This window comes from Humulus lupulus, chromosome 7, assembly GCF_963169125.1.
Source record: "Humulus lupulus chromosome 7, drHumLupu1.1, whole genome shotgun sequence".
Classification (NCBI taxonomy): Eukaryota; Viridiplantae; Streptophyta; class Magnoliopsida; order Rosales; family Cannabaceae; genus Humulus; species Humulus lupulus.
The window spans coordinates 152,126,177-152,194,411 of NC_084799.1; the positions used below are offsets into that span (position 1 = coordinate 152,126,177).

Here is a 68,235-nt window from a genome sequence, read left to right on the forward strand (position 1 = left end):
GCGAGTCCCAAAAACTCATAAACCAGCCATGCATTTTATGAGCTAACCTCCCTGAAACTCACCAATTTCAAGCCTTAATCCTAGAATTCAGCCTAGGATTCATATTCCAACAAGAGAGCTGATACAAGCATCCAAAATCTCGACAAAAGCCTCAGCACAACCTAAGCTCAACACTTAAATTCAACCAAACTTGAACCTAGGCCATCATACCAAAAATTACAGCAAAATACTTAAAAAATTCAATACAGAATTCTTACTTCTGTGATAGTTTCATACTAAGAAAATTCCCAAACACCTCAAGGCTCCAACCTTCAATTTATTAGTCTAAAATCCTGAAAAATTCTTCAAGCCTCCAAGCACCAAAAGAGGGAGAAAGCACCGAGAGACAGAGAGAGAGTAAGTGCTGAGATTTTCTATTTTCTTCTAAGTGACTCTAGAGTCTCAGCTGCCTAAGTCGAAGTTTATCCCTTTGCCAAAAAGTCCAAAATCCCCTAAAGACTATCTTAAATCGTCTAGTGTCACAAAGGGCAATCCCGTCAATTGCCACATCTCGCTAAATCTCCAGTGTTCCTATAAATCCCCATTTGATCCCTGACATGTCAAAATAATTGCTAAATTACTACCCGCTACTCGGTAAATCCCGAACACCAACAATGTTCCCAAAATACCCCTAGGCTCCTCCCGAGCCAGGTATTCGACCCCGTTGTGACTATTTAGCTAATCCACTCCCTAGGACCGTCTCGGTTAGCACATCCCAAATATTGCCACACCCTCGTGGTACAAATCACAATGCACACATATATCACAATTATGCCATCAACGAGCTAAAATTACAAATATGCCCCTAATAACCAAATGGGGCCCACATGCATATTTAATTCACCTAAACATGCATTTATAATCGTATAATAATTAAATTCACATATTAGCATAATAAAATCAATTATTGCCCCAGCACGCTAATCAATGCCTTAAACCTTTTTAGCCAAATAAGGACGCTACAGCCGAGATCGGCAAAGGCCGGGATCGCCCAAGACCGGGAACGTCAAAAAACATGCTGAATGCAGCCCGCCATGGCATGGCCATCTAGGGTGTCGTACTCACCCGTTCGGTGAAGATCGTGAACAAAGTATAAAATCATATTTATCTCCTTTCAAGCACTCCACTTTAAATCTCAAGAACTTGAAAATTGCTTGTTGTCCCACCCACTTCCAATTGCTTGTTTTATGAATATCTTTGCAGCAACCTAAGCATTTAGAGCAACCCATTCAGATTCAACCAAATGAACCAATTAATTTTGTTTTTTTTCTTTAAGAAACCAAATTTCAATGGTTGGTGGGTGGCAAGATTTTATTGCAATTTAGGGTCGCAGAATTTAACTTAGTTGATTAAAATAAGATTTATAAATGAATAAGTTTAGAACTTACCTGAAAGTTGCAGAGATTTGAGTGGCTGCGTTCGATTTTGAAGTTGAAACTCAATAGGATTTCAACCTAATTGCATATTTTTCTAATATTAGAATGGTTAGCTCCTCAAAATATTTGCAGAAGTTGATTCGCTTTTGATATTTGATTTGAGATTTTGTTGGTCTTTCAAATTTTCAATGTGAACTTGGTTGATATGGTGATTTGAATTTGACAAGAGGAGTATTATGGTTGCTTTTCGAAGGTTTACAGCTCCGACAATGGCTATCACCGGAGCTAGTGGAGAAGATGCATGAGGTGGAGATCATATAGATGCGAGATATGGACCCCGAATATTTGGACTTTAGTAAACTGTATATTTGAAATAAAACATTAAAGTTATATATTAATGAATTAAAAATTTAGTTACCGTATTTTTGCAAAGTAAGTTATCTATTACCGTATTTACAAAAATAAAACCCTTTAAAATAGTGCTCCATCATCATTTGTAATGTTTGAGTGCATATTTTTTGTGTACATATCATTACTCTAATATTAAATCAAAGTTTTCACAATTTCATTAATGGGCATTACTCGAGATGGTTTTGGTAAACACACTCTTTGGAACTTAGGCTTTCCTCGATTCAAGATTAGATCATCCAGTGAACAATGCCAAACTACAACATTGACAAAGTTGGGTGAAACAGCACTTGAGACTTGGGACTTGAAGGGGGGTAAAAGTAGCCCAAACATCTTTGACGTTTAGTCAAGCTTGACTCAGGTCAAGCACTTGTTTTGCTCTGTTTTAGGTTGAGTTAGGAAGAATATACTTTTCGACAAAAACTTTTTGTAGCACATAGCGCAGATCTAGTTTAAAACAATTGTATCTTATGTGTATTGCTTTCTTCTTCGCTTGTCGTTGCCCCGGCTATTACAAGAAATATGTTCCAGGCTCTCTTTTGGAGTTGTAATCTATGGTCTTTTTCATTATCAAATGCTAATATAGAATTTTTCTTTGGAATATATTGATATACATAATTATTGACGTAATTGGACCCACGATAAGGCCACTTTTCTAACATTTCATCCATGTACTATCACAAATTATCTTGGAAAGAAACTAAACAAATAATATGGGTGCGAATGAAATTAAGATGAAATGTTCAAAGGAGCACATGGAACATGATGTAGCCATAAGCTCAAAATCTACTTGCCTCCTTTCACTTGTTCCTTTATTTTATTTTTCACCATTAGAGTATAAATTAATTAATCCAGTGGTTCCTATCTATTCCAACACAATTGCAAATTAGCATAAAGAAGAAAGTAAAATCAACTAATACCAGACGGTCCATATTTAAAAGTCGACCTTTGCCTAGTATAGTAGGAAAAAAAGAGGCTCAAACTAGTACGAGAAATAATGATACATGCATGTGTTTTTGCTAATCTGTCAATCTTACATGCACACATCTGAATGAAAAAGTGAGCGTTATTCTTCCAATGAGCAATCACATATTGGTGTAAACAACAGCGAGGCCAATGCACCAGCCAGGCCATGTTGAGTGTTTTCAACACAGCCTTAAGAATTTGACGAACAAATGCAGCCAAAATTTCACAATGCATGTCTGAAAGTAATATATCTCAGCAACAAGAGAAAAATATAAGCAACATAAATGGCTATGAAATTAAGCAAACGCCAATAAAAACAGCAGATCACATGGAAGCAAATGATCACCCTGGTTCAACATCTGTATACTTGAGATGTGATATTGAAGTAGAAACCAGAAATTTTTTTACCAGAACATTTGATATAATTTTAGTACACCAAAATGAAAGGAAAGAGAAGAGCTTAATAGGACTTCCCGCAGTGTATTAAGCTCCCAGCACCCAAAAAGAGACCAAAAATAGCTGCACTACCAAGTGTCGTTTGTCCAATATACCTAATCTTCAGTAATCCCGGAACCTGTATTCCTTAACATATATATGAATGAGAAAAAAGCATTCCTTTTTAGGCAAAAATAAATAAATGAAACCACAGATACATAACATTGATAGCTATAGTAAAGAGACTGTCATATTCACAAATATTTAAAACCAAAACAGTAAACCAATTACTACACAATATCACAAGTAACATAAATGCTGAAGAAAAAAGAAGACGAAGATAACAAAGCCCCAAGTTATCGCTGACTGCTCCATAAGAGCATCTTTTCACATTTTAATTAGAAGTTCTATCTGAAAATTTCAGTTTATTCTTTCACCTTAACCCCAAACCAAAAGGTTCATTCTTCAAATAATGACTCACTTTCGCTTAAATGGGATGTCGAACTGGTCAAAAAATAATCAGCGCTCTATAAGAGGCCACTACTTAGTTTTCCAAGAAACTCCATGGCCCTTTCTCAAGTATTGATAACCAAAAGAATAAAAAACGGAACTAAAACTATTAGGAATATACACAATGAAAGAGATCCAATAGGGCATGCTACTAGTCCAAAGTCATCTTCCTTTTCTATATTTCTACACAAGAAACAAAGCCAAAGCAAAACCACAAATTGTATGGGGCTTACATCACAAGGGATCACAACCAATTGTATCTTGTTAACTCTATAAAATAGAGTTTGTTGACTCGTTTTTTCGTCAAACAACCAAATAATAATTATGTAGGAATTTGTGAGAGTGGACTCAAGTATTTTATGTGTGATTAACAAATAATAATTGCTGAAAAGAATAAATAAATGGAGAGAGGAGTCATTGTTATTAATGTATAAGCTTGGAAGCTTTTATTACATTTACATTTTAGAGCTCTCAAGAGTGGAGCTTCAAGGTGTTTGGTACTAAGGGGCGCCTCTGTACATTTTGTTCTTAGTATGAACAGTGTCCCCCTTCTATGGTTTACATTTCAGTATTTATAGTGGAGATGAGCGGAATAAATGAATTATACAATGTGTTTCCCAATCTGGCTAAGATCTCAAAAGATATGGGAATGTTGCAGGCTTTGTACCCACCAAATTGAGTCATGAAGTTTGTCTGCATCCTTTGCTTGTGAGTTAGATGTATCGGGCGAGGGTTCACCGTGAAAGTGGCGACCGTGATAATGGCAATGTGGCTGAGCTAGCGAAGTGGGCATAATAGCAACGTGGTGTCGCCAAGACGCCTGGCAACCCTGCTTCCGGCAATGTACCCCAAAGTTGCGAAGTGCAAATTTAGGCGAGGTGAACCAAAGTGGCAAGGTGGACATTTCCAGCGAGGGGGTTCTTCTTGGTAGCTGGCGAGGTAGTCAAGCTATGGGCGAGGGCCACCTTTCCTTGAAGGTGGGGATGAGCACTTCTCTGGAAAGTGGTGAGGGTCACTCCTTAACTGAAGTAGCGAGGACCTCATCTCTCTGGGGAGTTAGCGAGGACCACACCCTTTAACGGTCTCGAGGGCCACATCATTTGAAGGTAACGAGGGTCACCTTCATTGCATCTAGCAAGGACGACCACTCTGTGATAGTGGTGAGGGCCTCTTCCCTTTAAAAGTTGGCAACATGGGTGTGGTAAATGAGGTGGCTTCGCTTAGCTGGTTGGCGAGACACACCTGGCGAGGTAGGTGTTTCCTACAACACCCTCTCCAAAAATACAACACTTTGCTGATGTGGGCCTACTTTGTACTTCTATCATTTGTCACGTCATTGTGCCAAAAATAGGTATAATAGAGTTATTTCTAATTACCTTTTCTTAGATTTTGCATTAGTTTAGTGGGTTTAAACATATTTTCTTTGAGTTTTGTTAGTTTAATTCATTTAGTTCAGACTAGAAGATTACTTAATTTGGTGATCTATGAAACAGTTGCAAGAAAAGCTTGTCATTTTAATTTTGGGCAAAAGTGCAGTGGAACTTGCCCTTGGCTCTCTTGATATTAACACCTATCATACACACCTCAAGATCTTGTGGGATGAGCTCTGATTTTCAATTGGTGCCTGTCTGTTTTTGTGGTGGAATGAAGGTTTAGGTTGACATTTCTACAATCATATGGTCAGCAGTGGCTCACCTTCATCACCTTGTACAAGAATAACGCCAATGCTTCGTCAATGTTTACTCTTCTCTATCTTCAAAATCCATGGCTTTTGCTATAGCTTCAGTGCCCAAACAAAGATGTGACCGACCTCTTTGCTCTCATTGTGGTCTTTTGGACACAACACTATTACTAGGTGTTGTAAATTACATGGTTACCCACCAGGGTATATGCCCAAAAACAAGGCCCAAATGCATACCCATCAGCCGCATTCAAATGGAGATCCTAGGGCTATAGGCGATAACCTCCCTTCAATCCATTTTGCCATTTCACAAAGCTCTACCAGGACCATTGTCATCGATGTTTCCCTTTGGATTGTCGTCGTCGCTCAATACTTCTATCTATGTTGTCACCGTCAATGCCGCACTTCGTGTTGCTATCATTTTCTTAAGATACTAGGCCACGCTATTCAATGATATTGTCTAGGGATCTATCGGTAGCGAGAAGGGGGATCACACTTCTTTTTTGAGCAGTTCTTTCAAAAAAAAAATAAGATAGAAAAATGAAAGTGTAACAAAACAACAAGTATGGAAAGCTGGTCGCCATTTGAGGGCAATCATTTCTCTTTGCCTGCAGCCTTGTTGCCCCAACTTCCTCTTTGCTTGGTACACCTCCTCTCTCTGGCACACTTTCCTCAAACGATATGCAAAAGCTCATCGCCTACCTCAGCTTGCAACTCAACCATGGTAGCAACCCATAAAGCGTTTCCCATGGCTGACCATCCCACTCCTCCAAAGACTAGCATTTCTTCCATGTGTTTCTATTTTTCCTTCAATTTTAATCTGATTTCCTATCAACATAATTTTCGTATAAAATAATTTAATGCACCCAATTGGCTTTTCATGAATTTCATATTACCAATTCGTGTAAATGTGTCGTGTTCATATCAACACGTTTATGACACGACAAAATTAAAGCAAACACAAATACAACATGTATAATTAGTAAGTCACACAAAACAACATGCTTTTACATATTTAATAAACGAGTCATGACCTAAATGTGAGATTGATACGTTTAACACAGAATTAAACGTGTTATAAGACAAACTCAAAATTAACACGATTATTTATAATTATATAACATATTATAAAATCTACAACACAATACATAGTTCAAGTTTTTCATCAACAATCCTTCATTAAAAAAAAGTTATTTAAGGACTTTTTTCAAATTTAATTTCTTTAATATAAAATATATATTTTTAAATTAGATATTTACTTGGGTCATTAATAGGTTAAGTAGGTTGACAAGAAAACAATTCATTTGCTATACCTATTAAACAGGTTAACATTAAAATTAAATGTGTTACCTAAATCATTTGCTCGAGTCATATCATCGTGTAGTGTCGAAAATTGTGGACCCTAATTTTGAGACATCAAACAAAATTCTGTGGTTGAACACAAACACCATCACATATTAAATGTTGCTCGTGTCGTATTATTTCAGTCTTCTATTCGTCTGTCACTGGGGTAATTGTGTCTTGACTGTTATTTGCTTATCAATTATACTCCTCCCTTCATTCTCCAAAAAAATCAAACCCCTTCTGAGATGTTGAACAAAAAGAAACCTACTCATTTGTGTGCTTTCGTTTGTTTATGATATGCGTCCACCCTTCCAAGTATGTTATAAATTCACTCTTTGTGCTTGTGCATCAAGCCAAATATATAGAATCTTAAAACAAAATACAGCCTCACTCTCTGCTGAGATTTTGGAAAGAATTATCAACAAAACCTTTAGTTTTATAAACTCACAATGCAACCCAAAATTTGATCTTCTCTCACAAATCCTCTACTTTGTTTTCTATATTTTCAAATATCCAACCCTTCCTAACCACACAACCCTTGGGATAGCTAAAACTGCTACCGACCACAACCTAGAAGTCCTTGTGCCTCCTCTAAGCTTACAAGCCAGCAACTATTTGCATTTTTGTGGCATACACCATTGGACGCCGAACTCACTCAACAATCGGTTCCATAATGACGATGTAAATGAACATTCCAAAAAAAGATGGGAGAGAGATTCCCCATTGTTCTTGCAGCAAACACACCAGCCCGGTGACAAAGACTAGTAAGGCCTTCTCTTTTGCAAGATCTCATGAAATCTTTTCCACAACTTTCAACCACCCAAATATCTTGACTTTTGAGGGAACACAACTTTTCCACACTATTTTAGCCCATTCTTCCTCTACCACTGATTGATTTGATACAAATTCTTGGAAAGCAGACTTACAAGAAGATTTACCACTAGATCCTCGGATCCAAACTCTTGAATCCTTCAACATTCGAAATATTGGTTTCTGCTATAGAATCTAGAGCATTACAAACTTGGCACCTCCCTATCTCTCAAATTTCTTCTAAAATGGAGATTCCACCCACAATTAGAAGTTGACAATCCTTCACCCTCGACCACTACCTCTTTTATACTTGTATTATGAGCATTAGAGATTAGTGCCAAATCAGGAAATAAGTCCTTTAAGGCAACATCTCCTACCCATATATCCTCCCAAAATCTAATCCTCTCACCATTACCCACCTTGAATCATACCAATCTTAGAAAATCACCATATATTGCCGCAATACTTCTCCACGGGCCTTTGTAAGACAACCTTTCCCCTCTTTTGGTATCCCATTGATTATCAGTAACCCCATATCTACTTTTTATCACTTTATGCCACAAGGACCTATCTTCTAATGGAAATATCCACAACCAATTCATGAGGAATGCTTTGTTTCTCCACTCCAAATGACCTATTCCCAGTCCACCTTGAAATCTAGGTTTACACACCGTTTCCCAAGCCACCAAATGTTTTGAGCCCAACAATTCACCTCCTTCCCAAAAGAAATCCTTCGTTATTTTCTCAAGAGATTTTATAATGTTTTTGGGCGCTCTAAACAGCGAAAGATAATATATTGGTAAAGACGAAATAATAGATTGAATTTGAGTCAACCTGCCCCCTCTAGACAGATAAGCACTCTTCCATCCATCAAGTCTGCTAGCACATTTGGCCACCACAGGTTCCCAGAACGCTTGCTTCTTAGGATTTCCCCCTAAGGGTAATCCCAAGTATTTCAGAAGCCATTGACCCTCTTCACATCCTATGTTTCGAGCCAAAGATTCAACTGACTCCACGTCCATATTCAACTCAAGTAACTGACTTTTGTGCAAATTAAATTTCATCCCTAACAGAGCGCAGAAGACCTTCAAAATATCTAGTAAGTTCTGAATTGAACTCTCGTCTTTCACAAAGAACATCGTATCATCTGCAAATTGAAGGTGACCTACTATGACCTCTCCCCCAATGAGGAATCCGTGGAGAAGAGATGACTCAACGACTCTATCTACCATTCTTTCTAAAATATCCACCACAACAGTTAACAAGAAAGGAGATAGAGGATCACCCTGCCTAAGTCCCCTGGTTGTGAAAAACTTCCCTCTAGGTCTCCCATTTATGAAGGCAGAGTATGAGACAGAGGACAAACAACCCCTCATCCATTTCCTCCATTCTTGTCCGAAGCCCTTTTTTGCTAATACCAATTCTAGGAAGTCCCACTCAACAGTCATAAGCTTTCTCAAAATCGATTTTGAATACCAGTCCACTTCTTTCTTTACTTCTGTATTCCTCCATAGCCTCATTAGCTACCAAAACTGAGTCAAATATTTGCCTACCTTCTACAAAAGCAGCCTGAGACTCTAATATTGTGTCAGCGAGAACCCCTCTCAACCTGTAGGACAGAATCTTGGAAATAATCTTATACAAATTAGTAATTAAATTGATTGGCCTATAATCTTTGATCTTGCAACTGATTAACTTTTTTGGTACGAGGCAGATGTATGTTTCATTCATCCTTCTTTGGATGATTCCATCCTCTGAGAACCTTCTGAATACCTCTATCAGATCTTCCTTCAATACTTCCCAGTTAACTTGGTACACTGCCATTGTGAAGTCATCTGGGCCTGGCACTTTATCCCCATTACAATCAAACACTGCTTGTTTAATTTCCTCCCCCTCAAAGGGTCTCTCAAGATGTTCTACTAAATACTCCAGTGTTGTCTTCCAATCAATTCCTTCAATGTCTAATACGCTTCTTTCGGATGATTTATAAAGATTGGAGTAAAAGTTGGTGATTTCACTCACTATATCATTCTCATTATGTAATATTGATTCATCATCTTTCTCAATCCTAGATATGAAATTCTTAGCTTTTCTAGCACTTAGGATATTATGGAAAAACTTTGAGTTTGCATCTCCCTCTTTAGCCCATTTACATCTTGATTTCAACCATAGCCCTCTTTCCCCCTCAAAAGAAATCTGCTGCCATTCTTTTTTTAGTCTACTTCTTTCTTCCACTAACTGTGAGTTCCAGTTGCCCATCTCCTCCAATCTGTCAAGCTTTGTGATTCGCCTCTCTAATGCTTGTTTCAAGAATCTTTTACTTCCAAATTCCTTCTTGCTCCAATCTTTGACCTTTCCTTTAACTTGTTTCAACCTTTCCATAAATTTGTACCCTGGCCATCCTACTGCTCGTGCATTCTTCTACCACTTTTCAAATTCCTTAGTGAAGTAACTATGTTCTAATCATGAATTGTAAAAACAAAAAGGACAGGGTCCCCACGATGGCGGATTGGAGTCAAGAACTATCAGGCTGTGATCTAATCGATCCTTACATGGACTTCCTGTCTAACAAAAGAGTATAACTCATTCCATTTGTTAGTGAATAGAAATATATCCAATCTGCAGCATATGGGTTGTTGTCTAAAATCTGGCCATGTGTACATCCCATTATTCAATTTGGGATCTATTAGTCGCAATTCCCTTATTAGGTCGTCAAAAAGTTTCATACTTTTCGTAGTAGAACTGCTATTCAACTTTTCCTGTACTCTCCAAACCACAATAAAGTCACCCAAAACACCATTTTTCTTCGCAAATTACACTTAAACCCCGCTATTTCATCCCAGAAAGATGATCTCTCCCCATATCTGCTTGGGCCATACACCCCTGATGTAACGTCCCAAAAATACTAATAAGGTTTAGTGGCTTGATTAGCGTGTCGAGAGGGCATAATTGGATATACGTGTCATTAATTGATTAAATGCGTGAGTACGTGGCATGCACAATTTTTATGATTAATGAATTTAAATGCATGTTTATGAGTATTAAATATGCATGTGGGCCCGTTTTTGTTAATTAGGGCATATTTGTACTTTTGGTCCGTTCAGGGTATAAATGTGATTATGTGTTAGATGATTGAAACCACATTATTATGTGGATATATTTGCAGTGTTCGACTCGAGGCAATCTTGGTGAGCAGATTAGTCAAATAGTTACAACGGGGTGGGGCTCAGGGTGGGCCTATGGGTATTTTGGGAATTTAATGTATATTTAGGATTTATCGATTAACGGGTATGTATTTGGTAATTAGTTAGGCATGTCGGGATTAATTGAGAATTTGTAGTACGACTCGAGGAATTAGCAGGAAACGGGGCAAATGACAGTTTTGCCCTTAAGGGCTGTAAAATATGGTGAATGAATTGTTTTTATATTCAATAGAATCGTATGTATTTATATACAAAATTAGAGAGACTAAATATGAAACTAACTAAATACAATTAACTTTAATTTCTACAACTAATATACAGCCTTTGTAAAAATATCTCATAATTGTTCTCCAGTCTTCACATATCCTGTGGAGATCAGGCCTTGTTGAATTTTCTCACGAACAAAATGACAATCAATCTCAATGTGCTTAGTTCGCTCGTGGAACACAAGATTTGAGACAATATGAAGAGCAGCTTGATTATCACACCACAATTTTGCTGAAACTGAAGTCTTAAACTCGAATTCAGTCAAAAGCTGATAAATCCATATTATCTCACACACAGACTGTGCCATAGCTCTATATTCTGATTCTGCACTGGATCTAGACACAACATTTTGCTTCTTACTCTTCCAAGAGATTACATTGCCCCCAACAAAGACATAATAACCTGAAGTCGATCGTCTATCTACCTTGGAGCCTGCCCAATCTGCATCAGAGAAACACTTAATCTAGGTGTGTCCATGATCCTTGTAAACAATACCTTGTCCTAGTGCTCCTTTCAAGTAACACAAAATTTGCTCTAATGCTGTCCAATGATGAATTGTTGGAGAAGACATAAACTGACTAACAACACTAACTGAGAATGCAATATCTGGACAAGTCACAGTTAGATAATTCAACTTTCCAACCAATCTGCGATATTTCTCAGGATCTGCAAATGGTTCCCCATCACGTGTAAGATGCACAGCTGGATTCATTGGAGTACTACAAGGTTTTGCTCCCAATTTTCCTGTCTCAGTTAACAAATCAAGTACATACTTCATTTGAGACAGAAAAATACCTTGTTTACTCCGAATAACTTCAACTCCCAAGAAATACTTAAGCACCCCTAAATCCTTCGTGTGAAACTAGGTATGAATGAAAGATTTAAGAGATGAGATGCCTCCAGTATCATTTCCAGTAATAACGATGTCATCCACATACACAACTAACAAAATGATACCAGCAATTGATCTTTTATAGAACATAGAATAATCTGACTTATTTTTCAACAAACCAAATTTCTCAACAGCCTGACTAAATTTACCAAACCAAGCACGAGGACTTTGTTTCAACCCATATAAAGATTTGCGAAGACGACAAACTCGCCCTAACTCCCCCTAAGCAACAAACCCAGGAGGTTGCTCCATATACACTTCTTCCTCAAGATCCCCATGAAGAAAAGCATTTTTAATATCAAGCTGATGCAAAGGAATGGTGAGTAGTTGCCATGGAAATGAACAGTCGAACAGATGTGAGTTTAGCAACAGAAGAAAAAGTATCACAATAGTCCACTCCATAGGTTTAAGCATAACCCTTGGCAACAAGACGGGCCTTTAAGAAAGCAATTGTTCTATCTGGATTGACTTTAACCGTAAACACCCATTTGCACCCTATGGCCCGTTTTCCTGAAGGTAAATTAACCAAGTCCCAAGTACCATTCGCAACTAAAGCATTCATCTCTTCTATCATTGCAACAAGCCAACCAGGATGAGACATGGCTTCACTAACAGTTTTAGGAATAGTGATAGAATCAAGAGAAGCAATAAAAGAGCAAGAAGAAGAAGACAGATGATTATAAGAAACAAAAGAAGAAATAGGATATGTACATTGGCGTTTACCTTTACGTAGTACAATGGGAAGATCATCGTTGAGTTCCGAATCTGATGACGAAGATGCAGGTGCAGGACATAAAACGGGAGGTGGAGGAGATGGACGCCTGGAGTACACTATAATAGGAGGTGGTGGAGGTGGTGGAGATGTAGGCATTGCAGGAGCTATGACCGAGGCAGGTGAAGGAACAAGAGACTCGTCAGAACATGTATCAGGCGCAGAGGATGTGATAGAATATACCAATAAATCATCCTCCTCCCCCTAATGAGTAGGAGTGCGTGAAGATAAAAAATAAGGTGTATTTTCCACAAAAGTAACATCAATAGACACAAGATATTTGTTAAGATCAGGACAATAATACCTATACCTTTTCAGAAGACGAAAATAACCAAGAAATACACATTTTAATGACTTAGGATCTAATTTGGTGACATGTGGACGGACATCTCGAGCAAAACAAACACTGCCAAATACCCGAGGAGCAACTGGAAACAATGACTTACCAGGAAAAAGAATTTTAAATGGGATCTCACCATTAAGTACTAAGGATAGCATGTGATTAATAAGAAAGCATGCTGTGGAAACTGCATCGGCCCCAAAAAGGTTTAGGAACTTTCATTTGAAACAAGAGGGCACGTGCAATTTCAAGAAGATGTCTGTTTTTACGTTCTGCTACACCATTTTGGGGTGCAGTATCAACGCAAGAAGTTTCATGAAACATGCCATTAGAGATCATAGAAGATTGAAATTGAGCAGATGTGTATTCTTTGGCATTATCACTTCGCAAAGTACGAACAGGCACATTAAATTGATTTTGAATCTCAGCACAAAAAGCACAAAATGTAGAAAACAACTCAAAACGATTTTTCATTAAATATAACCAAGTTACACGAGAATAATCATCCACAAAAATAACAAAATACCTGAATCCAGGTTTAGACAAAATAGAAGGACCCCAAACATCAGAATGAACTAACTCAAAAGGAACACTAGCACGTTTATTGACTCGAGGACTCAAACTAACACGATGATGTTTGGCAAACTGACATGACTCACAATCTAATGAAGACACATTACTATATTGGGGACAAAGCTTCTTGAGCAAAGGAAGGGATGGATGGCCCAAACAACAATGAGCCTCAAAAGCGGAAGTGACACTCGGACAAGCAATAGGAGTTGAGGACAGTGGATCAAGAACATACAGGCCGCCAGATTCATGTCCTTTACCAATAATCTTCTTCGTCATAAGATCCTGTAATAAACAATGATCGGGAAAGAAAGAGATGCAACAATTCAAACTACGAGTAAGTTGACTAACAGAAAGCAAATTAAAGGATAAATTAGGTAAATGTAAGACTGATGACAAAGTAAGCAAAGGTGTAGGAGTAACAGTGCCAGATCCAAGAACAGAAGATAAGGTAACAGAAGAAGTGGGACTATAAGACTGAAGAATGGAAAAGAGACTGGAATTACCTATCATGTGATCTGTGGTACCAGAATCAATGACCCATTTCGAGGATGTGGAAAGAAGGCATGCATTAGATTTACCTGAATCAGCAATTGCAATGACAGAAGGAGATGAAGACTTGAGTGATTCCTGGTACCTTGAGAACTTGGAAAATTCATCTGCAGAAATAATGACCGATTTGTCAGATGCACCACTAGGGCTTGCAACATTAGCATAGTGTTTTTGCTAATTTTTAAACTGTAGCTTCTTACACTCGAACTTGGTATGGCCTGGTTTCTTACAATAGTTGCACATAATGCTCCCGGATTCCGGTGTTCGATTGTCAGGCCTTTGTGAATTGCCTCCTTTGGAACCACTTGGAGTAAAGTTTCTCCATGGTGCATGATTATTATGACCAACCAAAGCACTATTAAGAGAAACAGATGGAGTAGTTTCTGTACGAAGAACACGGCTAAAGACATCTTGTAAAAAGGAGACATCAGACCCAAAAAGAACCTGTGACTTTGCAGAGTCAAAGTCAGATGAGAGTCCTGCTAGAAAGCTCATGATAGCCATCTGCTCTCACTGGCGCTGTTGAACCTTCACATCAGGTCTAAATGGCAACACATTAAACTCTTCGTATGTCCTCTTAAATGTCATAAAGTAGTTCATAAGAGACTGATCTTGTTTCTCCGCGCGATAAAAGGCTTTGCAAACATCATACATATGCGATAGATTGTCTTTTCCAGAATATAAAAACTCCAAGTAATCCATTAGTTCTTTAACCAATTCATAATGATTAATTAAACTAATTACCTCATTATCAATAGAATTTCGAATTTGAAAAAACAAACGAGCATCCTCACGTAGCCACACTTTTCTTGAATCGTCTTTTTCTTTGGGAGGATCATCAGTCAAGTGATCATCTTTGTCAATACTCCTTAGATAAAGTCGAATCGTCTTACTCCATTCCAAATAATTCAAACCAATCAATTTATGGCTCGTGATTTTAGACATCACGGGAACCACATCAGAAATAACTAGTGGTTTTGGATCTGATTTCATCTCTGCCATAACCTCAAAAACAAATATCGGAAGAGACAAGACAGAATCAAACAACGAAGAACAAGTAAATAACACCCAAATACGAAAAAGTGAGAAATACCAAACTACAACCTGAGACAGATGCGAGTAGGCTCAAGAGGAGCCGAGAAACGAACCGGAGATGATTCGCCGTCGAAATCCCCGTCACACGCGCCTCCACGCGCCAACGCGTGGGGTAGGTGGCAGAAGGAACAAGCAGCGCGTGAGCCACAAGCCCGAGGAATCCGGCGACCGGACTTTGGGGTTTGGCAGATCAGCGGCTGGGCAATCTTTCTAAGTGGGCGGTGAGAACAAATGATCACTCTAAAGATGGTTTCCGAAAAAGAACCCTAATTGAAAAACCCAAATTTGTGATGAACCCTAATTGAAAACCCCAATTTGTAATGAACCCTAATTTCGAATTTCGAATTCCCAATCCCAAAATCAGCTCTGATATCATGTAAAATATGGTGAATGAATTGGTTTTATATTCAATAGAATAGTATGTATTTATATAACTAAATAGGAAACTAACTACATACAATTAACTCTAATTTCTACAACTAATATACAGCTAATATATTCTAACAACAATAAAGGGGTTGAGTTATCTTTAGGGGTATTTTGGTCTTTAGATTAAAGGATATAGTTAGGAAGGCTTCAGGAAATAACCAGAACACATTAGAACATCTCTCAGCTCTCTCTCACACTCTCACGTTCTCTCTCTCCCTCACTTATGCCTTGAGGATTGTGGAGTTTTGAAAGAGAAGGCTTAGGAATTGAAGCTTGGGGACTGAATAATTAAAGCTAGGACTGGTTGAGGTGCAGCTTAGGGGCAGAGTCATCATCAAGATAAGGCTTAAGTTGTGGATTTATGGTGGAATTTGGCTGTTAGTACAAGGAGTTCCTAGGAGGATTTTGGTTAGAATTTTAAGTGGTTGTGTTGCTCTGAGTAGACTATTGAGGTATAGAGGCTCAATTTCTGGTTCTGATGCATGTTAGGTTAGACTTTGATTAATCAGGTTGGGAGAAATCGCAGGAAAAGCCCCAGGATTTCAGGGTTCACGGGGGCGCGCTGCGACCCAGTTCTTGGGTGCCGCGGCCCGCGTGACCCCACAAGCCTTGGGGGGCTTGCTGTTTCGTAGGCACGCCGCAGCCCTAAAGGCCAAGTCGCGAAGCGTGTCCCTGGGAAATTAGGGGCTGGCACCTCTGACTTGGCGGTGCGCCGCGACCCTTAGGGCCAGGTCACGGCCCGCCTATGCAGCCTTAGCCAAATTGGGTTTTTGGGCTCGGGAACCTAAACCTAAGTGATCGAGAAGGGTTCTACTACCCGGTTTGGTAGAACTCGAGATCCTGAAAGCTGATACGTTATTCGTAAAGCATTTAATTGGGTTGGATTTTAATAGTTATCCATTTTTGTTTGTGACTAGAGTTACCGTTAGGCTCGGAATTGAGGATCATGCTCAGGACTGCTCTACATCCTCCGCTCATGACTCGGAATTGAGGATCATGCACCCAAGTTGTGAATGGGCTAAAATTCCCTGTAAATGAATATATGTGGGATCATAAATGTATTTATGATTTGAGATATCTGTGTAAGCAGGTTTGCTCGTGCCACTTTCAGTTGCGTGTTTCGCAACCTGTCTATCTATTATGTTTGATATGAAAGTCCGGCCTGAGGGAGTCGAGGCTGATGTTAAGCGTGCGGAACGCAGCTCGACCTAAGCGAGTCGAGGTCAGCTAAATAACTAGAAGGCTCGGCCTAAGGGCACCGACACCTAACTAATTGTATTAAGACTAAATTACATGTTTGAATTAAACTACTTATTGTTGCCTAACTTATTGCTTGTATTCTACTGTTGATTGCACTGGTTGATCTAAGTTTGCTATGCATATACTTATCTATGCTTGTTGAGTTTAGTTTTCTTGCTGAGTATTGGCTCACGGGTGCTACGTGATGCAGGTAAAGGCAAGAGAAAGCTGGACCAGCCATGAGTTGGAGAGCTTTGAGGGCGGTGTGTACATCGGCAGCTGCTCGACCGCCACAGCCGAGGGATTGACAGGTACTAAAACCAAAATTGTATTTTGCCAATTAGGCTGGCTTCTGTAGTAATTACTTTTGAGGGTTGTAACTGCCTTGTAAACATTATTTTTGAGATCTCGTGTATCAAACTCTTATTTTAATGAAAGTCAATTATTTTACGGTCAAACTCTTTTAACTCTATAACCCGTCAGTTGACTTTAGGAACACGTTTACGTCCAAATAATTTAATTAGCAAGTCGTGCACTATTTAAAATACACAATGTAACGGTCTTGGCTATCCAGGGCGTTACACCTGAGAACCACCAAGGATCTTTACCTTCTGCTTCGATCAAGACTGAAATTGAAAATTCTTCCACTAATGAATCAATCTCTTTTATATTTCTTGTATCCCATGCTATAAGGGTCCTACCAGATCTTCCTACTGCAGGAAGTAGAGCCCACGCCTTATTTCTCAACCTCCAAATACTCCCTATAAACCTTCTATCCACACTCTCCCTTTTAACTTCTTGGAGCACAATTAAATCGAGATTAATCTTACAAACGGTTGCCTTAATGGCCCTCCTCTTCTCTGCTGTCCCGCTTCCCCTCACATTCCAAGTCATTATCTTCATTTAGAATTACTTGAGGCCCCATTCTTCTTCCAATTGTTTTTATAGTTCACATTGAATGTCAGAATTTTCAGTTCTCTACTCCTCGATTTCTGAAGTACCATCGACATCCCCATGTCGTTCAAATATTGAGCTAGAACACTCCAATCCTGTGCTTGTTGTTGAGCAATCTTTTTTTTTTTCTGGTGTGATCTACTATCGTGAACTAGATCATTGTTTTCTAATTCAGCACCTTGACCTTCCTCTTGTAATGACAAGTCCCCCACGTCCTTCATATCTTCGTTTGTAACCCACAATTGTCTCATATCTGGCATAATTTCTTCTAATTCTTCCTCGTCTGATGCAAGAGAATGGTCATCCTCATCCTCTGAACTGCCTCCACTCGAACTATCATCATGATACCCATTTTCCTGAAATTCTTCAATGAAATCTATTTCGTCTAGATGTTTGTCCATTGTATCTTCTATTCCCATATTAGCCTTTTTTGAGCAAGCTTTCTTCTTTCTTGTGTCTTCTCTTCTTCTTCCTGATCTAAAGCTTCAATTCCTTTAATGAGGACTGAGCACTTTCTTGCTTTCTTTGACTGATTAAAATCTAACCAAAAGAGGATAATTGCTCTAGAAAATACTGCTCTTTCTTTTGGGTAGAATTCCTTAGCTTTAACGTCAAAACATGATAAAAATAAAGCCCTTGGGTCTACTGCCTTCTTAGTGAAATTGGGCATGTCACTAAAAATAATTGCTTTTGAAGAAAGTAGGCCTTTTCCCTTTACACTAGGGCCCGGCCAAGTATCCCCTTTATGGGATATGGGCCTGTCACTAATTTTAAATGCCTTCGAAGAAAAAGGGCCTTGTTTCTCTTCAATAGGGCTATTATCCCCAACTTGTTTTCCTTCTAGGGCCTTATTCAGGGCCCACTCAAGATGGCCCAAGTAAAAGTTAACTTGCATTTCATTCAAAAAAGACAACTGCCAGGTGGGTTTATTTGGGCATCCTATGGGCCAACACGTGTAAACTCTAAGCCCCACAAAATAAGTTTGTAGGATTTTTAAAAATTATGTTGTCCAAATCTTTTAAAAACACTCTCCAAACAAACCGTATACTCCAAACGTACTTAAGTCTTCTCGGTTCCAGCAATTAAAAAAGACTGCCTATCTTCCTAGTCGCAATTCTTCTTAAATGCCTCCATCCTTCCCAAGTTCCTATCTTCCACAATTATTGGTCCTTCAAAATTGCCTAGTGGACAGCTTGGGATGCCAACAGTCTGCTCCTCTCCTCCATTCCGTCCATCTTCCTCATCTCCCGTGGCCTGATTTTTGCTCAGAGTTTCATCCTCATTTCTAAACCAAACTAACTCGCAAACCCCATGGAATTTATAACTCCTATTGTTGAGTTTGAAGCACTTGAGGATGTACGTCGATCCCTCCCAAGGCAGAGATAGAACCTCCTGAATGAAGTCGTTTTCATCACCACATAGCTTTAATCGAGCATGTGTGAGGTAATTCATCTCAACAGTGTCTTTGTCCTTGTCAATGAGTCCACCACAAATAGATCTGATTCTTCTAAACACCTTCATATTCCACATGTTCAATGGGATACCTTCTACACCAATCCACCCATAATGACATTCTAATCTCTTATTTGTTAGTTAATTTGCTTGATTCCATGGAGCCAATCTCACTGTGGTTACTGCAGTGAGTTTTAATGTTCCCATTTTCTCCAACCTCGTCCTTTCCTCCTCACTATTACTCCATAAGACATCTTTATCATCATACAGTGCACTTATCTCGTACTTCTTTTTAAATCATCGATTATTCCATACTGTATAGCTTCCCATGGCACAAAACTATTCATTCTATGCACTAATACGGCTTGGCTCCATTGTTTATCCTTTGTGTTTGCTTTCAAGTAGTCTGAGAAATGCTGTCGTTTTGAATCAAAAGTATGGAATTTTTCATTGAACTTGGGAGGGCCAAAATTGATCGCTGGATAATGCTCCCAACCTCCTTTTTTCTGCTTGGATCCTGTTGATTTCTTCACCACACTAGCCCAATTTTGTTTGTTAAAGACCCTCTTTTCAACTGGCTGAACCTTATCTGCTGCTGCCTTCACTACGCTTGCCCATGTCTGTTTGGATTCTGCCTTCTCTCTTCTATGATTCTTGTCTTTGTTTCGCTTAACACTTGATGTACCTCCTTATTTGTGATCTGCCTTCTGCCTACTAACCCATTCAAGCAATCCTGCAATTCCTTCCACCCTTTTGAATGTCGCTCTCCTGGAATGATCACCGACTTTAACATCTTTTTGTGTAACGTCCTCTACTGTTCTTAAAGCACTCTACCATCAGACTTAATGAGTTATTCCTCAAAGAATGCTTGAATTTCTACCTTTGTGACTCGCTGATCTTTTGTAACTCTGTGATTGCTTCTGTTAACCATGTTGTTGCATCAATAGTTACTATAATCTCGTACCCTGTCAATCTTGTTCTCTCACAGATTCTGACCGAGCCCCCGTCGCTGGTTAATGCTAACATGAAAACCTTATGCTTAGTACTGAAGCTCCAGTACTGATTGTGACCCCTGAAACTTGCAGAGGCCGAACCATCTTGATGACCATAGCCAATGGGGTTATGAACACTTTTCTTCCCATGACCAGTGGGGTCAAGGTGCCTTTTCTTGGTGAAAAATCCATAGACAGGAGGGCTATGAAACCTTGTGAACTGCATGGCTCACAAACTAGAAAAAGGTGAATGATTTTTCATGATTTTTCCTTCTCCATTGCCTCCCAAACAGAACCTAGTTCTTTTTCTTAGGCAATGGAATCTCAGAAATGGAATGGTGCCATGGATATTGAGTTAAGCGCTTTGGAAAGCACTGGTACTTGATCTATTTTTGTCCCTACCCAATGACAAACACCTTGTTGGTTATAAATGGGTTTATAAGGTTAAATTTTAAATTGATGATCCTATAGACAGGTACAAAGCTCACCTTGTTGCTAAGGGATATACACAGCTGGAAAGTATTAATTTTCTTGGCACCTTCTCTGCTGTTGCAAAACTTGTAACAGTTAAGGTTTCGCTTTCCCTTGTTTCTATTCATGGTTAGGTTCTCACTCAACTTGATGTTATTGATGTTCTTCTTCATGGTGACCTTCATGAAGTTTAGGGGGAGACTCCTCCACGTAATGTTGCTTGTAGGTTACACAAATCCACTTATGGCTTGAAGCAAGCCTTTCGACAATAGTTTCATAAGTTCTCAAGTGTTTTCCTTTGAAAATGTTTCATTCAATCAACAAGTAATGATGGCTCCTCCTTGACCCTCATGGTTTATGTTGATGACATAATAATTGCTAGTGATGATGTTTTGGTTGTGGACAATCTAAAAATTGCTCTTAATGAGCGCTTTAAAATAAATAATTTTTGGATCTTGAACTTGCTAGATCATCTAGTGGAATTTCAATTTATTAGAGGAACTATGCTCTTGAGTTACTCTCGGATACATGATACTTGGGTTGTAAAATGATCTCTGATCTCAAACTTTCACAAGATGAAGGTGAGCTCCTTGCTGATCCCAAAAGATATAAACATCTCATTGGAAAACTTATGTATCTCTATCTTAGCATCACTTGGCTCGATCTTAGTTATTTGATGTATCTACTAAGTCGATTTTTGGCCAATCGAAGAGAAACACATCTCAAGGCAGCAAATCATAATATTCAATACATCAAAAAATGCTCATGGTCACAGTATCTTTTTCATCTTCTCAAATACAATTGAAGGCTTTTACAAATGCGGATGTAGATTGGACAACATGCTTGATACTCGAAGGTCCAACACTGATTTTTGTGTTTTCTTGTATCATTTCTAATATCATAGAAGCTCAAGAAACAACGTATTGTGCCACACTCTTCAGCAGAAGCAAAATATTGTGCTATGGCAAATACCACTTGTGAGATTACTTGACTTCTTGACTTCTTTCCTTGCTGAAAAATCTTCACGTTCCTTATAATCGACCAGCTCTTCTCTTTTGTGACATTCAAGCTACTTTCCACATTGCTGCTAACCCTATCTATCATGAGTGCTCCAAACATATAGATTATAGAAATAGAATGCCATATTATTCGAGAAAAGTTGCAAGTAGGAACTTTGAAGACATTACATGTTTCAAACCAACATCAATTGGTTGACAAGTTTACCAAAGCTCTTTGACCTTCATAGTTTCTTATTCATTTAGGCAAGATGGGAATTGACAACATTTATTCTCCATCTTCGAGAAGTATTACATGTGATTTTAGCATTTTTCTATGTAACCATGTTTGTAGTTTCTAGAATTAGTTAAAATATTATGAGCTGTCATAGGGCTTTAGTTGTTATGTGTACCATCTTTCTTTACCCTATGTATACAAATTTTGCCTTGTAATCTTTTCAAGAGCAATGAGAATGAACATTCAAACTTCCATTCCATTAACCTTATTTCTCTAATAAAAAGGCTTCTTACTGAAAAGAAAATAACATAAAAATCTTTACTGAAGAGACTGGATAATTCATAACATCGAATATTAAAGTATATGCAACAATAGACAATGAAAAATAATATGTAGAAATGGAGCCAACTTTGAAGTCACTACAATATCATATGTAAAAGTTTATGACAGGACCAGATTATGTACCTTATACCTAATAGCCTCATAAGTCCCATATACAGCGCCTGGATGTAAAGTTAAAATTAGAAACAGAATCATAAAAGACTTGTGCAGTCAACTAGGCTAAATTCAAGCAATGCAAGGCATAAGTAGCTTAGGCAGGATATTGGAATAGTCATTAAAGTTTACCAAGATTCTTCAGAATTCTTAAACTAATCCAACAGCCACCCAAGATAACATCTTTACCATATTAGACAAGAGAAACATTAGAATGTATACAACTGATGTCGGAATTCCACAAGTTGGGCAAAATTGTGGGATAGGGTTGGATTGAAATGCACTTTATTGATGGAAATTGTTAAACTATGTATGAAGGAACAATGGTTTTGATATTAGTCAGCTTATACCACCAGGGATGTTCCAACATAAAATGATATTGCATATACAATAAAAGTCATGAAAACATGAATCTTTACTTTTTGTCTATATAAAAGAAAACTCTATATGTAGGGGATGGATGGCATGGCCGAGAAACCTAAAATTAACTTGCATGTTCTTCTCTGTTCGAATATAAGTTTCCTCCCTTGTGCAAACCCACCACCACAATAATAATAATAATAATAATTCATCGTAACTCCAAAGCCAAATGATGTATGTAACTTGTGAGTGTGACCTATCTTTATACATAAAATTCATAAAAACAGAGGTGAAACAATGAACTGTCAAAGAAAAATCCCTTTATAAATGAAATTATAAAACCACAGGTGCAACGCTGGACTGTTACAGAAAAATCTCTATGTACAGCACATCATTCTGCTTAAAAAACAAGAAACAAATAAATAATAGATCATGAAACTCAAAACTCAAATTGCTACCTTCCAACGTAGACCACGAATTCAGATACACACATGATAAAATTAAAAGACCGAAATCAAAACAAAAAATGCACAAGTCCCATAATCCTCAGAAATTAGCCAAGAAAACCTAACCCAAAACTAGATGATTATATGATAGAGGTATTGAGAGAAATGTTTATATCTTTGTATACATATATGAGAGGGAGAAGTGTAAGGAGAATTACCAACAGCGCCACCAACGGCACCGCCGACTGCGACTCCAGCGGCCACACGAGTCATACAACTGTCCCTTGCCATTGTAGAGAAGAATAGCTGTTTATGGGTTTGAGAGTGAGTATGGATGTAGTTAGGCAGATCCTCAGAGCAAGAGTTTGGGTAATTATTATCGCATACACCGTACACGGCCGCGGGTTCTTTCAAGTTTATTTATTTATAGATATAAGATAGGTAACCATGGCATATGTATTTGGGTACATTCTGTTTGCCGTTTAAATTTTTATATACACGTATTACACGGCGGCGAATTCTTTCAATTATTTTATTATTTTTAAATGATTTAAATATATTTTCAAAATTTATAAAATAAAATAAATATTTAATTAAAACTTTAAAATAATAATTTTAATTAATAAAAAAATAGAGTTAAAAAATTAAAAAACTAATAAAAATCTTATTAATTAACATTAAATAAATTTTCATTTTAATTTAATTAACAAATTAATCTAACTTTAAAAAAAAACATGGGTGAGATTAGAAGGGTGGCGAAGTAAGATGGTAAGAGTGAGGTTGAGTTAAATATGAGGTTTTTTTTCCTTAATTAAATTAAAATTTAAGTTTATTTAAAGTTATTTAATAAGATTTTAATTAGTTTTTTACTTTTAATTTGTTTAATTAATTAAATTTATTTATTAATATTATTTTAAATTATTAATTATATATTTATTTTATTTTATAAATTCTGAAAATATATTTAAATCATTTAAAAATAATAAAACAAATGAAAATCAAATAAATCACTAAAATGAGGGGTAATCTTTATATTAAAAATAGAAACACACGGAGTACCAAACTATGTAGTTTTTGCAATCAAATGATATCAATTGATAATTATCAGAAAGAGTATCAAGTTATTTCGATAAAACACAGGGTATCAAATGAGCATTTAGTATGTTTTGGCACTTGTATTTACAATAATGCTTATTTGGTACCTTATATTTTGAAATCGTATATATTTAATATCCTATACTTAAATTTAATTAATAAAATTTTACCAATTTAATCAAATTACTATTAATTATATGAGTTACAAATTCAAATTTAATTACTTAATTACATATAATATGATTGATGACAGTTTGGTTATATTAATAAATTTTATTTATCAAATCTGAGTTGTTGACTGATTTTTTCGCTATCAACTTAATAACAGAACTAGGGGTGCACACAGATCAGGTTTCCGGGTTTCAGATGCATCAGGTTTTACGAGTTTGGGGTTGGGAAATGGGGTACCAAACCCGCTCCGAATTTTTCAGTATTTTGGGTAATTTCGGGTTTGGTCGGGTCGGATTTCGAGTGAGATTGGGCCAAAAATTGGCATTGGTAAAAAAAAATCAAAAATACCAATTTTTTGACACTTTTTTAATTTTTTTTTACTTTTGACATGTTTTTTTATAACTTTGTTATGAGTTTGGTTCAATTGATTTTTTACAAATTGCCTTGGTAAAAATTTTTGAAAGGGTAGGGGGTTAGGATTCTTTTGTCATCAAATTTGAATTAAAATTAAAATAAATATTTTTTTATTTATTCGGGTTAAAGTGTAACCCAAACTCGTGTATGTGTATTTACCACACTCGAACCCTGTAGGAAATACTTATTGCAGGATCTTTATTTATTTTCATGCAATTTACATATTATCAAATAAATATGCAAATTCCTAGAACATGCTTCTATGAAATTGATACAAATACAGAGTAAAGTAAAAATTTACATTACACAGCGGAACTGGAACAACTTCATTCTTCAATCTCTCTAACCCTTGATTCCTTTTGGTAGTATAGTATTATCAAGAAATTGAACAAGATCAGCAACACAGTCTTCCTCACCAAGCCTTTGATCAACCTAAAACTGGTGTAGTGTAGCGACCCAAATTTGCTAATAAGGCTTGGAGCCTTGATTACTGTGCCTGGAGGGCAATAATTGTTATACTGTATTAATCTATATGAATTTATTGAATATGTGGTTAGAATGCATGTTTAGGTGAAATAAATATGCATGTGGGCCCCATTTGGCTGTTAAGGGCGAGTTGGTAATCTTAGCCCGTTGAGGGCATAAATGTAATATATGTGATATTGTTGATATAATTGTGATTTATCTGTGATGCACGTTCCAAGATGGTCCTAGAAAGTCATTCCGCTTAAAGTCACAACAGGATTATTATAAACTTAGTTGGGGACTTTTAATTAATGGTTAATGGTATTTTAGTAACTTGGGTAACTATAGGTAACTCTTAAGGATAGTTACTTTGAGTATGAAAGTGATATTTTTGCAAGGGATTAAGGAAAGGACTAAAGTGCCTTAAGGGTTAGTTAGAGACTAAAATAGAAATGAGGGTAGTTGGGTAATTAGGCTTTAGGAAGGGATAACCTTGGCTGAAGGATAGTCATTCACGTTTCTCTACACTTAGACAAATTCAAGAATTATGCTGAATGTTTGAGAAGAAGCAAGAAAGAAAGGAAGAAGGGGTCTAGGGCTGAGATTGGAGTTGAGTTTCTTGAGATCAAAGAAGGAGTTCAAGCTAAGTTTGTGGCAACTAGAGTCAAGCTTAGGCCAAGATCTTTCCAGAGGTTCTCGGTGAGGCTCGGACTAGAGGATCGTGCTCGAGGATTCAGTGCTCAAGAGGCTCGGGACACAGGTAAGAAAGCTGTTGTACCCATAGAGCAGGGCGAGGCCCCATAGTTGTGTTGCAGGGCACGACCCTATGTGATTATGTGTTGGGTGTAGCTCATTGATTGTGTTAGTATATGTTTAAGTTATGTTTTAATTTTGCTGTGTACGCATATATGTGTGAGTGATTACAAGGGTCGGGAACGGCCAAGGCCGGGAATGGCGAAGGCCGGAAACGGCGAAGGCCGAGAATGGCAAGGGGCCGGGAGCAACGTTTAGCACGTGGAGTGCGAGTTGCCAGGGTAAGACCCTAAAGGATACCTGGGATATCCTTACGGTGTAGACTGCAACTCAGGGCCTGGTAAAGCGCCTGAGACGGCATGGTCGTATGTGTTTAGCTTGTTGACAAATTGGTTGTATGCTAAATGGTTCATATGCATATGTTATCTGTTTATGTGGAGTTTTCTTGCTGGGCTTTGGCTCATGGGTGCTCTGTGGTGCAGGTAAGGGCAAGGAGAAAGTCAACCGACCATGAGTATGGAGAGCGTGACACGCGCGTACGTGTCTGGTCTACCCGGCTGCCACAGCCAGGGGTTCTTTTGGGAGTTGTTTGTAAAGAACCCTATTTTGTCGTTTAGTCGACTTAAAGTATATATTTTGAGTTGTAAATATTTATAAACAGTATTTTGGGATCGCAAATGTTAATTGATTTATGATTTTCAGTAAATGGATTTATTTTCTAAGTTTATGTCTCTGTTTATGATTTAATTACAATTTACCTTAAAACCTCGATTAGCGAGTTAAAAGCACGTTTTAAACTCACTTAGTAACGACTCTAAGGAAGTAGGGCGTTATATGTGGGCTGGTTCTCAACATATGAGATAGATATCTTGAAGAGAAGAAGAAGATAGAGTGGCCAAGAAAGGTTAGATTGTCTAGGTTTTCACTTACCAATCAACTGAAACTCACTTCCTTATGAAAAACCCTAGATATCATATTCCTTATATAGGTAACTTAATAGACTTTATTTAAATTTAAATTAATTAAAAATAATAAACAAAAATAAAAGTCTTGGGCTGCCATAAATGGACTTGGGCCCAATCTCTTTGTTTTGAATTTAAATCCCAATTGGGTCTAAATTCAAAACCTTTTTATTTTTTTTAACTAATTAATTAGTTAAATCATTATTCAAATTAACTAATTATAATTTGAAACTTGATTTAATATTAGTTATTTATATTGACACCAATTTATCAATATTAATAGATTTACCCAAAGATTTTATTTTATTCTCTAAATCTCATATATCTATAAATTTTCCAAAATTGACCTAGTCAACTTTAAAAAATTATAATTGACAATTAAATCAATTAATTGAGACATTCTAAATTATTTACTCAAAGGTGATGCGAGGACCATGGATCCATGAAATCAAGCTCCAATAAGTTACCATGAATTTATTTATGAATAATTTCACTATCTTATTAATTCCTCATGACTCTATTATAGACTCGGAATTGAACTCTTGAATTCATAGAACGTATTTCCCAAACCATAAATACGTTATCTATTGTTATAACCATTACAGTTAGTCAATCCTCTATCGATGACTTACTAACGAGATGGGTGCATATTACCGTTTTACCCCTCATCAGTATTTTATCATTAACTCCCACTAAATTCCTTATAAATGATATTTTCGTGAACTTAATCACAAAAATGAGATCTCAATCATTTAACCTTTTGAACAAAGCAATTAAGGAAATCATATTTTCACTTCTCATACAGAAGTTATAGATTTCATATCTATGAATAATACTCCCACTCAATTACACTACTAAATCTCCAAGATGTAAGTATGGGCTAGATCGTAGGGTAAGCTGGTAACGAACAAATCAAAAGATTTAAATAATATAATTAGCAGAATATTATCATTCAAAATTAAGATCGACTTAACCTATGGTCAACGTTGTGACATTGATTAGATTTGATAACAACGATACTTATTTATCAATCAATAATTAATATCGGTCTTAGTCTGATGTAACTGAATACATCCGATCTTATCTACTTGGTCGATTCCTTGGACAAGACATCACACCCCAAATGTGTAAGTAGATCATATCGTAGATTGCCTAATCAGTTAAAATCCAATGCACTGAATCTTAGGAGTCGTTCTTTTGAACATATAATTACAACTATAATCCACTGTGACCTAGTCACTATAATTGTAACTATCCATATGTTTGGGATTTTATAAATGTTTGTATTATTTCAATAATCATGTAATAAAACAAGCAAGCAACACGGTTGTCAAACTAAATGATTTATACTACTTTTATTGATAATATGAAATCATGCTACATGTCTGACATGGTTTTATAAGGGTATAAAACCCAACAAACTCCCACTTGCCCTTTTAAAACAAATGGGACATGTTTCTCAAAACCATGCATTCTAGATGCTTCACAATTAATTATGCTCTCTGCTTATATCTTTGTAAAGGGATATGAAAGATTGCCCTCCAATGCTATCTTCATCACCTTCACTTCACGCCTTCGCCACACATCCTCGATAATGTGGTACTTTCTCTCTATATGCTTTGCTCTTTTGTAGCTTCAAGGCTCTTTCGAATTCGATATTGCCTTACTATCACTAGACAAAATGAGTGGTTTATCCTTTTCTAGAATAACACCGAGACCCGTATAGAACTTCCTTAGTCAAACTATTTCCTTAGCCGCCATAGATGCAACTATGTACTCAGCCTCCAAGGTGGATTCTGAAATTGCAGATAGCCTAACGCTTCTCCAAATCACAGCTACTGAGATGGCAGACAACCTATCGCTTCTCCAAATCATAGCTCCACCCCCAAGACTAAACACATTTTCCAGAAGTAGACTTCTTGTCATCAACATCATTCTAAAATATGAATCTGTGTAGCCTAACAGGTTCAAAGATCCACCTGAAAAGATTAACATATAGTCTCTAGTCCATCAAAGATACTAACCTCCTTCTATTGTTCATTTCCAAGGTTTTACTAATACTTGCTCACCACTCCCACTGCATAGCAAATCTCCAGCCACAACACACAACATAGTATGCATTAGACTTCAAATTGCAAATGCATAAGGAATTCGTTACATCTTTTTTTTTCTCTTGAGGAGTCTGTGGAGACTGCTGCTTAGAAAAATAAACTTCATGTCAAGATGTTAAACATCCTTTCTCAGAATTTGTAACAGAGTAACGACCAAGCACCTCACTAAAGTTGTAACGCCCTAGATAGCCAAGACCGCTACACTGTGTGTTTATAAAAGTGTGAGACTTGCTAATCAAGTCATTTACTCAAAACGTGTCATTAGCTAAAGTGTTCTAGGGCTAAAAGAGATTTTGGCCACAAAAGAAACATTTTATAGATTATAAACCATTTACAGAAGGGATCCCCAAAAGTACAATGTTTAAAAGTTGGTTTACAAAATTCAGCGGTTAAGAGTAAACATTAGCCATACTAAGGCAAAATACAAGGTTCTGGTCCTCTTGTCCCTGTAATCTCCTCAACCATGGCGGTTGAGCGGCCTGACATGTACAGTCACCTTGCAGAGCTCTCCAATCAGGGTTGATCAGTCTTGCCCTTGCCTTTACCTGAACCACGCAGCACCCGTGAGCCAAGGCCCAGTAAGAAAACAACATACACAGCATATACAATATTATCAAACAAATATTCTAGTAAACATGTTCAAGTATTCAATCCATAACATATAAGCATACTTCAAGGTACAAATGACCTCATCTATACTTAGAATATTTAACAATCTCACTAATCACAATTATAGCCATATATAACAATCAACTAACACAAGTACTAGGGCTGACACCTTAGGTCGCGCCCTCTGTTTAACCCACTGACTCCAGCCCGCTTAAACCGAGCTCAGTGCATAATAAGCTGTCCTCGGATACCAGTGTCCGAGCCGTGCCAATTGCACAAGTTAACCGTGGCACACTTAGGCCGTTGGTTTACAATTTACATGGCATAATACCATTCTTTCAATCATATATATCAGGGAGCCCTTAGTCCCGTTCAAATATTCAACCGGGTGTAGTTTTCTTACCTTTGCTTCTAGATGAATTAGTTACGAGCGATACTCCTTGAGCGCGATCCGATCCCCGAGCCCTAGCTTAGCACCTAGTCACAACCATGATGAAGGATACCATTAACAATCTTAAATGAGTTTCTAAACCAAGTTCTAGTCCTCGGAACATTGAACTTCACCAAATATGGTAAAAGATTCAATCCCGGGCACCCTAGGTTAAATTCCTAAGCCTAAAATCTCAAAATCCCAAAATCCCTTAAGGGCCGCGACATGGCCCCAGACAGAACCCTCCATGGGCACAAAAATAGGTAAGGGTCGCGGCATTCCTTAGGCCATGCCGCGGCCCACCCTCCTTCCTCAGCACAACTCAACTTCCAAGGGCCGCGGCTCACCAAGAACTATGCCGCGGCCCGACCCCTTCGAACCCAGAAAAACCACCATTTTTAACTCCCAAACCTCATGCAAACTCACTCAAAACCACCCCAAATCTACAACTCAATTATCCAAAGACTTCCCACAAGATCCCAACAACTCAACCCAGCTGAAACCTAAGCTAGAAACTCATTAGAGACCCATTTCAATTACTGAAACTTCCTAACTTAAAACACAAAACCCAGCCATGGAAACTCTAAAATTCAACCATCAAACCTTAAATTGAACCTTACCTCAGTTGTAGAATCACTTCTCCAAGAGTTCCCTGACCTAACTTCAAAGATTCCAGCCTCAAATCCAACCTTGAATACCAAAACCACAACCATAAAACTCAGCCATTTTCTCAAAATTCCCAACCATAGAAACGAAAATTCAAAGCTTACCTTGGCTCTATTTCAATCCTTGATCAGTCCCTGAGCTAATCCTCCAAATTACTCCCTTCAATTCCCAAATATTCAGCTTGATTCTCTTGAAAACTCAGAGTTGTTCTTCCTTAGGAGAGAGAAGAGAGAAAAAGAGTCGGTTTATACTTCCTGTGTCCAGTATTTTCTAAAGTCTTCCAAGTATATCCTTAAGTTATTAGACTAATCTCAAAGCTCAGGGTGCCGGAAACGTCCCCGAGGGCAAAACGGTAAAATCCCCCAATAATCCCGCCTAGACATTCTAACCTCAAATATATCTCCAATTATTTATTTTCATCACCCGATAGTCTGAATCACTACCCGATACCTAAAATACTCCTTGACTTGTCCAAAGTCAATTATAATGCCCCGTTGTGACTTTTCCCGCTATCTAGCCCGTGGATCGCCTCGAGTCGTCGGCTGCAGAATTATCCACATAATAATGTGGTTCTCACATACAACATGTCTATTTCATATTATCACATAATATCATCAATTATCATATAATATCATTTAAGCACTATTAATGACATAATATCTCATTCAAATAAATACTATTCACTCAAATCCCATTTATGCCCTCCCGGCACACTAATCAAGGCCCTTAAGCCTTATTAGCGAATTTGGGTCGTTACAAAAGTAGGTCGCTTGAGTTAAAGCCAAAATTCAGTTATTTATTTCCCTAATGTTCTGGATACCAAGAACACGACTTGCTACAACGAAATTCGAAATTTCGTTTCTAGCTAGTTCTTTATGTTTGATAATTTCTTGACATTGTTTCCAATGAATAAGATATCATCTATAATGTTTGTTCAAACACCACAATGTCTTTTTCCCTAAGTTATCAAACACAAGGGCTTGTTCAAAACCTCAGGTCTTAATTTTTTCATTTAACCTAAAGTTCCAGGAGCGCGAAGCTTGTTTAAGTCCATAGATTGACCTACTCAACTTGCCGACTTTCTTATCCAACTATTTTAAATCCTTCTGATTTATCCATGTTTATGGTCTCATCAAGATAGCCATTAAAAATGCTTTTTTTTATGTCCATTTGCCTTATCTCTTAATCAAGAGTCATGGCTATGGATAAGAGTATACTAAATGAATTTTAACATGGCTACCAGAGAAAAAGTTTTCTCTAAGTCAAGTTTCTCTCTTTCCCACGAGTCGAGCCTTTAATGTCTCGACCTTTCCATTAGCTCCTTTCTTCTTCTTATAGATCCACTTGCACCCCATGGGCCTAAAGTCCAATGGCACATCTACAAGATCTCAGACAAATTAAGAGTACTTAGATTTTATTTCCTGGTACTTGGCTTCGAGTAAAAGATCCCTTTCAAACTTACCCATTGCCTATTTAAAGGCCAACGAATCATTGTTACTTGTGTCCCCAACCAACTTGTGGGTTTTACTATCCATATCATAGGTGCTAGGTTCCGAGAAACCCTCTCACTATGACGAGGCATCGTAACTTTCTGACTTGGATTAGTGGTTTCTAAATCTACCTTGTTTTCATCGACTTGCGTCAGTGAGGATGGAACAATAGTTTATCATTTTTCCATTGAATACTATTTTGCTACAAGACTTGAAATTCATTATGTAGTCGTTATCCAGAAAAGTAGCATTTGTAGAGCCAAACACTTTCTTGTCTACTGGACTATAAAACAGACCAGCCTGAGTACCTTTAGAATGGCCATCAAATAAGCAAACCTCAGTTCGTTGTTCTAGCTTTCCTATCTTTTTCCTCAGGACATAAACAGGACACCCCCAAATTCAATAATGACGTAAACCAGGTTCACGACCATTTCATAATTCTAGTGGTGTCTTGGAGAAAGCTTTTGAGACGACACTACATTTTAAAAAATGTCACATGCAGTCTAAATCTAGGTAAGAAGTTAGTAGAGTTGAATAGCTTATCATAGAACACACATTTTCATAAACATGCAATTCACACCGCTCAGCAACACTGTTCTGTTGCGAAGTCCTTGGGATAGTTGCTTTAGACAATTCTCCAAGTTCAATTATGATCTTGGTTCTGATTATCCAAATATCCTCCACCCCAATCAGATCGCAAGATCTTTAATGTTTTACCTAATATGGTTTTAAAGCCATAGCAATGAATTCTTTGAACTTCTTAACAAATTCACATAATTCCTATGCTTTAGGTACTTACATGAGTCTATAGAGCAATCGTCGATGAAGGTGATGAAATACTCATAACCACCCCTCTCTTGAACATTCATATGTCCCCAGACATTTGAACCTACTAGCCCTAGTGGTTCTTTGGCCCTTTCTCCTATCACAGAGAATGGACGCTTTGTCATTGTGCCCTCGAGACTAGATTCACAATCAAGTAGGTCACCCTAGGTGAGTTCCCTCAAAGGCCCAGCTTTGTTAGTCTTTGAATCCTATCATAGCAAATATGACCAAAGAGAAAATGCCAAAGGTACGTCATTTCTAACGTTATTGACATTTTGTCGTTTAACGGTCCTAGAATTAGCTATCTTGTAACTCATTATTTAGAACATAGGGTTCGTTTAGTTGCAATAGGTTTAGCACATTTTTCATCAATCCACCCCACAATTCACATCCATTTAAAGAAATAGGATTTTATTACTTGTGAAAGTAACTACAAATTGTTGTTGATGTAATAAGAAAAACTGAAATTAAAATTTCCATTGAAAATCAGAATAAAATAAACATTGTCTTAAAACAATATATTTATTTCCAAACTTCATTCAAGCTTATTATTTTGTCTTGTTTGATACGAACAACCCTTGATGGATTCCAAGCTGTGACTTTTTATCCTTCATGGCTTTCCCAATGCTAAAAAGGTGTAAAAAGGTACATGCATGTGTTAGTAGATTTTGATTCAGCGATCCAAAACCGAAGTATCATCCTCTAAAATCACATGCATCTAAGACAAATTTAATTATTTTGGGTTCCATATGCCTTGAGTGCTGGGCAACCTTGTTCCAATTCCCAGTCTCCTTGCAATTGGAAACACCCTTTTTTTGTGTACTTATAATCAGGCCCTGCTCCAAGATGCTTTGCAGCATTTGGTGCCTTGCCAGTGGACTTCTGTTCTTTTTGTATGAATTTCTTCCTCTCTTGCTCTTCGAAGAAGAAGCTTAAAGCATCTTCTCCTTGAGCTTGTTTAGTAGTATTATCATTCTTTCCTTAGCTCGAACCACCATCAACAATGAAGGATTTGGTGATCGTTGCATAGGAAAAATAGGAATATCTTTGATTATCACGAACTCGATGTTGTCCATAATCAACACCATGTTTATGTTGGACAAACATTTTGATGAGGACACCAAGACTAAAGATCCAAGTCAAGTTCCAGTTGATCCAAGTCAAGAGGGGAGGAATGATGAGGACACCAGTTTAGGAGCTTGATCAATATTTAGCTTCTTGTAATGAGTCTTATTACATTTTGTCATCTTGTATTTTTTATTTTAATCACGTTTTTTATTTAGTCTTTGTTTATTTTGTGAAAAGTCAAACACTTGACTTGTGTGAGTCCAATAGTCTTTTTTTTTTTGTAATTTTCGGTTTTCATTAGGAAGACAAAGGGGCTTGTCTTGATGTAATTTTCGGTTTTTCATTAGGAAGACAAAGGGGCTTGTCTTTGATGTAATTTTCGGCTATATTAGGCCTTGTAAACGTTTGGGAAAGGAGATTATGATGAAATGAAATTTGTGAGTTTTTCTTCTTGAGTTCTTGAAGAAACTATTAGAACTTATCAAGGGGTTCCTTGTGGCGTTCAACCTGACTTATCAAACGGATTCCCATCCCCGTTTGTGACATCTTCCTCATACCAAGGTTCGTGCTTGGCTAAGCATTGGGTCGCGGTTCTTCATTCCCATTTCGTGTGTTCTTGGTGGCTGCCATATTTGGTGTCGGGTTTCACCACAATCGTTGGTGTGGTTCGTATCACATTTCGTGAGGTTCTCACCATAGAGTAACATTTTAGAAATTAGAGAGAGTATGAGGTGGAAAGCCTAGAGCTACGATTATCAACTAAGTAGAGAATCAACGCATTGCTTAACAAACATGTATTCATTAAATTTTTAGAAATAGCATAACATACAAAATGTTTTGAGATAAGCAAAATACTAAAACACTTATCTTCTATTTCTTATGTACTTTAACTAGCCATGAATCCATGTGTCCCCATAGGCGAGAGTCACCAATATTCACTTAGTTAAATAGAGAAACATCTCAATTAATAAAACGTCATAGACTTTTATTAACTACCTATTCCATCCGATCAAAGTAACAAAAACTCACAAGCCTTAGAAGGATGAATAATACAATCGTAAGATAATAGTCCTAATTCTCTTGTAAAGCATAAACTTAAATCAGCCAAAAAAAGTCCCCTCCTTGAGCTATTTCTTCTCTATTTATAGGCTCAAGGAGGATTACATAAATTTGTTACAGATATTATTTCCTAAATAATCGGATACTCAGGAATTATGGGAGATAATCTCGGATATCGTTATAATTGAATAAGATCTTCTCAAAATATATGGAGTATACGACCAAGCTGGTCGTATATAAAGTCCAAATGTTACGCTAGGGGAACCTCCCTGGTCGATAGTCGAACAGAACCTTTGCTAGGTGTCAACCGCGTGTTAAAAATGTCAGCCACGTCATCCACGCCTATTCTTTGGATAACATTTGCCCCCCCAAGTTTATTTATTGCGACTAGCAATAAGTAAACTTAGGAAAACAACCTTTCATATGCCCCACGAAATATGTCAGAGCCCTCGTGCGTTTTTGAAAACCATGACCTAATCATGTCTAATCAAGCCTTTTCAGTTTTCAAGAAACCATCACGACGGCTGTTACACTCCCCCATGCTTTGATAAGTAACCCTCTCATTCACCTTTCAACCTTTTACTCGCCATTTCTGGCCAAAAATTTTCAAGAACTCCAACCCAGAACTTCGAAGGCCTCCCATCACTTTGCTTTAAGGTTCTTTATTTGCAAACTCCAAGCCGTCCCATTTCAGAATCTCCAATCTTCATCCAGGTAATTTTCTTCGTCTTTTAAACTCTTTGAGATGCCATGCATATTGCTTTTGAGTTCAGAAACTTCTTGCGTTCTTGAGTAGAAATTTGTGGGGATTCTGTATACGATGTTGATGCTTGACAGGGTAGTGTATTTTTGCTCTATATAAGTTAAGAATTAGTTTGATAGTTAGGATCATAGGTTTAGGGCATAAAATCGACGTAAAAATTTGATTTTTAGGCAAGTTGAAAAACTGAGTTTTTCCTGCCCCTTTGGAGTTGAAAAAGCTTTTTCTCAGAAAACTTTTTACTTCCACTTTTTGATATGTTTTTCAAATTGCTAGCATAAAACTTAGTGTTTCGGTTAGAATGCTGCTGGTCGATAGACGCGAGCAACGTTATTCCAACTTTCAACATAAGTTCCCAGGCTGTGCGTCTTATCTCCTCCTTTGTCTGTTTGCAGTTCATATGCAAGACCCGTGGGGAGGAGAAAGACCCATCGACGACGATCTCTTAGTTCAACTGCTTGAAGACGAAGAACAACCTTCGACTCTAATATCAGATATTCCTTTTTCTTGCCTTAACCTAAACACTTCCCCAGTTCCGACCCAAAATATGGCTCGCACCAAAACTAAAGATTGAAAAAGAAAAACTCCCCACACTTCTCATTAGCCTATGGTTGATGCTCCCTCGACCAGTGGTCGAGACAAAAATATTCCTGACCCAAATGTGCAAAGGCATGCCCGCCCTCGACACGCTACTCAGCCGGATGTCGAGTGGCATGTTGTCGCTGAGAGTAGGGTGACGATCAGGATGATCGCCAACTACTTAAATAAATACAATCTGACAGGGGTGACTGATGAGGACACCAAGACTAAAGATCCAAGTCTAGTTCCAGTTGGTCTGGTGACGAGGGCGTAAGCCAAAAGACTCAGTTTAGGAGTTTGATGAGTCTTATTGTATTTTGTCATCTTGTATTTTTTATTTAGTCTTTGTTTATTTTGTGAAAAGTCAGACACTTGACTTGTGTGAGTCCAAGAGTCCTTTTTCTTTATTTTTCGGTTTTTCATTAGGAAGACAAAAGGCTTGTCTTTATTTGTCGGTTTTCATTAGGAAGACAAAAGGTTGTCTTTAATTTTCGGTTTTTAGGAAGACAAAGGGGCTTGTCTTGATGTAATTTTCGGCTATATAAGGCCTTGAAAACATTTGGAAAAATCAGATTATGATGAAATGAAATTTGTGAGTTTTTTTCTTCTTGAGTTCTTGAAGAAACTATTGAACTTATCAAGGGGTTCCTTGTGGCGTTCAACCTGACTTATCAAACGGAATTCCCATCCCCGTTTGTGGCGTCTTCCTCATACCAAGGTTCGTGCTTTGCTAAGCATAGGGTCGCGGTTTACCATTCCAATTTCGTGTGTTCTTGGTGGCTGTGCCATATTTGGTGTCGGGTTTCATCACAGTGTTGGTGTGGTTCGTATCAGTTGGTATCAGAGCTTAGGATCATCCGGTTTGGCCTATCCTTTTTCATTTTTTTCTATTCAGTTCGTGTTATTATATTAGGATTTCTGAAAAAAAAAAAAAATCAATTCGTGTTCCTATATTCAATTCGTGTTCATCTAGTCGTGTTTTTTCTATTCTAGAGCTTGTTAATTTCCTTGTTTCAATTGTTTCCTTGTTTCCCTTATTTGTTGAGAAATCTGAAACTATTCTAGAGCTTGTTGATTTCCTTATTTCAATTGTTTCCTTGTTTCAATTATTTCTTTATTTCCAAAGTTTCCATTATTTCTTTGTGAAATCCCTTGAAATCCGAAACTAGTCTACACAAAGTTTCAATTCCTTTGTAATCCCCTATTTTGTTTTCTTTTCATTTCTGAAATCATGAATTAGGGTTCTTAACGTGAATTAGGGCTTTGAGTTTTATCTTGTTCTACTTGTGGAATCTGACTTTTCATTGGTTTTCTCTAGTTCTTATTGTGAAATCCGAATTTTCATTGAGTTTCTCTTGCTTTGCTTTTGAAATCCGAATTTTACCTTGGGTTTCTCTTGTTCTGAATTGGGGTTGAGTTTCTCTTGTTCTTATTGTGCAATCCGAATTGGCATTGAGTTTTTCTCTTGTTCTTATTGTACAATCCGAATTTGTTTTATTGTGAAATCTGATTTGGCATCGAGTTTCTCTTGTTTTATTGTGAAATCTGAATGGACAGTGAGTTTCTCTAGTTTTTCATTGTGAAAATCCGAATTTGCATTGAGAATCTCTTGCTCTTTTGTGAAATCCAAGTTGTTTTGTTTTCGAATCCAAGTCTGATTTTTTTTTTCTTGTGTCTTGTACCTGCGTTTGAGGATCAAGAGGAAAGAAAAGACAGAAAAGAAAGAAGAAGAAAAATTCAAAGGGATCCGAACCTTTAAAAAAAAAAAAAAAGAGTCTGGAAACCCCTCTTAAAAAAATTTGTTCTATTCCTGATCCCTATGGTCTAGAGGCCTTTTTTCCAAAACCCCACACAAGTGTTCCAAAAATCATCAATTTTCGCCAATTTTTCATCAGTTTTCGTTTGGTTTGTTTGGTAGGATTGGCTGCTTGAACCTCCATATCACCGTTTCATTAGTTTTCAAAGGTCTTAAAGAAGAATACGAGTGGAAAAAGGCAGAGGTGTGAGCTTATTTGAGGGTAAAAGCCATCAAAGTTGAGTGAAACACGAGTGGACTTGAGTGACATTTTTTGAGTGAAAACACGTGAGGGAGTGTGGTGAGGTTTTTTTTTTCTATAACTGTTCTAACCTTATTTTTTTGCAGATTTTTAATAATGTCACAAAATACAGAAAGAAATGCAGGCAATGACGCTCCACCACCTACAGTTCCAAATCTACAAATTGAAGCTTTAATGGGGGAGATGAGGAGGATGTTGAGGGAGGAGTGTGAACAAATACATGAGAGGTTGGATAGGGTAGAAGAGGGAACACAACGGAGGCCACGGAGGAATAGGATGCACCAAAGGGAGGATGAGAATGAAGGGGATTTGGAAGGGGTAATTTCTGATGATGAGTTTGATAGGATGTCGGCAGGTAACCATAGGAGGTATGGCGGGGATAGAGAAGCTAGGAACCAGGTAGATAATTATTTGGGAAATATCAAAATGAGAATTCCTGCATTTCAGGGAAAGAGCGATCCTGAAGCATACCTTGAGTGGGAGAAGAAGATGGAGCTAGTTTTTGATTGTCACAACTACTCCGACATGAAGAAGGTAAAACTTGCTGCCATTGAGTTTACTGATTATGCTATTGTTTGGTGGGATCAGTTGTGCATCAACAGGAGGCGGAGTGGAGATCGTCCTATTGACACATGGGAGGCAATGAAGAGGGTGATGAGGCGACGGTTTGTACCACCTCATTATTATCGAGATCTGTACCTTAAGTTGCAGGGTCTTCGTCAGGGCTATAGAAGTGTTGATGAGTATTACAAGGAGATGGAGATGGCTATGATTAGAGCCAATGTTGAAGAGGATCGGGAGGCAACCATGGCAAGGTTTTTGAATGGGTTGAACTGAGAGATTGCTAATCCAATTGAGCTACACCATTATGTGGAATTGGAAGATTTGGTGCATATGGCAATCAAAGTTGAGAGGCAGCTCAAGAGGGGTAGTACAAGTTCAAAGCCAAGACCGAGCCCACACAATTCAAGTGCAACACCTTGGCGGTCAAACTATCCAAAGAAGGAAGAAGACCAACCTACTTCATCCTTTACAGCAAAACCAGCCACGACCCCTCAAGGTAAGACAACCCCTACTTCGTCCTGTTCTAGTGAGATAAAGTGTTTCAAATGTCAGGGGCGAGGACACATAGCTAGCCAATGTCCAAACAAGAGAGTTATGGTGATTCGAGAAAGTGGCGAGCTCAATTCTGAAGATGAAGATGATCTTGCTGACATGCCACCATTGGAAGATGCTTCTATCGATGATGAAGAGTATGGGCCAGAATCTGGTGAGATGCTTGCACTAGTCACACGACGAGCCTTGAATTTGCAAGCAAAAGAAGAGGAAGAAGAGGTGCAGCGGGAGAACATCTTTCACACTCGTTGTCATGTGAAAGACAAGGTATGTAGTGTGATTATTGATGGAGGTAGTTGTACTAACGTTGCTAGTTCTTCCATGGTTGAGAAGCTGGGGCTCCCAACGCTTAAACATCCTTGTCCATACAAGTTGCAGTGGTTGAATGATAGTGGTGAAGTGAGGGTTACAAAACAGGTGCTGGTATCATTTCGAATTGGCAAGTATGAGGATGAGGTATTGTGCGATGTGGTTCCCATGCAAGCTGGACACCTCCTTCTAGGAAGGCCTTGGCTATTTGATCGGCGAGTCCAGCATGCTGGCTTCACCAACAAGTACTCATTCACGTTCCATCAACGAACAATCACTCTAGCTCCATTGACGCCAAAGCAAGTATATGAAGACCAAGTGAGGTTGCAAAAATTGAGTGATAAAAAAATATTGAGTGAGCAAAAGAAGGAGAGTGAAAAGATGAATGAGAGTGAGAAAAAAGAGAGACAAAGAGAGAAAAGGGTTGAATCAAGTGAGCGAGAAAAGAAAGAGAAGAGTTCGATCAATGAGGGAAAATTAGAGAGAAAGCAGAATAATTTTTATGCAAAAAAAAGTGAGGTTAAGGAGGCTCTTTTAAACACTAACCAACTTGATGCTCACAAAAGTCGTCACAAGCAGGTTTTTGACCCCGGTGATTGGGAATGTGTACACATGAGGAAAGAGCGATTCCCAGCACAAAGACGTTCCAAATTGCTTCCTCGAGGAGATGGTCCGTTTCAAGTGCTAGAAAGGATCAATGACAATGCCTACAAACTCGATTTACCAGGTGAGTATACTGTTAGTGCTACTTTTAATGTTTCTGATTTGAGTCCTTTTGATGCAGGTGAAGATTTGAGGACAAATTCTCTCAAGAGGGGGGGAATGATGAGGACACCAAGACTAAAGATCCAAGTCTAGTTCCAGTTGGTCTGGTGACGAGGGCGTAAGCCAAAAGACTCAGTTTAGGAGTTTGATGAGTCTTATTGTATTTTGTCATCTTGTATTTTTTATTTAGTCTTTGTTTATTTTGTGAAAAGTCAAACACTTGACTTGTGTGAGTCCAAGAGTCCTTTTTCTTTATTTTTCGGTTTTTCATTAGGAAGACAAAAGGCTTGTCTTTATTTGTCGGTTTTCATTAGGAAGACAAAAGGTTGTCTTTAATTTTCGGTTTTTAGGAAGACAAAGGGGCTTGTCTTGATGTAATTTTCGGCTATATAAGGCCTTGAAAACATTTGGAAAAATCAGATTATGATGAAATGAAATTTGTGAGTTTTTTTCTTCTTGAGTTCTTGAAGAAACTATTGAACTTATCAAGGGGTTCCTTGTGGCGTTCAACCTGACTTATCAAACGGAATTCCCATCCCCGTTTGTGGCGTCTTCCTCATACCAAGGTTCGTGCTTTGCTAAGCATAGGGTCGCGGTTTACCATTCCAATTTCGTGTGTTCTTGGTGGCTGTGCCATATTTGGTGTCGGGTTTCATCACAGTGTTGGTGTGGTTCGTATCAGTGACCCTAGTCAAACCTAACCCAAACCAAATGGCTAATCTGCCTGGAGGTGCTTACAGTGCCTGGTCACGGTTTCATGTTGAGGCAGGAGCCACTTTGCCTCTTCATTCCTTCTTTCAGGGGGTGGCCAACTACTTCGAAGTTGCCCCCTTCCAAATTACCTCAAACGGATATAGAATGCTCGCTGCACTCTATATCCTGTATAGCCAGAAAAAATGAGTCATAGCTAGAGTAACTTTTGAAATCATAATTAAAAAATATACTAATTGTAGTTTTTAGTTATCCCTTACATAGTTATTCCAAGTGTATATTTTGTTCTTGTAATTTTTAAATTTTGGAACATACTGATCTATTGATTATTTTGTTTGCCTATTGATTCTGTCTGAACTATGTTGTAATTACACAGGAAATTATGAATGAATATAGTAGTTGAAAATAAAGAAATGAAAAAATTCCCATATTCTACATGGGATGTCGGTCTCCACAAAATTGTTGTCTTATGTATTACAGGGGACGATGCTTGCACATAAATTGTCATCTCATGTACTGCAGAAAGATGACACTTGAGTAGGAACTGTCGTCTCATTTACTGCAGTGGATGATGCTTGCACAGAAACTGTTGTCTCATGTACCACAAGAGACAACGTTTGTATAGGAACCATCGTCTCATGTACGGTAGGAGATGATGCTTTTATTTAAACCGCCGTTTCATGCATTACATGGCATGACATTGCATGGGACGACGGTACTAGAACCGACGTATGAGAGTCCATATGACGGTTTAAAACCATTGTCCCATGTCAATTTTGTAGTAGTGCCTATTTTGGGATCCCATGTGCTAAATAATTATTTTAATGAAGATTATTTGTTTATGACCAAAATCTTTTAAACTTAACCTGTTTATGATTATAGGATCACGTTTTCAATGACTTGGTTAGTAAGTCCTGCACTGTTTAAAATACACAGTGTAATGGCTTTGGTTATCTGGGGCGTTACAACTTGGTATCAGAGCGGTCTAGGTTTAAGGGTTCCTGAAGACTGGCTGGACATGTACACTTGCCGCTAAAGACAAGCTCGACTCAGGGTTTCGTAATTGAATATATGAGATTATATGCTTAAGTGTTTGAATAGAATATGAATGCATTAATTTGTATGGTTAATAGGGAGCATGAGATTCTGATAGGGCCTGGCCATTGACTGCTGTGTGGTGATATTGAGGCGTGCTTATTAGCATTGCTATTGCATGTGGATGAATGTTTTGTTAATGGTTACTATATTGATTACATGTGGTTAATTGTCTAAATTGAATTTAAATGCTTAATCTGTTTGTTAGTATATGGGAAGCATGATGAACATGATTACATTTAGTAGCAATGAATTTGTTAGCTAATGCATAATAGCGTAGACTAGTGTTTGTTATGCTTTATGTGTATGGTTATTATGATTGTTTGGATTTGCTCGTGGAATGGTTCTAGATATGAACATCGAGCTGAGGGGTTTAGTTAGTAATGGTGGGTGAATTCAGATTGTTTGTGCTCGGAATAGTTAAATGGACTTGGTAATGATATGGTAGGGGTTGCAGATGATAAATAGGGATTGGAACCCACCATCTGCCCTTGAAGGTCACAACAAACATTCGCTGGTAAGTGGGTAAGCTGTGAGGTGTGATAGAGGAGACTAGATGGGTTAAGCAGCGGGTTCTTCTGGGAAAAGAGCTGCTTTGTATAGTGTAACAGTAGGGGTGCCAGTGTTGGTTGACTTAAAGGTATAGATAGTCAAGAGTGCTATAGGGAAAGCTTTAGGCAACATTACTCCCTGGTTATGAGGAAGTTTTGGATGTACCCCGAAATTGATTGGAGGATGAGCATAGCTAGTCCCATCCTTGATTACATGAAGGTGATAGGTCGTGAAAAAATGGTGGCGCTAAGTGGTTGTGGCAGAAGAATGCCCGAAAGTAGTACTCTGACCCAAGATGCTGTTGTAAAGGGTTAAGAGGAATTCAGGCAGTGATTCAATAAAGAGATTATAAAGGTGTAGACTGAGTTACAGAGATTAATAAGTTTATGAACTTGTTTGAGAATGGTAAGGCAATGAATGTATGTCAATGAGCTAGTGGGTTGGTCGATTCGTTTGGGAGATTGATATAAGTAGATGTAGCCAGAGATGATGAATCATTTAGGGATTGAACTCTAGGATGACCCAGGGCATTAGGGCCGCTCCGGTGCATGAGGTTTTCATCAGTGCTTGGGCAGCAGGGACAGCCATGGTATATAAGGAATGCAGTATGGAGCGTGAGTGTCGAAGGGCAAAAAATGCGGATGAGGGTGTTCCCATTGGTTGAACTTTGTCAGGGCAGATACTCAATAATCGGAATAAAAGAGCCCCTGACAGTTCTTTGTCTCTTGGTTTTGACAGGAAGGGGTATAGTTTACAGGATAGCCATCAGGGCAGTGATGAGGCTTAGTGAAGATTAATCAGTATGCACCAGATGCAGGCGACGCCAACTGGAAAGATGCCAGACAAGGGCACGTTATCTATATGAAATTGTTCAGTACATTAGGGTCGATTAGGGATTGCCCAAGATTAGAGAATGGAAGACTGGAATGTCTTGTTACATTTGAAGCCCGAGGATAGTTCCTTGGAGGTGACCGATTGACTTGATCATCCTCGCTCTTGGTTACATAATGAGCTGAAAGAGTTTGGTGTTGCGTATCTTCTAGAAAAGATTTAGATATGAATTACATGCCTCAAGGTTGTTATACAAGTGGCTGGAAATATTAGTGTTTGTTGGGGATGAATTAGAAACTTCTAAAAGAAGAGTTGGAATGTAACTGATAAAGAGGTTCGTGGTGAAAGTAATTGAGCTCGTCATATTAGAGCCTTGTTATGAGCCTGAGTGAGAGCTAATTTGTTAAGAGACAACCATGGATTGTGAGGGACATCAGTTGAAGTATATAAGTTGGATTGAATGGAAACTGAAGTGATCAATAGGGATTCAGATGGGTATGTAAGGGTTGTTGAGTACGCTTCAAGAGTCGGCTAAGGACAGATTTAGTATTGGGGACAGTGTGAAGAGTGGTATTAGTTGGCAAAAAGAATTACTAGTTCAGCGGAAGGAGTATCTGGTTTAGGGATGGATTAGACAGAGCGTCGTACTGTGGAATTCGTTGTCATCGTCTGTTAAGGATGAAGAGTTTAAATGCCTGGTTACAAGACAGGACAATGTCTTCAGGAATTGATCTTCGATCTGGTTATTAATTAGCTGAGGATCAAGAAAAGAGACATTTTAGGAATTAGCACTTGTACCAAGTAGGGTGTGATGGATTACCAGTAGAGATTCTTAACTGATTTAAGCTTCGACAACACCTGTAAGTTTCAACAAGCAGAGAGTACAAGAATGATATGAATAAGTCACATCTAGGTTCGTTAAGGGTGCATTGAACTACTTTCCAACTAGAAGCAGAATGCGAACGACTACTACAATGACGATACTAAGACTGAAGAAGTAGGGTAACAGGTAAGCCTCCAGAAGGTGTCGGTTTCAATCTCACAAAGGGTATTCAAGGTCATGCTACAGGAAGAGAAGGGATTCGGTATGAAGAGGTTCAATCAGAAGCTACAGAGAGATTACTGAAGAATGTCTGAAGGATAAGAAGCACAACGAGACTGGTGAACATGTCATCTACCACACAAGTATCTTTGGACGGTCGTATCAGAGATTAGAACGACAAAAGAACCTAAGAAGGGTAGACTGAATGAACAACTTTGTATCATATTTTTGGAAGACTGAATAAGGATTGGTTAACACCTCGTAATATAGAAGTCAGTGCGTAGTGGATGGTTACAGAAGGGTAGTATGAGGGACCTTGACCTTGTTTTAAGAACATGAAACTGAAAGCAGTGCGTCAAGTTTAAGGCACCCCCAGATATAGACTGAAGGGGTGATGGCTTGAGCCTCGCGATAGGTGAGAAAAATGGGATATGGTTGGTTTATAGAGAATGTTCAGTTGACGGTGAAGATATAACGTAAGGGATTTGAGCGCTGGTCGTCTACGGAGGAATAACCCTAAGACCAGGATCCGGTGTGACTTACTGGGTAATTTACGTTAGAAATCCTTGACTGTACAAGAGGGAAATTAGTTTGGAAGCAGATCTCTTACTGGGGATGGTCTGTGTTGGTTGGATAGGACACCATGGATTACAACAAAGTCAGATAAAATAACAATTGGGATTGGTATGGTGCCGGTGATGGGTTGTGAATAGGTATATGTCTCGATGGGCAATGAAATTCAGGAGGAGGATCTTGTGAGAATGGTTAAGAAACCTACCATTGTAAAATGAGTTAAGAAATGAAGATTGGATGAGTGATCCGATGGAACCCGATAATGAGGTGAAGATCCTAAAGGAACATTGTACCTCCTTAAGGATGTTGTGATCAAGAAATTTAAATGGATAGTAAGATCAGATATCCCTATATTGAAAGGTAATATGGTATAGCAGTGGATCATTGGTGTGGACCACGTTGAACTACAAGTAGGGTAATTGGACATAAAAGGTTGTAACTCGACAGATTGAGTTAACACATTTTGGTTCGTGTGAATGAGTGACATGTGTGACAATTGATGATAATGGGTTGAGCCCCTTTAATTCTCAAGGTTCTGGAAAGAAATTAGAGAACGAAGGGAGTAGGATTGGATCTTAGAATTGGTGGCTAACTACAGTTAAATGGCAATCTGAAGGATTGATGGTTATTTTAACAAACTACGCATTGAACGTGCAAGTGTCTGGGATATTAAGAAAAGTATAGTCCTTTAGTGAGCAGCCACAGTGTTGAATGCTGTGACTGAGGTGACACAGCATAAGATATGGTAAGATAGGGGGCATGCAGTGATGATTCTAAGTAAGCAAATGAAAGACAACGAGTATTATGGTTCAGTATTGGTTCGGGGGAAAACCAATGAAGACATGAGAATCATTAGGGCAGGAGCATCTGCCTATCTGAAAGGACATAAGGGTACGTAAGAATCAAGTGTCTGGACACGAAATTCCAGAACGGGAGACTTGTAAGTCTCCAAGCAGTGCAGACAAGAAAGAGTATGAGGAAAATAAAAAGGAATTTGACTTCCGGTTTAATAAGAGTTCTGAGATCATACTAAGGGTTAGGCCAGGGGCCTACAAGGTTGCCTTATCCTGGTGTGAATAGTGGTTTATGAGTTTTATTGGTGTCAATAACAAGACGGAAAGTGATCGCTGATGAGATAAGTGGACTCTGGGGTTTCAGCTGAGTCTTTGGGCGAGAAAAGGGGTAACAAGATTATAGTTATAAGATAAGATCTTATGGAACAAGACTGTCACTCTATTAAGAGAGTTTTGTTGAAGGATTAAAGGTAAAGAATTGGACTCTGGAGTTACGGTCAGAGATGTGGGGTTTATTACTTGATGGGTGTTCGAATAAATTTCGAGGACGAAATTGTTAGGGGATCATTGTAACGACCCAAAATTGCTAATAAGGCTCAAGGGCCTTGATTAGTGTGCCAGGAGGGCATAATTGGTATTTATGTGAATAAATAATTAAATGCATGATTATGTGGCATGCATGATTGTATGAGCATATGGATATGATTAGATGCATGTTTATGAGTATTAAATATGCATGTGGGCCCTGTTTTGTTTATAAGGGCATGTTTGTAACTTTGGCCGTTGAGGGCATAAATGTAATTATATGTGATAAATTGTTGAGACCACATTATTATGTAGATATATTTGCAGCTTGTGGCTTGAGACGATCCTAGTGAGCGGTTTAGCAAAATAGTCACGGTGGGGATTTATACTCGGCTCGGGGGAGCCTAGGGGTCTTTCTGAGAACTTGGGAAATATATTGAAGATTATTAGGCATTGGGTAAAATAATTTGTGATTAATTATATGACGGGAATTAAGTGGTAGATATTAGGGACACTCGAGGAATTAGCGGGAATCGGGAGCAAATGACCAAAATTCCCTTAGAGTGTTTTAAGGCTTAGGTTTATTTGGGAGGGCAAAAGGGGCTTTTGGTGTTTAAAGGGGATAAGTGTTATTCTGATTATTTGGATTTCATGGAGTTTGTAGAAGGAATTTGGAAGCTGAAGGAAAGAAGAGATAAGGAGAAGGAAAAACAGAGACCCCTTTCCTCCTCCACTCGGTTTTCCATCTCTCCACCGTTTCTTGTGGTTCTTGGAGCTGGAAACTCAGGGAAAAGGCTAAGCAAGGTCTTAGGACTCTAATCCTTGGGGTGGCTAGAAGTTCATCATGATTTAGCTCAAGTTAAGGTAAGGTTTAAGAATTTGGTTTAAGTTTTCTAAATTTGAAGAAGTGGATTCATACTATGAGTTTTGGATGAAAATCAAAGGGCTTGAGCTTTGGGATTTGAGGACCTAAGGGCTGGAAGGGCATAGAAAAACAATCTAAGGTCGGATTCTCTAAGTTAAGGTAACTAATTCTAACCTTAAAGTTCTGGGTTTCTGATGGTCTTCTTGAGCTCTTGAGCTCAAGTGTGATTTTTGTGTTTGATGATGTTTTGGCTGAGATTTTTTGATGTTGATGGGTTGTCTTGGTTGAGTTATAGTGGGTAGGTCAATTTTGAGGTTGGGTAAGTTTTGGAGTGGTTTGGTAGAGCTTTGGCTCGGGGAAGTTCGAAGGGGAACCCAGAAAACTCATGCATGTTGTTTGTAGCACTGTAGCGCTAGCCTTAGAGTGCTACATCGCTAGGCTTCATTTCCTGGGGGGCTTCGTCTCTGTCTGTAGCGCTGTAGCACTACCCTACCTCCAGAAATGGGTTTTGGGTGTTTTTCTTAGGGTTTTTGCTTGGGGGCTCGGGGGTCTATTCCACCACCTCGTTTGGTGGAATTGGGCTTCCCGAGGGCTTAGGATTGGTCCCGAAGTTGGGTTTCGGAATTGAGTTAATGATGGTTCTATTTTACGGTTGTGACTAGGTTTTCACTAGGGCTCTGACGGGATCGTGCTCGAGGGTCATCTCATTTCGTCAAGGCACTAGGAATAAAAGGTAAGAAAAATGTACCCAATTTTGTGGTTATGTTGGGACTAAGAGTTCCCTATATTTATATGTAATGTCATGAGATGGTATTACACCATGGGACATATGGTAAACGGCCTAAGAGTGCCGGAATCAATATTTGTGCACAGGACGCGGCTCGACCACTGGTAGCTAAGGTTCATCAAATTATCACTAAGCTTGGCCTAAGTGAGCCAAAGTCAGTGGGTTGAACACTGGGCTCAGCCTAAGTGAGCCGATGACAGTGACTTTGAGAATGTGTATAGATTAAAGGGAATTGAACAAGTTGACTATCAAGAATAAGTACCCCCTACCAAGGATTGACGACTTGTTCGATCAGCTTCAAGGTAAGACGGTGTTCTCAAAGATTGATCTTCGATCTGGTTATCACCAGCTGAGGATCAAGGACGAGGACATACCGAAGACGGCCTTCCAAACGAGGTATGGGCACTATGAGTTTCTGGTCATGTCATTTGGTTTGACCAATGCCCCAGGAGCCTTCATGGACCTAATGAACAGGGTGTTCAAGGACTTTCTGGATCAGTTTGTTATTGTCTTCATCGACGACATCTTAGTGTACTCCAGTTCAGAGACAGAGCACGAGATTCATCTTCGACAGGTTCTGCAGAGATTGAGGGAGCATCAGTTGTATGCCAAGTTTAAGAAATGTGAATTTTAGTTACCATAAGTGACTTTCCTTGGACACATTATGGGTGCAAATAGGGTTAAGGTGGATCCATCTAAGGTACAGGCAGTTAGGGACTGGCCGAGGCCAAGGAACGCCTCGGAGGTGCGGAGTTTTCTTGGTCTAGCGGGTTATTATAGACGGTTTGTGGAAGGCTTCTCGAAGATAACGGCACCGATGACAGAATTGACACGGAAGAATTTGAAGTTTATTTGGTCAAACAAGTGTGAGGACAGTTTCCAAGAGCTGAAGCGACGACTTATTACTACGCCTGTGTTAAGTCTACCTTCGGGGGAAGGGAAGTTTGTTGTTTACTGCGATGCATCGAGGTTGGGTTTAGGCTGTGTGTTGATGCAGAAGGAGAAGGTCATAGCTTATGCATCACGACAGCTGAAGGAGTATGAGCAGCGGTATCCTACCCATGATTTGGAGCTAACAGTGGTGGTATTTGCACTGAAGATTTGGCGACATTACTTGTATGGGGAGAAGTGCGAGGTATACACTAACCACAAGAGTTTGAAATATTTCTTTACACAGAAGGACCTGAACATGAGATAGAGGCGTTGGCTAGAGTTGGTGAAAGACTATGATTGTGATATTTTGTACCATTCGAGGAAAGCCAACGTAGTGGCGGATGCATTGAGCCGGAGAGGCCCAGGTCAGTTATACAGTTCCACCCATATCTTGAGAGAGTTAGCTGATGAGATGGTCAGAGCAGGGATAGAATTGGCGGTAGGCCAATTGGCCAATATTACTCTGCAGTCGACCCTGCTAGAGCGAATTAAAGAGGGACAGTTGGTAGACGCTTAGTTAGAGGAGGTTAGAGAGAATGTCTTAGCGGGAGTAGCTAAGGACTAGTCTATTTCTAAGATTGGTTTGCTATGGTATCAGGGACGGATTTGTGTTCCAGCTGATGAGGGGATCAGACGAGAGATACTGGATGAGAGTCTCATACGACGCTGTACTCACTTCATTCGGGTACCACGAAGATGTACCAGGATCTACAGATGTTATATTGGTGGCCCGGGATGAAGAAGGATGTGGTGGAGTACGTTGCTAGATGTTTAACCTGTCAGCAGGTGAAAGCTGAGCATCAGTGACCAGCAGGGTTGCTTCAGCCTTTGGGTATTCCCGAGTGGAAATGAGAGAACATTACGATGGATTTTGTAGGAGGTTTACCCAGGACGGTAGGGCTTCATGACTCGGTGTGGGTGATAGTGGACAGATACACCAAGTCAGCCCATTTTCTTCCAGTGAAGCCAACATATACTGTGGATCAATATGCTGAGTTGTATGTGAGGGAGATTGTACGTCTCCATGGGGTTCCTAAGTCTATAGTATCAGACCGGGATCCTATCTTTACTTCCAAGTTTTGGGGTGGTTTGCAGAAGGCTATGGGAACTCAATTGAAGTTTAGCACGACCTTTCATCCTCAGACTAATGGACAGTCTGAGAGAAAGATTCAAGTGTTAGGGAATTGACATTATTGGTCGGTTACCGAAGGGAAAGGGGAGAGTACAATATGCAGTGGTAGCAGTTGATTACTTCACCAAGTGGACTGAAGTTGAACCACTAGCAACCATCACCTCCAAGAAAGTACTGGACTTCGTGTTGAAAAACATAATCTGTAAGTTTGGTCTACCCTAGAAAACAGTGGCCAACAAAGGCACCCAGTTTGACAGCCATCTGTTCACCAATTTCTGTGCCAAGCATGGCATCACTAAAAGCTTCTCAACAGTCTCACATCCCTAAGCCAATTGTCAGGTCAAGGTAGTTAACAAGACTCTCACAAACACTCAGAAGAAGAGTTTAGAAGAGGATAAGCGAAACTGGCCAGAAAGATTGCCTGAAGTACTCTGGTCATACAAGACTATCGAACGAACAGCCACTGGTGATACCCCCTCTGCACTCGCATATGGATATGAAGCAATGCTTCCAGTAGAGGTGACTCCACCATCTCACAGGCGTACAAATTACGACCAAGATCGTAACCACCAGCTGTTGGCCGAGTCCTTAGACCAGATTCAAGAAAGACGGGAAAATTCCAACATCCGTCTTTCTTCCCACCAGCAAAAATTTGCCCGATACTTCAACTCCAGAGTCAAGGAACGTAAGTTCGACGTGGGTGATTTAGTCCTATGAAGAATATTCCCAGAAACTCAATATGCCTCGGCAGGAGTACTAGGTCCGAGCAGGGAAGGCCCCTACCAAGTTACAGAGACAGTACTGCCTGGCATGTACAAGATAGCATGATAGACAAAGATCTCCAACTAGTGTTTGTCTCTTGTTACTGGAATGGGGAGCACCTGAGGAAGTACTGCCAATGTAACGCCCTACTACCTTAGAGCAGTTACTAAGTGAGTTTAGAATGTTCATCTAACTTGCTAGTCAAGAATTTAGGTCAAAAGTGTAACTAAATTGTATTAAAATCACACAATTTGAAAATGTAGTCATTCTTTGAAAATTATAAAGCGTTTAACATTCGGGATGCCAAAATACTGGTTATAAATATTTACAACTCAAAATATGACTAAAGCCGACTACACGACAAAATAAGATTTAGTACAAAACATCTCCCAAAAATACCCCTGACTGTGGCAGCCAGGCAAACCAGACATGTACGCGTCGCTTCACGCTCTCCGTACTCATGGTTGGTCGACTTTCCCCTTGCCCTTACCTGCACCACAGAGCACCCGTGAGCTGAAGCCCAGTAAGAAAACTCCACACATAAATAACATATGCACATCAATCATTCAACATATAACAAATCTGCCAACAGGCTAACACATACGACCATGCCGTCCTAGGCACTTTACCAGGCCCTGGGTTCATGGTCTGCACCATGAGGATATCCCAGGTATCCTTTAGGGTCTCACCCTGGCAACTCGCACTCCGCATGCTAAACACTACTCCCGGCCCCTTGTCGTTCTCGGCCTTCGCTGTTCCCGCCCTTGCCATCCTCGACCTTCACCATTCCCGGCTCTTGCCGTTCATTCACATATATGCACACATAGCATACTTAAATATGTATTAACATAATAAATCTACACCCTACACACAATCATATAGGGTCGTGCCCTGCAACACAACTATGGGGACTCGCCCTGCTCTACGGGTACAGCAGTTTTCTTACCTGTGTCCCGAACTTCTTGAGCACCGAAATCTCGGGCATAGTCCTCTAACTTGAGCCTCGTTGAAAACCTAGTCACAACACATACATAGCACTTTACTAACCAATTCATAAGCATCCCCCGGAACCAATCTCGTGCTCTCGGGACCTCCCGTTTCCCCACACAAGGTAGCGAAAGCATCCCCCGAGCCCCCTGAGCCAAAACCCTAAAAACACAAACTTCCATCTCCTGAAATTGGCCTAGCATCGCGACACAACCCTATAGGGGCCGCGATGCCCAGCAAGCCTCCCCTATCCTAATTCAACCTAGCGCCGCGGCACGGAAGAACAGGGCTGCGGGGCTCATACTCGAACCCAGAAAACTGGGTTTTTCCCAACATTTTTCCCGAGCCAAAACTCTTCTAAAAATCAAAACCAAGGTACACCCAAGTCCCAATTTGACCTAAGATCCCAAATAAACAGTATGGAAACTCAGAAACAATAGCAACAAACCCAAACACACAATCAAATCCAAGAATCACCTAGTGGTTTAAACCACCCTTCAGAAAAACTTAAACCACACCAGCAATTAAACTTCAGAGATGCATGGAATCCTTACCTCAAGCAGAATCTCGACCTTGAGCTACCTCCAAGTCCAACTCCAAGCTTAAATCCCTTGATTCCCAAGCTGAACCTCACAATCACTAAGCCACAAATCCAATTTTCAGCACTCAACCCAAACTCTCAAAACATGCAAGGAGACTCAAAACCAGAGATGAAGCCTTACCTCTGAATTAATCTTGGCCTATGCTTGACTCTAGTTGCCCCAACTTCAGCCTTGAATTCCTTCCTTGACCCCAAAGAAGATTAGCTCTTCTTCACCTTCCTTCTAGTCTGGTTCTCTCTAGACTTCCAGCAGAAAACTCATGAATAAGCCTAAGTGTAAATAACGTGAATGACCTCTCCTTAGCCAAGGTTATCTTCGGCCAAATTACCATTTTTCCCTTTCCCCTAATAAAATTCTTATACTAACCTCAAGGGCAATTCCGTCATTTCACCCATGTCCCGCTAAGTCCTCGAGTACACCTAAAAATTCCTGTTAATCCCAGCATACTCGAATCATAACTAAATTACTACCCGATACTTAATAAATCCAAAGCCCATATTATATACCCCAAATACCTCTAGGCTCCTCCCTAGCTAGGTATTTGACCCTGTTGTGACTTTCCAGCTAAACTGCTCCCTAGGACCGTCTCGGATTGTCCAACACAATTATATCACCACTCACACATGGTATCAATCACAATATACATAAGTATTGCATTCATGCCCCCAACGGACTAAAATTACAAATACGCCCCTAATAACCAAATGGGACCCATACACATATTTAATTCGCCTAAACATGCATTTCTAATCACATAATCATCAAATTCATATATTAACACAATATATCAATTATTGCCCTCCAGACACGCTAATCAAGGCCCTAAGCCTTATTTAGCAAATTTGGGACGCTACAACCAATAAGATCACTCTTAAGTGGTCATTGACTAATCAGTACAGACACTAATTTCCCCTCCTACTGACTAGCTTAATTTAGCTATATTAGTTATGCACACATGCACGATTTTCCCTTCTATTGTAATAATTAATATCTATGAATGTAAGCTGTGGTAGTAGTGACGCAGCTTGTATGATTAATTTTTAATCAATAAGATACGATTTTTGTCCATTTTTTACAAGCCTTACTTTTACAATGATTATCTTGCTAACAAATGATTTGTTTCATGGATTGTTGGCAATGTATGAAACCTTTGTAGGTTTTGGCAAACCCAAGTGGTCCCGAGCAGGTTATTACGAGCAACTCTGGTCAGTTAGCAAGTGCCCAAGAGAATAACCCAAGAGTTATAGATCATGCTCGGTCACTTGGGGGGCACCATAGTCATACATGGACAAACAAAGGAAAAAACGCGTAATTAAAAGGACTTAGAAGCATTAATTTTTATTAATGTTAAAGTGCTTGCACGTTGCTCGGCTATCGCCAAGCAAGAAAAAGAGCCATAAAACAATTCATGTAGATAGGGTTGAACAATTTTTTGTTTACAACTCATTCGAAAGAATTGAACAGCTCTGATTTACAAAGTCGTACAGCTCCAAACAGAGCCGCACAGCTCTAAAGACAGTATATACCGAGTAGTAATATAAAATAAGGTACGAGCAAATATACTATTAAAAAGAAAGCATTTTAAAGGTATATGTCAAGTGCTCGAGATTAAAGGTTGCTCAGCTCAACCATGTTGTCTTCACAAAAATAAAAAAAATGCTCGAGATTAACGGTTGCTCGGTTCAGCCATTTTTTGTCATTGAAAAAAGAAAAGAAAGGCTAGAAATGTTAAGTGCTTCAATGGACTTGAGGTTGGTCAGTTGGTAGGCCTTGGGGCTGGACGACAGGGATAGAGGTGTCAGCTGAAGCATTTGGAATGGAGGGCAAAACAGAGTCCTCGGGGGCTAGTGTATTAACATGCTCCCCCACATTATCTTGTTCGGAGAAAGAGAATGTCAAATCCTAAACACCTGGAAGCTGTTCGATAGACGCAGTCTGGGCCTCTCCTTGTTCCCTCTTAGTACAGTATTGCATGAGCTCATCAAAAGCCTCCCCCAGATAGTTGTAGTCGATTCCCTTATTGCGCACCCAGAAGTCGTAGAAGGTACTCATGCCAAAAGCCTCGTAGGCCACAGCATCGGTAGCCCTTTCTGCTTTCTCGACATTTAGGGCCTCCTCCAAGTCTTCTTTTTCTTTCTTGATAGCCCACCCCTCCTCAGCGTTGTTTAGGGCTATTTTCTTGAGTTTCTACATCCTTGTCTCCAGCCAGTTGACATATAACTCCCTTTGCTCAGCGGCAGTTTTGAGATCCTCATTCTCTGTAGAAAACCGCTTAGCAATCTTTTTCAACTCCTGGATCTGTTGGGAGGTGCCTTCAGCATCTTTGGTCAGCTGTTCAATCTAGGCTTTCAGAGAGGCATTCTCTTCAGATTCCTTCAGCAAACTACCCACCTACTTGTTCACCATCTTACTCGATGGTGAGCATAACTAAGCTCCAGTCTCTTGTCGAAGATGGTGCTTGCGGGATGCAACGACCCAAAATCACTAATAAGGCTTAAGGGCCTTGATTAGTATGCCGGGAGGGCATAATTGGTTTATGTGTGATTTAAATGATTTAATGCATGATTATGTGATAAGCATGCTTATATGATTATATGGATATGTGAAATGCATGTTTATGAGTATTAATATGCATGTGGGCCCTGTTTAGATTATAGGGGCATATTTGTAATTTTGGCTTGTTGAGGGCATAAATGTGATTATTTGTGATAGATTGTTGAGACCACATTATTATGTGGATATATTTGCAGTATATGGCTCGAGGCGGTCCTAGTGAGCAGCTTGGCGAAATAGTCACGGCGGGGATTGATACCCGGCTCGGGGGAGCCTGGGGTATTCTTGGGAATTTAGGAAATATATTGGAGATTATTAGACATTGGGTAAATAGTTGGTGATTAATTTGATGATGGGATTTAAGTGGTAAATATTAGGAACATTTGAGGAATTAGTGGGAATTGGAAATAAATGACCATTTTGCCCCTAGAATAAGCTAAAGGGTTATTTTGTTTGGGAGGGCATAATGGTCATTTCCTAAGTCAAGGGTATGTTCAACCTTTATGTTAGAATAAGGCATAAAAGTATAGAAGAATTAAGAAAAGGAAGGAGGAAAAAACAGAAAGCTTGCTCTCTCTCTCCCTCCCTCACGATTTCTCTTCTCCCTCTCACCCTTGGGGTTTATTTTCTTGGCTGTTGATGAGGCTTGAAGTTTGGGGGATTTAGACAGAAAGTTGTGGAGAATTCAGCTGGGTATTGGAGCTGGAAATTCAGAGGAAAAGTTAGCTAAATTTGAGGTAAGAGCTTCAGTTTCATCTTTGAGTTTTGCTGAATTTCTGGGTGTGAATAGTTGATGAAAATTGGTTAGTTATGTAAGGTTGAGCTGAGTATTTTGGAGTTTGAGTATAGGCTTAATTTTGAGTTTTTGGGGGAGGAATTCTGGCTGAATTGAGAGTGTAGATTATTGTGTAATTGCTGAGGGTTTTGGGATTTTAAATAGGTAGTTTATTCTGGAATTTGTAGCTTGACTGATGTTTGAATTGGGGAATGATGTTGGGAAAAATTCTAGGCAAAGTTAAATGTTCTTGGCTGGGAGAAGGAGGAGAAAACCTAGGTTTTCTCTGGGTTCGCAGGGCGTGCCGTGACCCAACCTGGTGGCGCCGCGGCTCGTGTGGCCCTCCTGGCTTAGGAGCTCTTTAACTTGGGGGCGACCCGCCTAGGAGTTTTAAGCCTAGAGGAGTTCTAAGTATTGTTAGGGCTCGGGGGTTCGAACCTAGGGGCTCAGGACAATTTCTACTACCCGGTTTAGTAGAAATTGGGATCCCGGAGGCTAGTTTTGTTCCCTAGGTATTTTATTTCTAATTGGAAGTTGATAGTTAGCAATGACTCTTGTGACTAGGTTTGTCGCCGAGGCTCAATGCTAGGGATCGTGCTTGGAACCAATTCACCTTCTCCGCTTGGAATCAAAGGTAAGAAAACTGCACCTGGTTGTGTGGCTATGTTGGGACTAAGAGTTCCTTATACTTGTATGCAGCGTTGTATGATGGTATTATGCCATGATGTGAGCATGAAATATACGACCTAAGAGTGTCGAAATTAATATTTGTGCACAGAACGCGGCTCGGCCACTAGTAGCTGAGGTTAATTATATACAATCACTGAGCTCAGCCTAAGTGAGCTGGAGTCAGTGGGATAAACAGAGGGTGCAGCCTAAGTGTGTCGACCCTGGATATTGTATGATATGTTTACTGTTGTTAATCTGATGATTGTGGCATGTTAATTATCTCGATGATAGATTATGTGAACGATGATAGATCATGTTAATTATCTTGTTGATTGATATCATTGATTATGTGAACGATGTGGTCTACTGAGTATTTGATTAATGATTCATAAATTGTTTGACTACTGTTATTGGTTATGTTCTGTTTATGGTTTTCTTGCTGGGCCATGGCTCACGGGTGCTACATGGTGCAGGTAAAGGCAAGTGTAAGCTGGACCAACCCTGATTTGGAGAGCTCTGGGGGTAGAATGTACATAGTCAGCTGCTCGACCGCCACGGCCAAGGGATGATACAGGGATAGGAGACCCTAAAATGCCTATTTTGCCATTAGAGTGGCTTGTGGTTGTACATAACCTTTGGAAATTTTTTAAACTGTTATTTAACCCTATTTTTGGGATCCCGTGTATCAAACGCTTATTTAAATGAAATTTATCATTTATGACCAAAATCTTTTAACCCTAGTTCAATAATGGTTTTAGTGACACATTTTCAACTAAATGACTTGATTAGTAAGTCTTGCACCTTTATAAACACACAGTGTAACAGTCTTGGTTATCCAGGGCGTTACACGGGAGCTGAGTATGGGTGGGGGGGGGGGCGCTCTTCCGTCTCCTAAGACGGGTTTAAAATAGCCTCAGTATAAATTTGTGGCATATTCTATCTCAAAATCTTCCTCCAAACCAGATCTGGTTGGCCCTTTGTGGTGGGTGATGCCTTTTGATTTCAAGTGGCAGTGGCAAAGCGAGCCGCATGGGGATTTTGTGCATCGTTCGCACGAATAGTATTCTTTGTACGGGTCATAATCATCAGCTGGCAGAGGGGCGTTTTAGGTTGGTCGGTATCTCTGCACGGTGATTGTTGCGACAGGTCAATATCAGCCCGGTGATCACCTCCCTAGCGTTCTGGGCGTACAATAAAAAGGGGAAAAGGAGGAGGTGAGAGCACCGAACAATGTTGGTTGGTGTATATGTTTTGTATTATACCGACCAGTATAAAATGATGAACAGTGAGAAGCACCAACCAGTAGATAAAGTAGATCAAGAACAAGAAGTACCGAGGAAATGAAAAAAAAATTCAAGAATTTTTCTTTGTGTTCTTCAAGAACACCAAACACAAATCAGTCAGAAAAGGGCATCGTGAGGCGGATTTTCACGAAATCAAAGGCTAATACGAGCAACCCATTCCTAGAACTACCCAAAACAGTCATTCAAACCCAGATTCAAGTAACATGCAAATACTACCCAAAGATATTCTCAATAAATCACCCACATCTGCAATCTAGAACGCAAAAAAAAGTCTCTCAGACACAATGCCAAGTCAAATGTGCTTGTGGTGTGAAGATCGTGAGACGCAGAAGTCTGGGCACGAGATAGCTCTCGAAGAGACTGGGATGAGAAGGTTTAGGGTTTTTATGTTGGCTTTAGTTTGCGTGAAGTGAAGAAGAAGGTGAAAAGGGAAGAAAGGGTTGGACACCCTATTTATAGGCAGAAAGAAGTGAGCTTTGTCCTACCAAAATTTAATGCACCCGTCCCCTCAGCAGCCTCTTCAGCTACTGCCAGTACGCCTCCCCACGTACGTCAGGAATAAACTCCGCTACCCGTCCACCTAACTCACCAATCACGTCCTCTCAACTTTCGCCCATGTCAGCCCACTTCTTGAGAGTTGCACAACCGTCAGTGCAACCAAGTAATTATGACACTTTATGGTTACAAAAAAGAGGTGGGAGTGAGTGAGTGAAAAGTCATTTTTTGCAAATTTTTGGGAAACACTAAGCCAACTAATTGGGTCAGGCATCGTGCCACGTAGCAGGAGGTAGACGATATGGCCACACAAAAAAAGTTTCCATGCTACATTTGCATCATTACAAACATGGGGGAAAATGTTATCCAAAAAATTGACATATCCGACGTGTGTAGTGTCCCAGAATAATTACTTAGCTAGCTAGATAGTAGTAGTATTAGTAGTGGTAGTGGTAGTAGTAGTGGTAGTGGTAGTGGTAGTAGTAGTGGTGGTGGTGGTGGTAGTGGTCATAGTTGTAGTAGTAGTAGTGGTGGTGGTAGTAGTAGTAGTGGTAGTGGTAGTAGTAGTGGTGGTGGTGGTGGTGGTGGTCGTAGTTGTAGTACTGGTCGTAGTGGTAGTAGTGGTAGTAGTAGTAGCAGCAGCAGCAGCAGCAGCAGTAGTAGTAGTGGTGGTGGTGGTGGTGGTAGCATGGTTGTAGTGGTGGTAATGGTAGTAGTGGTAGTAGTGGTCGTAGTGGTCGTAGTGGTAGTAGTGGTAGTAGTGGTAGTAGTAGTCGTAGTGGTAGTAGTAGTCGTAGTGGTAGTGGTAGTCGTAGTAGTGTTCGTAGTATTGGTAGTATTGGTGGTAGTGGTGGTAGTGGTAGCAGTGGTAGTAGTGGTCGTAGTGGTGGTAGTGGTCGTAGTGGAAGTAGCGTTGGTAGTGGTGGTAGTGGTGATAGTGGTGGTAGTGGTGGTAGTGGTGGTAGTGGTATTAGTGGTCGTAGTGGTAGTAGTAGTCGTAGTTGATGAGGACACCAGTTTAGGAGCTTGATGAGTCTTATTACATTTTGTCATCTTGTATTTTTTATTTTAATCACGTTTTTTTTTATTTAGTCTTTGTTTATTTTGTGAAAAGTCAAACACTTGACTTGTGTGAGTCCAATAGTCTTTTTTTTTGTAATTTTCGGTTTTCATTAGGAAGACAAAGGGGCTTGTCTTGATGTAATTTTCAGTTTTTCATTAGGAAGACAAAGGGGCTTGTCTTTGATGTAATTTTCGGTTTTTCATTAGGAAGACAAAGGGGCTTGTCTTTGATGTAATTTTCAGCTATAAGCCTTGTAAACGTTTTGGCATGGCAGATTATGATGAAATGAAATTTGTGAGTTTTTCTTCTTGAGTTCTTGAAGAAACTATTAGAACTTATCAACAAGGGGTTCCTTGTGGCGTTCAACCTGACTTATCAAACGGATTCCCATCCCCGTTTGTGGCGTCTTCCTCATACCAAGGTTCGTGCTTGGCTAAGCATTGGGTCGCGGTTCTTCATTCCAATTTCGTGTGTTCTTGGTGGCTGCCATATTTGGTGTCGGGTTTCACCACAATCGTTGGTGTGGTTCGTATCAGTTGGTATCAAAGCTTAGGATCATCCGGTTTGGCCTATCCTTTCCTTTTTGTTTTTTTCTATTCAATTCGTGTTCTTATATTAGGGTTTCTCAAAAAAAAAAAATCAATTCGTGTTCCTATATTCAATTCGTGTTCATCTAGTCGTGTTTTTTTTTTCTATTCTAGAGCTTGTTAATTTCCTTGTTTCAATTGTTTCCTTGTTTCCCTTATTTGTTGTGAAATCCGAAACTATTCTAGAGCTTGTTGATTTCCTTATTTCAATTGTTTCCTTGTTTCAATTATTTCCTTGTTTCCCTTATTTGTTGTGAAATCCGAGCCACAAATCTTGTTTCAATTGTTTCCTTGTGTCAATTGGTTCCTTATTTGTTGTGAAATCCGAGCCACAAATTTGTTTCAATTGTTTCCTTGTGTCAATTGGTTCCTTATTTGTTGTGAAATCCGAGCCACAAATTTGTTTCTATTGTTTCCTTGTGTCAATTGGTTCCTTTATTTGTTGTGAAATCGGAGAATGTTATAGTGCCACAAACTATTTTGGTTTTGTTCTTATTGGTTGAATCACATATTTGTGTTGGGACTTTGAGTTTCTCTTGTTCTTATTGTGAAATCTGAATTGGGATTGAGTTTTCTCTTGTTCTTATTGTGAAATCTGAATTGGGGTTGAGTGATGAGGACACCAAGACCCAAGTATCAAGTCAAGTTCCAGTTGGTCCAGTGACGAGGGCACGAGCCAAGAGATTCAAGGAAGAACTTAACAGCCTAGTCCACAAAGTCCTAAAACAAGAGGAGACCGTGGTCAACATTGAAGGAGAACAAAGACTTGTCTTACTCATCAAAGTTGACTGAGTTTAGGAGCTTCATGAGTCTTATTGTATTTGTCATTTTAATTTATTTACGTTATTGTTGTTATTTGGTCTTTCTTTATTTTGTAAAAGTCTTTACTTGACTTGTGTGAGCTGAAGAGTTGTGTGAGCCGAAAGGTCTTGTTTTGTGAGCTGAAGAGTTGTGTGAGCCGAAAGGTCTTGTTTATGGTGCTTTCATTAGGAAGACCAAGGGTCTTGTTTTCATGTAATTTTCGTCCTTATAAGGACTGCCAAAACAATGTGAAAGGGCAGATTACTTTGAATGAAAAATTGTGAGTTTATTTCTTCTTGAGTTCTTGAAGAAACTTTTGAACTCATCAAGGGGTTCCTTGTGGCGTTCATCCTGACTTATTAAACGGATTCCATCCCCGTTTGTGGCGTCTTCCTCATACCAAGGTTCGTGCTTTGCTAAGCATAGGGTCGCGGTTTACCATTCCAATTTCGTGTGTTCTAGGTGGCTGTGCCATATTTAGTGTGGGTTTCATCACAGTGTTGGTGTGGTTCGTATCATTGAGTTTTCTCTTGTTCTTATTGTGAAATCTGAATTGGGATTGAGTTTCTCTTATTCTTATTGTGAAAGCCGAATGTGGATTAAGTTTTCTCTTTTCTTTTTGTGAAATCCGAATCTGCATTGAGTCTCTATTGTTTCTCTTGTGAAATCTGATTCGTTTTGTTTTCGAATCGTTCCTTGTATCTGCATTTGAGAAATAAAAAAAAATAAAAAAAGAAAGAAAGAAAGAAGAAGAAAAATCAAGAGGATCCGAACCCAAAAAAAAAAGAGTCTGGAAACCTCTCTTAAAACTTTTTGTTCTAATCTTGTTCCTTATGGTCTAGAGGCCTTTTGGCCAAAGCCCCACACAAGTGTTCCAAAAATCATCAGTTTTCGCCAATTTTTCATCGGAGTTCGTTTGGTTTGTTTGGTATGATTTGCTGCTTGAACCTCCATATTACCGTTTGATTAGTTTTCAAAGGGCTTAAAGAAGAATACGAGTGGAAAAAGGCAGAGGTGTGAGCTTATTTGAGGGTAAAAGCCATCAAAGTTGAGTGAAACACGAGTGGACTTGAGTGACAATTTTTGAGTGAAAACACGTGAGGGAGTGTGGTGAGGTCTTTTTCTATAACTGTTCTAACCTTATTTTTTTGCAGATTGTCAATCATGTCACAAAATACAGAAAGAAATGCAGGCAATGACACTCCACCACCTACAGTTCCAAATCTACAAATTGAAGCTTTAATGGGGGAGATGAGGAAGATGTTGAGGGAGGAGTGTGAACAAATACATGAGAGGTTGGATAGGGTAGAAGAGGGAACACAACGGAGGCCACGGAGGAATAGGGTATACCAAAGGGAGGATGAGAATGAAGGGGATTTGGAAGGGGTAGTTTCTGATGAAGAGTTTGATAGGATGTCGGCGGGTAACCATAGGGAGGTATGGTCGGGATAGAGAAGTTAGGAACCAGGTAGATAATTATTTAGGAAATATCAAGATGAGAATTCCAGCATTTCAGGGGAAGAGTGATCCTGAAGCATACCTTGAGTGGGAGAAGAAGATGGAGTTGGTTTTCGATTGTCACAACTACTCTGACATGAAGAAGGTAAAACTAGCTGCCATTGAATTTACTGATTATGCTATTGTTTGGTGGGATCAGTTGTGCATCAACAGGAGGCGAAATGGAGATCGTCCTATTGAGACTTGGGATGGTATGAAGTGGGTGATGAGGCGACGTTTTGTACCAGCTCATTACTATCGAGATCTATACCTTAAGTTGCAGGGTCTTCGTCAAGGTTCCAAGAGTGTTGATGCGTTTTACAAAGAGATGGAGATGGCTATGATTAGAGCCAATGTGGAAGAGGATCGGGAGGCGACAATGGCAAGGTTTTTGAATGGGTTGAACCGAGAGATTACTAATCCGATTGAGCTACACCATTATGTGGAATTAGAAGATTTGGTACATATGGCAATCAAAGTTGAGGGCAGCTCAAGAGGGGTAGTACAAGTTCAAATTCGAGACAAATCCCACAAAATTCGAGTGCAACACCTTGGCGGTCGAACTATCCAAAGAAGGAAGAAAACCCTTTCACGCCCAAGCCTAAAACCGAGCCAAAACCAGCCACCACAACCACAGCCTCTCAAGTTAAAACAGCCCCTACTTCATCCCATTCTAGTGAGATAAAGTGTTTCAAATGTCAGGGGCGAGGACACATAGCTAGCCAATGTCCAAACAAGAGAGTTATGGTGATTCAAGAAAATGGCGAGGTAGATTCTGAAGATGAAGATGATCTTGCTGACATGCCACCATTGGAAGATGCTTCTATAGATGATGAAGAGTATGGGCCAGAATCTGGTGAGATGCTTGCACTAGTCACACGACGAGCCTTAAATTTGCAAGCAAAAGAAGAGGAAGAAGAGGTGCAGCGGGAGAACATATTTCACACTCGTTGTCATGTGAAAGCCAAGGTATGTAGTGTGATTATTGATGGAGGTAGTTGTACTAACTTTGCTAGTTCTTCCATGGTTGAGAAGCTGGGGCTCCCAACGCTTAAACATCCTCGTCCATACAAGTTGCAGTGGTTGAATGATAGTGGTGAAGTGAGGGTTACAAAATAGGTTCTGGTATCATTTCGAATTGGCAAATATGAGGATGAGGTATTGTGCGATGTGGTTCCAATGCAAGCTGGACACCTCCTTCTAGGAAGGCCTTGGCTATTTGATCGGCGAGTCCAGCATGATGGCTTCACCAACAAGTACTCATTCACGTTCCGTCAACGAACTATCACTCTAGCTCCATTGACGCCAAAGCAAGTATATGAAGACCAAGTGAGGTTGCAAAAATTGAGTGATAAAAAAAAATTGAGTGAGCAAAAGAAGGAGAGTGAAAAGATGAATGAGAGTGAGAAAAAAGAGAGACAAAGAGAGAAAAGGGTCGAATCAAGTGAGAGAGAAAAGAAAGAGAAGAGTTCGATCAATGAGGGAAAATTAGAGAGAAAACAGAATAATTTTTATGCAAAAAAAAGTGAGGTTAAGCTCATGTACAAGGAGGCTCTTTTAAACACTAACCAACTTGATGCTAACAAGGGTCGTCACAAGCAGGTTTTTGATCCCGGTGATTGGGTATGGTTACACATGAGGAAAGAGCGATTCCTAGCACAAAGACGTTCCAAATTGCTACCTCGAGGAGATGGGTCGTTTCAAGTGCTAGAAAGGATCAATGACAATGCCTACAGACTCGATTTACTAGGTGAGTATACTGTTAGTGCTACTTTTTAATGTTTCTGATTTGAGTCCTTTTGATGCAGGTGACGATTTGAGGTCAAATCTTTCTCAAGAGGGGGGGAATGATGAGGACACCAGTTTAGGAGCTTGATGAGTCTTATTACATTTTTTCATCTTGTATTTTTTATTTTAATCACGTTTTTTTTATTTAGTTTTTGTTTATTTTGTGAAAAGTCAAACACTTGACTTGTGTGAGTCCAATAGTCATTTTTTTTTTGTAATTTTCGGTTTTCATTAGGAAGACAAAGGGGCTTGTCTTGATGTAATTTTTGGTTTTTCATTAGGAAGACAAAGGGGCTTGTCTTTGATGTAATTTTCAGCTATATTAGGCCTTGTAAACGTTTTGGCATGGCAGATTATGATGAAATGAAATTTGTGAGTTTTTCTTCTTGAGTTCTTGAAGAAACTATTAGAACTTATCAAGGGGTTCCTTGTGGCCTTCAACCTGACTTATCAAACGGATTCCCATCCCCGTTTGTGGCGTCTTCCTCATACCAAGGTCCGTGCTTGGCTAAGCATTGGGTCGCGGTTCTTCATTCCAATTTCGTGTGTTCTTGGTGGCTGCCATATTTGGTGTCGGGTTTCACCACAATCGTTGGTGTGGTTCGTATCAGTAGTGGTAGTAGTGGTGGTAGTGGTGGTAGTGGTGGTAGTAGTGGTGGTAGTGGTGGTAGTGGTCGTAATGGTCGTAGTGGTCGTAGTGGTAGTAATGGTAGTAGTGGTGGTAGTGGTGGTAGTGGTAGTAGTGGTGGTAGTGGTGGTAGTGGTGGTAGTGGTGGTAGTGGTATTAGTGGTCGTAGTGGTAGTAGTAGTCGTAGTGGTAGTCGTAGTGGTAGTAGTGGCCGTAGTGGTCGTAGTGGTAGTAGTGGTAGTAGTGGTAGTAGTGGTCGTAGTGGTAGTAGTGGTAGTAGTGGTCGTAGTGGTGGCAGTGGTAGTAGTGGTAGTAGTGGTATTAGTGGTCGTAGTGGTAGTAGTAGTCGTACTGGTAGTAGTAGTTGTAGTAGTAGTCGTAGTGGTCGTAGTGGTAGTAGCAGTCGTATTGGTAGTAGTAGTTGCAGTAGTAGTCGTAGTGGTCGTAGTGGTCGTAGTGGTCATAGTGGTGGTAGTAGTGGTGGTAGTGGTAGTAGTGGTGGTAGTGGTAGGAGTGGTCGTAGTGGTCATAGTGGTCGTAGTGGTAGTAGTGGTAGTAATGGTGATAGTGGTCGTAGTGGTAGTAGTGGTAGTCGTAGTAGCAGTCGTAGTAGTAGTGGTAGTAGTGGTAGTATGGTAGTGGTAGTAGTGGTGGTAGTAGTGGTAGTAGTAGTGGTGGTAGTGGTAATCGTAGTTGTAGTAGTAGTCGTAATCGTAGTAGTAGTGGTAGTAGTGGTAGTAGTAGTAGTGGTGGTAGTGGTGGTAGTGGTGGTAGTAGTAGTAGTAGTAGTAGTAGTAGTAGTAGTGGTTGTAGTGGTAGTAGTAGTCGTAGTGGTCGTAGTGGGGGCAGTGGTGGCAGTGGTGGTAGTAGTGGTAGTATTGGTTGTATTGGTGGTAGTGGTGGTAGTAGTAGTAGTGATGGTAGTGGTGGTAGTTGATACGAACCACGCCAACATTGTGATGAAACCGACACCAAATATGGAACAGCCACCAAGAACATACGAGATTGGAATGGAACCGCGACCCAATGCTTAGCCAAGCACGAACCTTGGTATGAGGAAGACGCCACAAACGGGGATGGAATCCGTTTGATAAGTCAGGATGAACGCCACAAGGAATCTCCTTGATAAGTTCAAAAGTTTCTTCAAGAACTCAAGAAGAAATAAAATCACAATTTCATTCAACATAATCTGATCTTTCCAAATGTTTTCAAGGCCTTATATAGCCGAAAATTACATCAAGACGCCCCTTTGTCTTCCTAAAAACCGAAAAATTAAAGACAAGCCTTTTGTCTTCCTAATGAAACCGAAAAATAAAGACAACCCTTTGTCTTCCTAATGAAAACCGAAATTTAAAGACAAGCCTTTTGTCTTCCTAATGAAACCGAAAAATAAAGACAACCCTTTGTCTTCCTAATGAAAACCGAAATTTAAAGACAACCTTTTGTCTTCCTAATAAAAACCGAAAATTAAAGACAAAAGGACTATTGGACTCACACAAGTCAAATGTTTGACTTATCACAAAATAAACAAAGACTAAATAAAAAAAACGTGATTAAAAATAAAAAGAATCATTACAGGAAGCTAAATATTGATCAAGCTCCTAAACTGGTGTCATCATCATTCCTCCCCTCTTGACTTGGATCAACTGGAACTTGACTTGGATTTTTAGTCTTGGTGTCCTCATCATTCCCCCTCTCTTGAGAAAGATTTGACCTCAAATCGTCACCTGCATCAAAAGGACTCAAATCAGAAACATTAAAAGTAGCACTAACAGTATACTCACCTGGTAAATCGAGTCTGTAGGCATTGTCATTGATACTTTCTAGCACTTGAAACGGCCCATCTCCTCAAGGTAGCAATTTGGAACGTCTTTGTGCTGGGAATCGCTCTTTCCTCATGTGTACCCATACCCAATCACCGGGGTCAAAAACCTGCTTGTGACGACCCTTGTTAACATCAAGTTGGTTAGTGTTTAAAAGAGCCTCCTTAACCTCACTTTTTTTTGCATAAAAATTATTTTGTTTTCTCTTTAATTTTCCCTCATTGATCGAACTTGATACGAACCACACCAACATTGTGATGAAACCCGACACCAAATATGGAACAGCCACCAAGAACATACGAGATTGGAATGGAACCGCGACCCAATGTAAAGCACGAACCTTGGTATGAGGAAGACGCCACAAACGGGGATGGAATCCGTTTGATAAGTCAGAATGAACGCCACAAGGAATCTCCTTGATAAGTTCAAAAGTTTCTTCAAGAACTCAAGAAGAAATAAACTCACAATTTCATTCAACATAATCTGATTTTTCCAAATGTTTTCAAGGCCTAATATAGGCGAAAATTACATCAAGACAAGCCCCTTTGTCTTCCTAAAGCAAAACCGAAATTTAAAAAAAACAAGCCTTTTGTCTTCCTAATGAAAACCGAAAATTAAAGACAAAAGGACTCTTGGACTCACACAAGTCAAGTGTTTGACTTTTCACAAAATAAACAAAGACTAAATAAAAAATACAAGATGACAAAATACAATAAGACTCATCAAGCTCCTAAACTGAGTATTTTTGGCTCGCGCCCTCGTCACCAGACCAACTGGAACTAGACTTGGATCTTTAGTCTTGGTGTCCTCATCATTCCCCCCCTCTTGAGAAGGATTTGTCCTCAAATCGTCACCTGCATCAAAAGAACTCAAATCAGAAACATTAAAAGTAGCACTAACAGTATACTCACCTGGTAAATCGAGTCTGTAGGCATTGTCATTGATCCTTTCTAGCACTTGAAACGGACCATCTCCTCGAGGTAGCAATTTGGAACGTCTTTGTGCTGGGAATCGCTCTTTCCTCAT

The 68,235-nt window shown here is 39.3% G+C and overlaps 1 protein-coding gene across 1 annotated transcript; it reads right to left on the reverse strand.

Moving 5' to 3' along the window:
- Positions 1-2,875: 2,875 nt before the first annotated feature.
- On the reverse strand, positions 2,876-23,789 carry LOC133788726 (uncharacterized). The gene is made up of 3 exons (XM_062226315.1): positions 23,550-23,789; positions 22,496-22,533; positions 2,876-3,363 (listed from the first exon to the last, which is right to left on the reverse strand). Exons 1-3 carry the CDS (start codon positions 23,620-23,622, stop codon positions 3,250-3,252), a joined length of 225 nt encoding a protein of 74 aa, XP_062082299.1. The 5' UTR covers positions 23,623-23,789; the 3' UTR covers positions 2,876-3,249.
- Positions 23,790-68,235: the final 44,446 nt, after the last annotated feature.

Bases quoted from the DNA above. Each gene is read 5' to 3' on its own strand.
- LOC133788726 (XM_062226315.1), bottom strand. From the start codon at position 23,622: ATGGCAAGGGACAGTTGTATGACTCGTGTGGCCGCTGGAGTCGCAGTC. The intron at 22,534-23,549 runs GTAATTCTCCTT...CTTTACATCCAG, and splicing joins TGCCGTTGGTGGCGCTGTTG to GCGCTGTATATGGGACTTAT. The intron at 3,364-22,495 runs GTACATAATCTG...TAAGGAATACAG, and splicing joins ATGAGGCTATTAGGTATAAG to GTTCCGGGATTACTGAAGAT.